Source organism: Pelophylax lessonae, assembly GCF_965119305.1.
Source record: "Pelophylax lessonae genome assembly, chromosome: 2".
Lineage (NCBI taxonomy): Eukaryota > Metazoa > Chordata > Amphibia > Anura > Ranidae > Pelophylax > Pelophylax lessonae.
Window position 1 is genome coordinate 932,636 of NC_138769.1, and position 70,608 is coordinate 1,003,243.

General features: G+C 54.8%; 1 protein-coding gene, 1 long non-coding RNA gene and 1 pseudogene across 3 annotated transcripts; 2 read left to right on the plus strand and 1 right to left on the minus strand.

Moving 5' to 3' along the window:
* The first annotated feature begins 5,617 nt into the window (after positions 1–5,617).
* Positions 5,618–52,297, plus strand: PDXK (pyridoxal kinase). Its single transcript, XM_082245827.1, has 11 exons — positions 5,618–5,740; positions 27,039–27,093; positions 27,185–27,289; positions 28,577–28,660; positions 29,551–29,597; positions 34,377–34,462; positions 45,004–45,049; positions 45,370–45,481; positions 46,278–46,414; positions 50,544–50,610; positions 51,359–52,297. The coding sequence occupies exons 1-11, from the start codon at positions 5,654–5,656 to the stop codon at positions 51,469–51,471; spliced, it is 939 nt and encodes a 312-aa protein (XP_082101953.1). The 5' UTR covers positions 5,618–5,653; the 3' UTR covers positions 51,472–52,297.
* Positions 52,298–52,454: 157 nt separating this feature from the next.
* On the minus strand, positions 52,455–54,534 carry LOC309546253. The gene is made up of 3 exons (XR_014224930.1): positions 54,438–54,534; positions 52,761–52,818; positions 52,455–52,711 (listed from the first exon to the last, which is right to left on the minus strand). It is a non-coding gene; the product is annotated as an uncharacterized lncRNA (long non-coding RNA).
* Positions 52,930–54,214, plus strand: LOC309545391 (annotated as a pseudogene). Its single transcript has 3 exons — positions 52,930–52,951; positions 53,005–53,250; positions 53,295–54,214. The product of its transcript is annotated as an uncharacterized misc_RNA (transcript).
* Positions 54,535–70,608: the final 16,074 nt, after the last annotated feature.

A 70,608-nucleotide genomic window follows, 5' to 3' on the forward strand; every position in this document is an offset into this window, starting at 1 on the left:
GCTTGTCCTCGGGTGTGGGCAGATGATACATAACCCCCTCCCCCCCCCCCCCAGATAGTGGTGTTTGGAGAGGGGTATCATATGTTTTTTCAGGGGATGGGGCTCCAGGTCCATAAGACAGGAAGGCATGCCCACATTTTCACCAAACCCATGCTTGTCCATATCCTACCCTTCCAATAGTCAGTGAAGGAGTTCATGACATGGTACAGGGATACGGTAAAGCACATGCTACAAAATACGGCATGGTACAGGATACGGTACAGCACACGGCACAGCACGTGGTACAGGGATGCTGTAGAGAGTACGGTACAGCACATGGTACAGGGATGCTGTAGAGAGTATGGTACAGGGATGCTGTAGAGAGTACGGTACAGCACGTGGTACAGGGATGCTGTAGAGAGTACGGTACAGCACGTAGTACAGGTGTGCTGTAGAGAGTACGGTACAGCACGTGGTACAGGGATGCTGTAGAGAGTACGGTACAGCACGTGGTACAGCACGTGGTACAGGTGTTCTGTAGAGAGTACGGCACAGCACATGGTACAGGGATGCTGTAGAGAGTACGGTACAGCACGTGGTACAGGTGTGCTGTAGAGAGTACGGTACAGCACGTGGTACAGGGATGCTGTAGAGAGTACGGTACAGCACGTGGTACAGGGATGCTGTCGAGAGTACGGTACAGCACGTGGTACAGGTGTGCTGTAGAGAGTACGGCACAGCACGTGGTACAGGGATGCTGTAGAGAGTACGGTACAGCACGTGGTACAGGGATGCTGTAGAGAGTACGGTACAGCACGTGGTACAGGGATGCTGTAGAGAGTACGGTACAGCACGTGGTACAGGGATGCTGTAGAGAGTACGGTACAGCACGAAGTACAGGTGTGCTGTAGAGAGTACGGTACAGCACGTGGTACAGGGATGCTGTAGAGAGTACGGTACAGCACGTGGTACAGGTGTGCTGTAGAGGGTACGGTACAGCACATGGTACAGGTGTGCTGTAGAGAGTACGGTACAGCACGTGGTACAGGGATGCTGTAGAGAGTACGGTACAGCACGTGGTACAGGTGTGCTGTAGAGGGTACAGCATAGCATATGGTACAGCATACGGCACAGCACATGGTACAGGGGTGCTGTAGAGTACGGTACAGCACGTGGTACAGCATATGGCACAGCACATTGTACAGGGGTGCTCTAGAGGGTACGGTACAGCATATGGTATAGGACACGGCACAGCATTTGGTACAGGATACATTACAGCATATGGCACAGCAAATGGTACAGGGGTGCTGTAGAGGGTACGGTACAGGGAATACAGTACAGGACATGGTACAGCACACGGCACATGCCGGGATGACCTCGGACTGCCTGGAACCAGCACTGACACTTCTGCCAGGGATTTCTTTTCCAGGAATTTGGTGGTTTTGGGGGGGGGGGGGTGGAGGTGTTCCTCTTCTTATCTGGAACTTTTAATGAAAATTTTAGTTTGGCGACAGAATTGTTCTATGACTTCCATTTACCTCGAGAAGAGGTAGAGGTTGTTGGTTGGTGTGAATGGTTGAGAAAGGAGCGGAGGGTTGGTGTGGTTGGGTTGGGGGTCAGTGGAATCAGTTTGTGGTATGGTGGGGTTGGAAATGTGAAGGGGGTTAGGGGAGCAGGGGTTGGAAGTTGGTCAGTATGGTTTGTAGAGTCTGAGATGTGGTAGTGGGATGGTTGGTGTAGTGGGGAGTTGTCTTGAGATGTGGGGGGGGGGGGGTTGGTTGGTGTAGTGCGGAGTAGTTCTGAGATGTGGGGGGCTGTCTGGAGATGTAAGGGGGGGGTTGATGTAGTGGGGAGTAGTTTGCAGTGGTGGGACTGGTTGGTTGGTAGGCTTACCTTAGAGAGGTTGGGAAATCCCTCTCTCAGCCCACTAGGCCCCTCTTATGTGTAAGTCACCCTGTGTCTATTAGGGACACGGGGTGACCAAGAAGCCCAGTCTGGTCTGCCCAAACCAGACATCCACAGACTGATCGGCTATGAGAGCTCCATGCGCCCTGCCGGGACAAACTTACAAACTATGTGGAACTTTGTCAAGGAGGCTGCCATGATGGATTGACTCTTTGGGACTTGTTACCCGACTAACTCAGACACAGACCGATTGGAAGTCTGGTACCTGGTTAGTCTACCTTTGGGGGGGGGGGGTAGATATGTGACGGTACTTACCATCACTGTGGAAAGAACAGACGCTATATGTGGGACCCTTGGAGTAATGTTACTTTGGATAATTAGTTCAGGTTAATTATATTTCTGTACACAATTTCATCTGCATATGATAATGTAATCAGGCACCTGACCTGATGGGGTAATCTGATCAGGAGGAGGATGTCCACCCTGTATATATTCGGTGTGAGTTGTTCAATAAAGGTTCCAGTTCTCTACAAGCTAAGTTCCGTCTAGTTTTGTATGGAGGGCGGCTGTAATATCTGATATCTATGTTCAAGACTGGAGGAAGCCGTATACTGATGGAAGTCCACAAACACAGTTTGGGTCATGGTTCCGTTACAAGCTCATTTGTTTTGCAGAAGGTTTAGGGTTGTGCCTAGGGTTAGGACTATGGCTAGGGTTTTGGTTATAGCTAGGGTTTGACCAGGGTTAGGGTTGTGGCTAGGGTCGTTAGGATTATGCCTAGGGTTAGGGTTATGGCTAGGTATAGGCTAGGTTTAGGGCTAGAGTTATGGCTTCTGTTAGGGTTGGGCTAGCTTTGTTTGGGTTATGGCTAGGGTTAAGGTTATGGCTACAGTTGGGTTAGGGCTATGGCTAGGGTTAGGCAAGGTTTATATTTAGGGTAATGGCTTGAGTTAGGGTCATAGCTAGGGTTAGAGCTCATTTCTCTTGCAGAAGGGTTAGGACTAGGGCTAGGCTTGTGTTAGGGTTATGGCTAGGTTTATGGGTAGGGTTATGGCGAGGGTTAGGCTAGGTTTAGGGCTAGGGTTAGACTTGTGTTAGGGTTTTGTCTAGGGTTAGGCTAAGTTCATGGTTAGGGTTATGGCTAGGATTAGGCTAGGTTTATGGTTAGGGTTTTGGCTAGGAATAGGCTTGTGTTAGGGTAATGGCTAGGTATATGGTTAGGGTTATGGCTAGGATTAGGCTAGGTTTATGGTTAGGGGTATGGCTAGGATTAGGCTAGGTTTATGGTTAGGGGTATGGCTAGGATTAGGCTAGGTTTATGGTAAGGGTTATGGCTAGGGTTAGTGTTATAGCTAGGGCTAGGCTTGTGTTAGGGTTATGGCTATGGTTAAGTTAGGTTTATGGTTAGGGTTATGGCTAGGGTTAGCGTTATAGCTAGGGCTAGGCTTGTGTTAAGGGTTATAGCTAGCATTAGGCTAGGTTTATGGTTAGGGTTATGGCTAGGATTAGGCTAGGTTTATTAATAGGGCTAGCATTATAGCAAGGGCTAGGCTTGTGTTAGGGTTATGGCTAGGATTAGGCTAGGCTTGTATAAGGATTATGGCTAGGGCTTGACTTGTGTTAGGGTTATGGCTAGGGTTAGTGTTAGGGCTAGGTTAATGGTTAGGGTTATGGCTAGGCTTGTGTTAGGGTAATGGCTAGGGTTAGGCTAGAATTATCGTTAGGGTTATAGTTAGGATTAGGCTAGGTTTATGGTTAGGTTTATGGCTAGGGCTGGGCTTGTGTTCGGCTTATGGCTAGGTTTATGGTTAGGGTTAAGGTTATGGCTAGGGTTAGTGTTATAGCTAGGGTTATGACTGGGATTAGGCTAGGTTTATGATTAGGGTTATGGCTGGGGTTAGTGTTATGGCTAGGGCTAGGCTTGTGTTAGGATTATGGCTAGGGTGAGGCTAGGATTTTTGCTAGGATTAGGCTGGGTTTATGGTTAGGGTTATGGCTAGGACTAGGCTTGTGTTAGGGTAATGGCTAGGGTTAGTCTAGGTTTATGGTTAAAGTTATGGCTAGAATTAGTCCAGGTTTATGGTTAGGGTTATGGCTAAGGCTAGGCATGTGTTAAGGTTATGGCTAGGATTTGGCTAGGTTTATGGTTTAGGGTTATGGCTAGGGTTAGGCTAGGTTTATGGCTAGGGTTGGTGTTATGGCTAGGGCTAGGCTTGTGTTAGGGTTATGGCTAGGCTAAATTTATGGTTAGAGTTATGGCTAGGTTTATGGTTAGGGTTATGGTTGGGATTAGGCAAGGTTTATGGTTAGGGGTGTGGCTAGCATTAGGCTAGGTTTATGGTTAGGGTTATGGTTAGGGCTGGGCTTGTTTTCGGGTTATGGCTAGGTTTATGGCTAGGGTTAATGTTATAGCTAGGGTTATGGCTGGGATTAGACTAGGTTTATGGTTAGGGTTAGGCTAGGTTTATGATTAGGGTTAGGCTAGGTTTATGGTTAGGGTTAGGCTAGGTTTATGATTAGGGTTATGGCTGGGGTTAGTGTTATGGCTAGGGCTAGGGTTATGGTTAGGGTTATTGCTAGGATTAGGCTGGGTTTATGGTTAGGGTTATGGCTAGAGTTAGGCTGGGTTTATGGTTAGGGTTAGTGTTATGGCTAGGACTAGGCTTGTGTTAGGGTAATGGCTAAGCTAAGTTTATGGTTAGAGTTATGGCTAGGTGTAGGCTAGGGTTACAAGTTGGGGTTATGGCTAGGTTTATGGTTAGATTTAGGGTTATGGCTAGGGTTAGGCTAGGTTTATGATTAGGGTTTGGCTAGGGCTAGGCTTGTTTTAGGGTTACAGTATGGCTAGAGTTATGGTAAGGGTTACGGTAGGGTTAGGTTGGGGGTTAGGGTTATAGTAAGGGTTACAGTAGGGTTAGGTTGGGGTTATGGTAGGGTTGGGGTTATTTCTCATTTCTCTTGCAGAAGGGACACCCTCTATAAGCGCCCATTAATGCCCCCTATCAGCACCCATTAGTGCCGCCTATCAGTGCCCATTAGTGCTACCTCATCAGTGTACCCTCATCAGAGCCTAATAGTGCCCCCTATTGGCGCCAGTTAGTGCCCTCTATCATTGCCCATTAGTGCAGCCTCATGAGCACCCATTAGTACCGTTTATCAGCGCACATAAGTGCCCCCTATCAGGGCCCATTGGTGCCCCTTATCAGCCCCCATTAGTGCTCCAATCAGCATCTGTTAGCGCCCCCTGTTAGCGCCCGTAAGTGCCCCCTATCACTGCCTATTAGTGTCCCCTATCAGTGCCCATTAATACCCACGATCAGTGCCCATTAGTTCCCCCTATCACTACCAATAGTTCCCCCCATCACTGCCCATTAGTGGCCCCTATTACTGCCCATTAGTTCTCCCAATCTCTGCCCATTCGTTCCCCCTATCACTTCTCCCTATCGCTGCCCATTAGTGCCCCCTATCACTGCCCATTAGTTCCCCCATCACTGCCCATTAATGTCCCCCATTACTGCCCATTAGATCCCCCTATCACTGCCCATTAGTTCTCCTCCCCCTCACCCACAACTTCCGGGGTCTCCTGTGAGGAGAATGGTGGGGGGAGGGGTCTCCTCCTCCCACTTTCCGGGCTTCTAATAGACAGGTAAGGGGGCGTGCCTCATAGCCGGGTCCCCTCCCCTGTGTGGGCGGGCAGTCAGGTGACAGGAGCGGGTCACGTGCGGTGCGGTAGCCCCGCCCCCTGAGTGAGTCACCGGTGAGCGGAGTGATGGCGGCTCCGTGCCGAGTTCTCTCCATCCAGAGTCACGTGGTGCGGGGATATGTGGGCAACAAGGCGGCCGCCTTCCCCCTACAGGTACCCGGATACAGAGGGGGGGGGGACACTGAGAGAGGAGAGGGGGGGGCACTGAGAGAGAGGGGGGACAGAGAGAGAGAGGGGGCACTGAGGGAGAGAGAGAGGGGGGCACTGAGAGAGAGAGAGAGGGGGGCACTGAGGGAGAGAGAGAGGGGGGCACTGAGAGAGAGAGGGGGGCACTGAGAGAGAGGGGGGCACTGAGAGAGAGAGGGGGCACTGAGAGAGAGAGGGGGCACTGAGAGAGAGAGGGGGCACTGAGAGAGAGGGGACACTGAGAGAGAGAGGGGGCACTGAGAGAGAGAGAGAGAGAGGGGGCACTGAGAGAGAGGGGGGCACTGAGAGAGAGGGGGGCACTGAGAGAGAGGGGGGGACAGAGAGAGAGAGGGGGCACTGAGGGAGAGAGAGAGGGGGGCACTGAGAGAGAGAGAGAGGGGGGCACTGAGGGAGAGAGAGAGGGGGGCACTGAGAGAGAGAGGGGGGCACTGAGAGAGAGAGGGGGGCACTGAGAGAGAGGGGGGCACTGAGAGAGAGAGAGGGGGGACACTGAGAGAGAGAGGGAGGCACAGAGAGAGAGAGAGAGGGGGCACTGAGAGAGAGAGAGAGAGGGGGGCACTGAGAGAGAGGGGGGACACTGAGAGAGAGGGGGGACACTGAGAGAGAGGGGGGACACTGAGAGAGAGGGGGGACACTGAGAGAGAGAGGGGGGACACTGAGAGAGAGAGGGAGGCACAGAGAGAGAGAGAGAGGGGGCACTGAGAGAGAGAGAGAGAGGGGGGCACTGAGAGAGACAGAGAGAGAGAGAGGGGGGGGGCACTGAGAGAGAGGGGGGCACTGAGAGAGAGAGGGGGGCACTGAGAGAGAGAGGGGGGACACTGAGAGAGAGAGGGGGGACACTGAGAGAGGAGAGGGGGGGGCACTGAGAGAGAGGGGGGACAGAGAGAGAGAGGGGGCACTGAGGGAGAGAGAGAGGGGGGCACTGAGAGAGAGAGAGAGGGGGGCACTGAGGGAGAGAGAGAGGGGGGCACTGAGAGAGAGAGGGGGGCACTGAGAGAGAGGGGGGCACTGAGAGAGAGAGGGGGCACTGAGAGAGAGAGGGGGCACTGAGAGAGAGAGAGAGAGGGGGCACTGAGAGAGAGGGGACACTGAGAGAGAGAGGGGGCACTGAGAGAGAGAGAGAGAGGGGGCACTGAGAGAGAGGGGGGCACTGAGAGAGAGGGGGGCACTGAGAGAGAGGGGGGGACAGAGAGAGAGAGGGGGCACTGAGGGAGAGAGAGAGGGGGGCACTGAGAGAGAGAGAGAGGGGGGCACTGAGGGAGAGAGAGAGGGGGGCACTGAGAGAGAGAGGGGGGCACTGAGAGAGAGAGGGGGGCACTGAGAGAGAGGGGGGCACTGAGAGAGAGAGAGGGGGGACACTGAGAGAGAGAGGGAGGCACAGAGAGAGAGAGAGAGGGGGCACTGAGAGAGAGAGAGAGAGGGGGGCACTGAGAGAGAGGGGGGACACTGAGAGAGAGGGGGGACACTGAGAGAGAGGGGGGACACTGAGAGAGAGAGGGGGGACACTGAGAGAGAGAGGGAGGCACAGAGAGAGAGAGAGAGGGGGCACTGAGAGAGAGAGAGAGAGGGGGGCACTGAGAGAGACAGAGAGAGAGAGAGGGGGGGGGCACTGAGAGAGAGGGGGGCACTGAGAGAGAGAGGGGGGACACTGAGAGAGAGAGGGGGGACACTGAGAGAGAGAGGGGGGACACAGAGAGAGAGGGGGGCACTGAGAGACAGAGAGGGGGGCACTGAGAGAGGGAAGGGGGCACTGAGAGAGGGAGGGGGGCACTGAGAGACAGAGAGGGGGGGCACTGAGAGAGGGAAGGGGGCACTGAGAGAGGGAGGGGGGCACTGAGAGAGAGAGAGAGAGAGAGAGGGGGACACTGAGAGAGAGGGGGGGCACTGAGAGAGAGAGAGGGGGGACACAGAGAGAGAGAGAGGGGGGAGAGAGAGGGGGCACTGAGAGAGAGAGAGGGGGGGACAAAGAGAGAGAGGGGGCACTGAGAGAGAGAGGGGGCACTGAGAGGGGGAGGGGGGCACTGAGAGAGAGAGAGAGAGGGGGGCACTGAGAGAGAGGGGGGCACTGAGAGAGAGGGAGGCACTGAGAGAGAGGGGGGCACTGAGAGAGAGAGGGGGCACTGAGAGAGAGAGAGAGGGGGGCACTGAGAGAGAGGGGGGCACTGAGAGAGAGGGGGGCACTGAGAGAGAGGGGGGCACTGAGAGAGAGAGGGGGCACTGAGGGAGAGAGAGGGGGCACTGAGAGAGAGAGGGGGCACTGAGAGAGAGAGGGGGCACTGAGAGAGAGAGGGGGCACTGAGAGAGGGAGGGGGGCACTGAGAGAGAGGGGGGCACTGAGAGAGAGAGAGGGAGAGGGGGGCACTGAGAGAGAGGGGGGACACTGAGAGAGAGGGGGGACACTGAGAGAGAGGGGGGACACTGAGAGAGAGAGGGGGCACTGAGAGAGAGGGGGGCACTGAGAGAGAGAGGGGGGCACTGAGAGAGAGAGGGGGGACACTGAGAGAGAGAGGGGGGACACTGAGAGAGAGAGGGGGGACACTGAGAGAGAGAGGGGGGACACTGAGAGAGAGAGGGAGGACACTGAGAGAGAGAGGGGGCACTGAGAGAGAGAGGGTGCACTGAGAGAGAGAGGGGGACACTGAGAGAGAGAGGGGGGACACTGAGAGAGAGAGAGGGGGGCACTGAGAGAGAGAGAGAGGGGGGCACTGAGAGAGAGAGAGAGGGGGCACTGAGAGAGAGAGAGAGGGGGCACTGAGAGAGAGAGAGAGAGAGGGGGGCACTGAGAGAGAGGGGGGCACTGAGAGAGAGGGGGGACACTGAGAGAGAGGGGGGGACAGAGAGAGAGAGAGGGGGCACTGAGAGAGAGGGGGGCACTGAGAGAGAGGGGGGCACAGAGAGAGAGAGAGGGGGGCACTGAGAGAGAGGGGGGACACTGAGAGAGAGGGGGGACACTGAGAGAGAGAGGGGGGACACTGAGAGAGAGAGGGGGGACACTGAGAGAGAGGGGGGCACTGAGAGACAGAGAGGGGGGGCACTGAGAGAGAGGGGGGCACTGAGAGAGAGGGGGGCACTGAGAGAGAGGGGGGCACTGAGAGAGAGGGGGGGCACTGAGAGAGGGGGGGCACTGAGAGAGGGGGGACACTGAGAGAGAGAGGGGGGACACTGAGAGAGAGGGGGGCACTGAGAGAGAGAGAGAGAGGGGGGGACACTGAGAGAGAGAGAGGGGGGGACACTGAGAGAGAGAGAGGGGGGACACTGAGAGAGAGAGAGGGGGGACACTGAGAGAGAGAGAGGGGGGACACTGAGAGAGAGAGAGGGGGGGCACTGAGAGAGAGAGGGGGGACACTGAGAGAGGAGAGAGAGAGGGGGCACTGAGAGAGAGAGAGGGGGGACTGAGAGAGAGGGGGCACTGAGAGAGAGGGGGCACTGAGAGAGAGAGGGGGGCACTGAGAGAGAGAGGGGGGCACTGAGAGAGAGAGGGGGGCACTGAGAGAGAGAGGGGGGCACTGAGAGAGAGAGGGGGGACACTGAGAGAGAGAGGGGGGACACTGAGAGAGAGAGAGGGGGGCACTGAGAGAGAGAGAGAGGGGGGCACTGAGAGAGAGAGAGAGGGGGGCACTGAGAGAGAGAGAGAGGGGGGCACTGAGAGAGAGAGAGAGAGGGGGGCACTGAGAGAGAGAGAGGGGGCACTGAGAGAGAGGGGGCACAGAGAGAGAGAGAGAGGGGGGCACTGAGAGAGAGGGGGGCACTGAGAGAGAGGGGGGCACTGAGAGAGAGGGGGGACAGAGAGAGAGAGGGGGCACTGAGAGAGAGAGAGGGGGGCACTGAGAGAGAGGGGGGCACTGAGAGAGAGGGGGGCACTGAGAGAGAGGGGGGCACTGAGAGAGAGAGAGGGGGGACACTGAGAGAGAGAGGGAGGCACAGAGAGAGAGAGAGAGGGGGCACTGAGAGAGAGAGAGAGAGGGGCACTGAGAGAGAGAGAGAGAGGGGGGCACTGAGAGAGAGGGGGGACACTGAGAGAGAGGGGGGACACTGAGAGAGAGGGGGGACACTGAGAGAGAGGGGGGACACTGAGAGAGAGAGGGGGGACACTGAGAGAGAGAGGGAGGCACAGAGAGAGAGAGAGAGGGGGCACTGAGAGAGAGAGAGAGAGGGGGGCACTGAGAGAGATAGAGAGAGAGAGAGGGGGGGGCACTGAGAGAGAGGGGGGCACTGAGAGAGAGAGGGGGGCACTGAGAGAGAGAGGGGGGACACTGAGAGAGAGAGGGGGGACACAGAGAGAGAGGGGGGCACTGAGAGACAGAGAGGGGGGCACTGAGAGAGGGAAGGGGGCACTGAGAGAGGGAGGGGGGCACTGAGAGACAGAGAGGGGGGGCACTGAGAGAGGGAAGGGGGCACTGAGAGAGGGAGGGGGGCACTGAGAGAGAGAGAGAGAGAGAGAGGGGGACACTGAGAGAGAGGGGGGGCACTGAGAGAGAGAGAGGGGGGACACAGAGAGAGAGAGAGGGGGGAGAGAGAGGGGGCACTGAGAGAGAGAGAGGGGGGGACAAAGAGAGAGAGGGGGCACTGAGAGAGAGAGGGGGCACTGAGAGAGGGAGGGGGGCACAGAGAGAGAGAGAGAGAGAGGGGGGCACTGAGAGAGAGGGGGGCACTGAGAGAGGGAGGCACTGAGAGAGAGGGGGGCACTGAGAGAGAGGGGGGACACTGAGAGAGAGAGAGGGGGCACTGAGAGAGAGAGAGAGGGGGGCACTGAGAGAGAGGGGGGCACTGAGAGAGAGGGGGGCACTGAGAGAGAGGGGGGCACTGAGAGAGAGGGGGGCACTGAGAGAGAGGGGGGGACAGAGAGAGAGAGGGGGCACTGAGGGAGAGAGAGAGGGGGCACTGAGGGAGAGAGAGAGGGGGCACTGAGAGAGAGAGGGGGGCACTGAGAGAGAGGGGGGCACTGAGAGAGAGAGAGGGAGAGGGGGGCACTGAGAGAGAGGGGGGACACTGAGAGAGAGGGGGGACACTGAGAGAGAGGGGGGACACTGAGAGAGAGGGGGGACACTGAGAGAGAGAGGGGGCACTGAGAGAGAGGGGGGCACTGAGAGAGAGAGGGGGGCACTGAGAGAGAGAGGGGGGACACTGAGAGAGAGAGGGGGGACACTGAGAGAGAGAGGGGGGACACTGAGAGAGAGAGGGGGGACACTGAGAGAGAGAGGGAGGACACAGAGAGAGAGAGGGGGCACTGAGAGAGAGAGGGGGCACTGAGAGAGAGAGGGTGCACTGAGAGAGAGAGGGGGGCACTGAGAGAGAGAGGGGGGACACTGAGAGAGAGAGGGGGGACACTGAGAGAGAGAGAGGGGGGCACTGAGAGAGAGAGAGAGGGGGGCACTGAGAGAGAGAGAGAGGGGGGCACTGAGAGAGAGAGAGAGGGGGCACTGAGAGAGAGAGAGAGAGAGGGGGGCACTGAGAGAGAGGGGGGCACTGAGAGAGAGGGGGGACACTGAGAGAGAGGGGGGGACAGAGAGAGAGAGAGGGGGCACTGAGAGAGAGGGGGGCACTGAGAGAGAGGGGGGCACAGAGAGAGAGAGAGGGGGGCACTGAGAGAGAGGGGGGACACTGAGAGAGAGAGGGGGGACACTGAGAGAGAGAGGGGGGACACTGAGAGAGAGAGGGGGGACACTGAGAGAGAGAGGGGGGCACTGAGAGACAGAGAGGGGGGGCACTGAGAGAGAGGGGGGCACTGAGAGAGAGGGGGGCACTGAGAGAGAGGGGGGCACTGAGAGAGAGGGGGGCACTGAGAGAGAGGGGGGGCACTGAGAGAGGGGGGGCACTGAGAGAGGGGGGACACTGAGAGAGAGAGGGGGGACACTGAGAGAGAGGGGGGCACTGAGAGAGAGAGAGAGAGGGGGGGACACTGAGAGAGAGGGGGGGACACTGAGAGAGAGAGAGGGGGGACACTGAGAGAGAGAGAGGGGGGACACAGAGAGAGAGAGGGGGGACACTGAGAGAGAGAGAGGGGGGGCACTGAGAGAGAGAGGGGGGACACTGAGAGAGGAGAGAGAGAGGGGGCACTGAGAGAGAGAGAGGGGGGACTGAGAGAGAGGGGGCACTGAGAGAGAGGGGGCACTGAGAGAGAGGGGGCACTGAGAGAGAGGGGGCACTGAGAGAGAGAGGGGGCACTGAGAGAGAGAGGGGGCACTGAGAGAGAGAGGGGGGCACTGAGAGAGAGAGGGGGGCACTGAGAGAGAGAGGGGGGCACTGAGAGAGAGAGGGGGGCACTGAGAGAGAGAGGGGGGACACTGAGAGAGAGAGGGGGGACACTGAGAGAGAGAGAGGGGGGCACTGAGAGAGAGAGAGAGGGGGGCACTGAGAGAGAGAGAGAGGGGGGCACTGAGAGAGAGAGAGAGGGGGGCACTGAGAGAGAGAGAGAGAGGGGGGCACTGAGAGAGAGAGAGGGGGCACTGAGAGAGAGGGGGCACAGAGAGAGAGAGAGAGGGGGGCACTGAGAGAGAGGGGGGCACTGAGAGAGAGGGGGGACAGAGAGAGAGAGGGGGCACTGAGAGAGAGAGAGGGGGGCACTGAGAGAGAGGGGGGCACTGAGAGAGAGGGGGGACACTGAGAGAGAGGGGGGGCACTGAGAGAGAGGGGGGACAGAGAGAGAGAGGGGGGACAGAGAGAGAGAGGGGGCACAGAGAGAGAGGGGGCACTGAGAGAGAGAGGGGGGCACTGAGAGAGAGAGGGGGGCACTGAGAGAGAGAGGGGGGACACTGAGAGAGAGAGGGGGGACACTGAGAGAGAGAGGGGGGACACTGAGAGAGAGAGGGGGGACACTGAGAGAGAGAGGGGGGCACTGAGAGAGAGAGGGGGGGACACAGAGAGAGGGGGGGACACAGAGAGAGGGGGGGCACTGAGAGAGAGGGGGGGCACTGAGAGAGAGGGGGGGCACTGAGAGAGAGGGGGGGACACTGAGAGAGGGGGGGACACTGAGAGAGAGAGAGGGGGGGGGGACACTGAGAGAGAGAGAGGGGGGGACACTGAGAGAGAGAGAGGGGGGGCACTGAGAGAGAGAGGGGGGGCACTGAGAGAGAGAGGGGGGACACTGAGAGAGGAGAGAGAGAGGGGGCACTGAGAGAGAGGGGGCACTGAGAGAGAGGGGGCACTGGGAGAGAGAGGGGGCACTGAGAGAGAGAGGGGGCACTGAGAGAGAGAGGGGGCACTGAGAGAGAGAGGGGGGGGAGCACTGAGAGAGAGAGGGGGCACTGAGAGAGAGGGGGGACAGAGAGAGAGGGGGCACTGAGAGAGAGAGAGGGGGGCACTGAGAGAGAGAGAGGGGGGCACTGAGAGAGAGAGGGGGGCACTGAGAGAGAGGGGGGGCACTGAGAGAGAGGGGGGGCACTGAGAGAGGGGGGGCACTGAGAGAGAGGGGGGGCACTGAGAGAGAGGGGGGACAGAGAGAGAGAGGGGGCACTGAGAGAGAGAGGGGGCACTGAGAGAGAGGGGCACAGAGAGAGGGGGGACACTGAGAGAGAGAGGGGGAACACTGAGAGAGAGGGGGGACACTGAGAGAGAGGGGGGACACTGAGAGAGAGGGGGGACACTGAGAGAGAGAGGGGGGGCACAGAGAGAGAGGGGGGGCACTGAGAGAGAGAGGGGGGGCACTGAGAGAGAGAGGGGGGACACTGAGAGAGAGAGGGTGGGCACTGAGAGAGAGAGGGTGGGCACTGAGAGAGAGGGGGGGGACACAGAGAGAGAGGGGGGGGACACAGAGAGAGAGGGGGGGGACACAGAGAGAGAGGGGGGGACACAGAGAGAGAGGGGGGGGGACACAGAGAGAGAGGGGGGGACACTGAGAGAGAGAGAGGGGGGGACACTGAGAGAGAGAGGGGGGGGACACTGAGAGAGAGGGGGGGCACTGAGAGAGAGGGGGGGCACTGAGAGAGAGGGGGGCACTGAGAGAGAGGGGGGCACTGAGAGAGAGGGGGGGCACTGAGAGAGAGGGGGGCACTGAGAGAGAGAGGGGGGGACACTGAGAGAGAGAGGGGGGGACACTGAGAGAGAGAGGGGGGGACACAGAGAGAGAGAGGGGGGACACTGAGAGAGAGGGGGCACTGAGAGAGAGAGGGGGCACTGAGAGAGAGGGGGGACACTGAGAGAGAGGGGGGACACTGAGAGAGAGGGGGGACACTGAGAGAGAGGGGGGACACTGAGAGAGAGAGGGGGGACACTGAGAGAGAGAGGGGGGACACTGAGAGAGAGAGAAGGTGGGCACTGAGAGAGAGAGGGTGGGCACTGAGAGAGAGAGGGTGGGCACTGAGAGAGAGAGGGTGGGCACTGAGAGAGAGGGTGGGCACTGAGAGAGAGGGTGGGGACACAGAGAGAGAGGGGGGGGGACACAGAGAGAGAGGGGGGGACACAGAGAGAGAGGGGGGGACACTGAGAGAGAGAGAGGGGGGGACACTGAGAGAGAGAGGGGGGGGACACTGAGAGAGAGAGGGGGGGGACACTGAGAGAGAGGGGGCACTGAGAGAGAGGGGGGCACTGAGAGAGAGGGGGGCACTGAGAGAGAGGGGGGCACTGAGAGAGGGGGGGGCACTGAGAGAGAGAGGGGGGGGCACTGAGAGAGAGAGGGGGGGGCACTGAGAGAGAGAGGGGGGGACACTGAGAGAGAGAGGGGGGGACACTGAGAGAGAGAGGGGGGGACACTGAGAGAGAGGGGGGAGAGAGAGGGGGGGACAGAGAGAGAGAGAGGGGGGGACACAGAGAGAGAGAGAGGGGGCACTGAGAGAGAGAGGGGGGACACTGAGAGAGAGGGGGGACACTGAGAGAGAGAGGGGGGACACTGAGAGAGAGAGGGGGGACACTGAGAGAGAGAGGGGGGACACTGAGAGAGAGAGGGGGGGCACTGAGAGAGAGAGGGGGGGCACTGAGAGAGAGAGGGGGGGCACTGAGAGAGAGAGGGGGGGCACTGAGAGAGAGAGAGGGGGGGCACTGAGAGAGAGAGGGGACACTGAGAGAGAGAGAGGGGACACTGAGAGAGAGAGAGGGGACACTGAGAGAGAGAGAGGGGACACTGAGAGAGAGAGGGGGGACACTGAGAGAGAGAGAGGGGGACACTGAGAGAGAGAGGGGGGCACTGAGAGAGAGAGGGGGGAGAGAGAGGGGGGGACACTGAGAGAGAAAGAGAGGGGGGAGAGAGGGGGGGACACAGAGAGAGAGGGGGGGACACTGAGAGAGAGAGGGGGGAGAGAGAGGGGGGACACTGAGAGAGAGAGAGGGGGGAGAGAGGGGGGACACAGAGAGAGAGAGAGAGAGGGGGGGACACTGAGAGAGAGAGAGGGGGGACACAGAGAGAGGGGGGACACAGAGAGAGGGGGGACACAGAGAGAGGGGGGGCACTGAGAGAGAGGGGGGCACTGAGAGAGAGGGGGGCACTGAGAGAGAGGGGGCACTGAGAGAGAGGGGGGCACTGTGAGAGAGAGGGGACTGTGAGAGAGGGGGGGCACTGTGAGAGAGGGGGGGCACTGTGAGAGAGGGGGGGCACTGTGAGAGAGAGAGGGGGGGACACAGAGAGAGAGAGAGGGGGGGACACAGAGAGAGAGAGAGGGGGGGACACAGAGAGAGAGAGAGGGGGGGGACACAGAGAGAGAGAGGGGGGGGACACAGAGAGAGAGGGGGGACACTGAGAGAGAGAGAGGGGGGACACTGAGAGAGGGGGGGCACTGAGAGAGAGGGGGGGCACTGAGAGAGAGGGGGGGCACTGAGAGAGAGGGGGGGCACTGAGAGAGAGGGGGGACACTGAGAGAGAGGGGGGCACTGAGAGAGAGGGGGGCACTGAGAGGGAGGCACAGAGAGAGAGGGGGGACACTGAGAGAGAGGGGGGGCACTGAGAGAGAGAGGGGGGACACTGAGAGAGGGGGGCACTGAGAGAGAGAGGGGGGGCACTAAGAGAGGGGGGCACTGAGAGAGAGAGGGGGGACACTGAGAGAGAGAGAGGGGGGGCACTGAGAGAGAGAGAGGGGGGGCACTGAGAGAGGGGGGGGGGCACTGAGAGGGGGGCACTAAGAGAGAGAGAGGGGGGACACTGAGAGAGGGGGGGGCACTGAGAGAGAGAGGGGGGGCACTGAGAGAGAGAGGGGGGGCACTGAGAGAGAGGGGGGGACACTGAGAGAGAAGGGGGGACACTGAGAGAGAGAGGGGGGACACTGAGAGAGAGAGGGGGGGACACTGAGAGAGAGAGAGGGGGAGAGAGAGGGGGGACACTGAGAGAGAGGGGGGAGAGAGGGGGGACACTGAGAGAGAGGGGGGACACTGAGAGAGAGGGGGGACACTGAGAGAGAGGGGGGGCACTGAGAGAGAGGGGGGGCACTGAGAGAGAGGGGGGGCACTGAGAGAGAGAGGGGACTGTGAGAGAGGGGGGCACAGAGAGAGAGAGGGGGCACTGTGAGAGAGAGGGGGCACTGTGAGAGAGGGGGGGCACTGAGAGAGGGGGGGGCACAGAGAGAGAGGGGGGGCACAGAGAGAGAGGGGGGGCACTGAGAGAGAGAGGGGGGACACTGAGAGAGAGAGAGGGGGGACACTGAGAGAGAGAGGGGGGGCACTGAGAGAGAGAGGGGGGCACAGAGAGAGAGGGGGGGACACAGAGAGAGAGAGGGGGGGACACAGAGAGAGAGAGGGGGGGACACTGAGAGAGAGAGGGGGGACATTGAGAGAGAGGGGGGGACTGAGAGAGAGAGGGGGGACTGAGAGAGAGAGGGGGGCACTGAGAGAGAGGGGGGCACTGAGAGGGAGGGGGGCACTGAGAGAGAGGGGGGGCACTGAGAGAGAGGGGGGGCACTGAGAGAGAGAGGGGGGACTGAGAGAGAGAGGGGGGACTGAGAGAGAGAGGGGGGACTGAGAGAGAGGGGGGGCACTGAGAGAGAGGGGGGGCACTGAGAGAGAGAGGGGGGACTGAGAGAGAGAGGGGGGCACTGAGAGAGAGAGGGGGGCACTGAGAGAGAGAGGGGGGCACTGAGAGAGAGGGGGGCACTGAGAGAGAGGGGGGGCACTGAGAGAGAGGGGGGGCACTGAGAGAGAGGGGGGGCACTGAGAGAGAGGGGGGGCACTGAGAGAGAGAGGGGGCACTGAGAGAGAGGGGGCACTGAGAGAGAGAGAGGGGGCACTGAGAGAGAGGGGGGGACACAGAGAGAGGGGGGGACACTGAGAGAGAGGGGGGGCACTGAGAGAGAGGGGGGGCACTGAGAGAGAGGGGGGGCACTGAGAGAGAGGGGGGGCACTGAGAGAGAGGGGGGGCACTGAGAGAGAGAGGGGGGACTGAGAGAGAGAGGGGGGACAGAGAGAGGGGGGACTGAGAGAGAGGGGGGCACTGAGAGAGGGGGGGCACTGAGAGAGAGAGGGGGGGGGCACTGAGAGAGAGAGGGGGGGGGCACTGAGAGAGAGAGGGGGGGGACACTGAGAGAGAGAGGGGGGGGACACTGAGAGAGAGAGGGGGGGGACACTGAGAGAGAGAGGGGGGGGACACTGAGAGAGAGAGGGGACTGTGAGAGAGGGGGGCACTGAGAGGGGGGCACTGAGAGAGAGAGGGGGGACTGTGAGAGAGGGGGGGCACTGAGAGAGAGGGGGGCACTGAGAGAGAGGGGGGCACTGAGAGAGAGGGGGGGCACTGAGAGAGAGGGGGGGCACTGAGAGAGAGAGGGGGGCACTGAGAGAGAGAGGGGGGGCACTGAGAGAGAGAGGGGGGGCACTGAGAGAGAGAGGGGGGGCACTGAGAGAGAGAGGGGGGGGCACTGAGAGAGAGGGGGGGGCACTGAGAGAGAGAGGGGGGGCACTGAGAGAGAGGGGGGGGCACTGAGAGAGAGAGGGGGGGGCACTGAGAGAGAGGGGGGGCACTGAGAGAGAGGGGGACACTGAGAGGGGGGACACTGAGAGAAAGAGGGGGGGACACTGAGAGAGAGAGGGGGGGACACTGAGAGAGAGAGGGGGGGACACTGAGAGAGAGAGGGGGGGACACTGAGAGAGAGAGGGGGGGCACTGAGAGAGGGGGGGGCACTGAGAGAGGGGGGGGCACTGAGAGAGAGGGGGGACACTGAGAGAGAGAGGGGGGGCACTGAGAGAGAGAGGGGGGACACTGAGAGAGAGGGGGGCACTGAGAGAGAGAGGGGGGGCACTGAGAGGGGGGACACTGAGAGAGAGAGGGGGGCACTGAGAGAGAGAGGGGGGGGACACTGAGAGAGGGGGGGGCACTGAGAGAGAGAGGGGGCACATAGAGAGGGGGGGGCACTGAGAGAGAGGGGGGCACTGAGAGAGAGAGGGGGGGACACTGAGAGAGGGGGACACTGAGAGAGAGAGGGGGGGACACTGAGGGAGAGAGGGGGGCACTGAGAGAGGGGGGGCACTGAGAGAGGGGGGGGCACTGAGAGAGGGGGGGACACTGAGAGAGAGAGGGGGGCACTGAGAGAGAGAGGGGGGCACTGAGAGAGGGGGGCACTGAGAGAGAGAGGGGGGGCACTGAGAGAGAGAGGGGGGGCACTGAGAGAGAGGGGGGGCACTGAGAGAGAGAGGGGGGGGCACTGAGAGAGAGGGGGGGCACTGAGAGAGAGGGGGACACTGAGAGGGGGGACACAGAGAGAAAGAGGGGGGGACACAGAGAGAGAGGGGGGGACACTGAGAGAGAGAGGGGGGGACACAGAGAGAGAGGGGGGGCACTGAGAGAGAGGGGGGGGCACTGAGAGAGAGGGGGGGCACTGAGAGAGAGAGGGGGGGCACTGAGAGAGAGAGGGGGGGACACTGAGAGAGAGAGGGGGGGACACTGAGAGAGAGAGGGGGGGCACTGAGAGAGAGAGGGGGGGACACTGAGAGAGAGAGGGGGGGACACTGAGAGAGAGGGGGGCACTGAGAGAGAGAGGGGGGGCACTGAGAGGGGGGACACTGAGAGAGAGAGGGGGGCACTGAGAGAGAGAGGGGGGGGGGCACTGAGAGAGGGGGGGGGCACTGAGAGAGAGAGGGGGCACATAGAGAGGGGGGGGGCACTGAGAGAGAGGGGGGGGGCACTGAGAGAGAGAGGGGGGGGACACTGAGAGAGGGGGACACTGAGAGAGAGAGGGGGGGACACTGAGGGAGAGAGGGGGGCACTGAGAGAGGGGGGGCACTGAGAGAGGGGGGGCACTGAGAGAGGGGGGGCACTGAGAGAGAGGGGGGGACACTGAGAGAGAGGGGGGACACTGAGAGAGAGAGGGGGACACTGAGAGAGAGAGGGGGGGACACTGAGAGAGAGGGGGGGACACTGAGAGAGAGAGGGGGGCACTGAGAGAGAGAGGGGGGACACTGAGAGAGAGAGGGGGGCACTGAGAGAGAGAGGGGGGCACTGAGAGAGAGAGGGGGGCACTGAGAGAGAGAGGGGGGACACTGAGAGAGGGGGGGCACTGAGAGAGGGGGGGCACTGAGAGAGGGGGGGCACTGAGAGAGGGGGGGGCACTGAGAGAGAGAGGGGGGGCACTAAGAGAGAGAGGGGGGACACAGAGAGAGAGGGGGGGCACTGAGAGAGAGAGAGGGGGGACACTGAGAGAGAGAGAGAGGGGGGACACTGAGAGAGAGAGAGAGAGGGGGGACACTGAGAGAGAGGGGGGCACTGAGAGAGAGAGGGGGGGACACTGAGAGAGAGAGAGGGGGGGAGAGAGAGGGGGGACACTGAGAGAGAGAGAGGGGGGAGAGAGGGGGGGACACTGAGAGAGAGGGGGGGACACTGAGAGAGAGAGGGGGGCACTGAGAGAGAGAGGGGGGCACTGAGAGAGGGGGGGCACTGAGAGAGGGGGGGCACTGAGAGAGAGAGGGGGGGGCACTGAGAGAGAGGGGGGGCACTGAGAGAGAGGGGGGGGGCACTGAGAGAGAGGGGGGGGCACTGAGAGAGAGGGGGACACTGAGAGGGGGGACACAGAGAGAAAGAGGGGGGGACACAGAGAGAGAGGGGGGGACACTGAGAGAGAGAGGGGGGGACACTGAGAGAGAGAGGGGGGGCACTGAGAGAGAGGGGGGGGCACTGAGAGAGAGGGGGGGGCACTGAGAGAGAGAGGGGGGGGCACTGAGAGAGAGAGGGGGGGACACTGAGAGAGAGAGGGGGGGACACTGAGAGAGAGGGGGGCACTGAGAGAGAGAGGGGGGGCACTGAGAGGGGGGACACTGAGAGAGAGAGGGGGGCACTGAGAGAGAGAGGGGGGGACACTGAGAGAGGGGGGGGGGCACTGAGAGAGAGGGGGCACATAGAGAGGGGGGGCACTGAGAGAGGGGGGGGACACTGAGAGAGGGGGACACTGAGAGAGAGAGGGGGGACACTGAGAGAGAGAGGGGGGGACACTGAGAGAGAGGGGGGGCACTGTGAGAGAGGGGGGGGGCACTGAGAGAGGGGGGGCACTGAGAGAGAGGGGGGACACTGAGAGAGAGAGGGGGGGCACTGAGAGAGAGGGGGGCACTGAGAGAGAGAGGGGGGCACTGAGAGAGAGAGGGGGGGACACAGAGAGAGAGAGGGGGGGACACAGAGAGAGAGAGGGGGGGACACAGAGAGAGAGAGGGGGGACACTGAGAGAGAGGGGGCACTGAGAGAGAGGGGGGCACTGAGAGAGATAGGGGGGCACTGAGAGAGATAGGGGGGGCACTGAGAGAGAGGGGGGGCACTGAGAGAGAGGGGGGGCACTGAGAGAGAGAGGGGGGACAGAGAGAGAGAGGGGGCACTGAGAGAGAGGGGGGGACACTGAGAGAGAGAGGGGGGACTGAGAGAGAGAGGGGGGCACTGAGAGAGAGGGGGGCACTGAGAGGGAGGGGGCACTGAGAGAGAGGGGGGGCACTGAGAGAGAGGGGGGGCACTGAGAGAGAGAGGGGGGACTGAGAGAGAGAGGGGGGACTGAGAGAGAGAGGGGGGACTGAGAGAGAGAGGGGGGACAGAGAGAGAGGGGGGGGACACTGAGAGAGAGAGGGGGGGGACACTGAGAGAGAGAGGGGGGGGACACTGAGAGAGAGAGGGGGGGACACTGAGAGAGAGAGGGGGGGACACTGAGAGAGAGAGGGGGGGGACACTGAGAGAGAGAGGGGGGGGACACTGAGAGAGAGAGGGGGGGGACACTGAGAGAGAGAGGGGGGGGACACTGAGAGAGAGAGGGGGGGGACACTGAGAGAGAGAGAGGGGGCACTGAGAGAGAGGGGGGGACACAGAGAGAGGGGGGCACTGAGAGAGAGAGGGGGGACTGTGAGAGAGGGGGGACACTGAGAGGGGGGCACTGAGAGAGAGGGGGGGGCACTGAGAGAGGGGGGGGGCACAGAGAGAGGGGGGACACTGAGAGAGAGAGGGGGGGGCACTGAGAGAGAGAGGGGGGGCACTGAGAGAGAGGGGGACACTGAGAGGGGGGACACTGAGAGAGAGAGGGGGGGACACAGAGAGAGAGGGGGGGCAATGAGAGAGGGGGGGGCAATGAGAGAGAGGGGGGGCACTGAGAGAGAGGGGGGGCACTGAGAGAGAGGGGGGCACTGAGAGAGAGAGGGGGGGCACTGAGAGAGAGAGGGGGGGCACTGAGAGAGAGAGGGGGGGGCACTGAGAGAGAGAGGGGGGACACAGAGAGGGGGGACACTGAGAGAGAGAGGGGGGGCACTGAGAGAGAGAGGGGGGCACTGAGAGAGAGGGGGGGCACTGAGAGAGAGAGGGGGGGCACTGAGAGAGAGAGGGGGGGACACTGAGAGAGAGGGGGGCACTGAGAGAGAGAGGGGGGGCACTGAGAGGGGGGACACTGAGAGAGAGAGGGGGGGCACTGAGAGAGAGAGGGGGGAACACTGAGAGAGGGGGGGGGGGCACTGAGAGAGAGAGGGGGCACATAGAGAGGGGGGGGGCACTGAGAGAGAGGGGGGGCACTGAGAGAGAGAGGGGGGGACACTGAGAGAGGGGGACACTGAGAGAGAGAGGGGGGACACTGAGGGAGAGAGGGGGGCACTGAGAGAGGGGGGCACTGAGAGGGGGGGGGTACTGAGAGAGAGGGGGGGCCACTGAGAGAGAGGGGGGGCCACTGAGAGAGAGAGGGGGGCCACTGAGAGAGAGAGAGGGGGGGGCACTGAGAGAGAGGGGGGGCACTGAGAGAGAGGGGGGACACTGAGAGAGAGGGGGGACACTGAGAGAGAGGGGGGGCACTGAGAGAGAGAGGGGGGGGACACAGAGAGAGAGGGGGGGGACACAGAGAGAGAGGGGGGGGACACAGAGAGAGAGAGAGAGAGGGGGGGACAGAGAGAGAGAGAGGGGGCACTGACAGATGGGACACTGAGAGAGTGGGGGGACAGAGAGAGAGGGGGGCATAGAGAGAGAATGGGGACACAGAGGGGGGGACACTGAGAAAGAGGAGGGGGTCACAGAGAGAGAGCGAGAGAGAGAGGGGTCACTGACAGAGTGGGGTTTCACTGGCAAACGGGGGGACACAGAGGGGTGGGGACACTGACCGAGAGGAGGGGTTAAACACTGACAGAGAGAGAGAGAGAGAGGGGGGTGCACTGATAGAGGTCGGTCACTGACAGAGTGGGGGTTCACTGGCAAATGGGGGACACTGACGGGGGGCATTGATAGGGGGACACTGACGGGGGGGGGCAATGACGGAGGGGGGATACAGAGAGGAAAGGGGACACTGACTAAAAGGGGGGCACTGACAGAAGAGAGGGGAGGGGGACACTGACAGGTGAGAGAGGGGGGAGGGAGAACACTGACAGGTGAAAGGGGGGACACTGACAGGTGAGGGGGGGAACACTGAGAGATGAGGGAGGGGGGAACACTGACAGGTGATAGGGGGGAGAACACTGAAAGGTGAGAGAGGGGGAGAGAACACTGACAGGTGAGAGAGGGGGAGAGAACACTGACAGGTGAGAGAGGGGGAGAGAACACTGACAGGTGAGAGAGGGGGAGAGAACACTGACAGGTGAGAGAGGGGGAGAACACTGACAGGTGAGAGAGGGGGAGAACACTGACAGGTGAGAGAGGGGGAGAACACTGACAGGTGAGAGAGGGGGAGAACACTGACAGGTGAGAGAGGGGGGGGGAGAACACTGACAGGTGAGAGAGGGGGGGGAAGAACACTGACAGGTGAGAGAGGGGGGAGAACACTGACAGGTGGGAGAGGGGGGAGAACACTGACAGGTGAGAGAGGGGGGAGAACACTGACAGGTGAGAGAGGGGGGAGAACACTGACAGGTGAGAGAGGGGGGAGAACACTGACAGGTGAGAGAGGGGGGGGAGAACACTGACAGGTGAGAGAGGGGGGGAGAACACTGACAGGTGAGAGAGGGGGGGAGAACACTGACAGGTGAGAGAGGGGGGGGAGAACACTGACAGGTGAGAGAGGGGGGAGAACACTGACAGGTGAGAGAGGGGGAGAACACTGACAGGTGAGAGAGGGGGGGGAGAACACTGACAGGTGAGAGGGGGGGTGAACACTGACAGGTGAGGGAGGGGGGGAGAACACTGACAGGTGAGAGAGGGGGGGGAGAACACTGACAGGTGAGAGAGGGGGGAGAACACTGACAGGTGAGGGAGGGGGAAACACTGACAGGTGAGGGAGGGGGAGAGAACACTGACAGGTGAGGGAGGGGGAGAGAACACTGACAGGTGAGGGAGGAGGAGAGAACACTGACAGGTGAGGGAGGAGGAGAGAACACTGACAGGTGAGGGAGGGGGGGAGAATACTGACAGGTGGGAGAGGGGGGGAGAACACTGACAGGTGGGAGGGGGGGAGAACACCTGACAGGTGAGAGGGGGGAGAACACTGACAGGTGAGAGGGGGGAGAACACTGACAGGTGAGAGGGGGGAGAACACTGACAGGTGAGAGGGGGGAGAACACTGACAGGTGAGGGGGGGACACTGACAGGTGAGGGAGGGGGGGGAGAACACTGACAGGTGAGGGAGGGGGAGAGAACACTGACAGGTGAGGGAGGGGGAGAGAACACTGACAGGTGAGGGAGGGGGGGAGAACACTGACAGGTGAGAGAGGGGGGAGAACACTGACAGGTGAGAGAGGGGGGAGAACACTAACAGGTGAGGGGGGGGGAGAACACTGACAGGTGAGAGAGGGGGGAGAACACTGACAGGTGAGAGAGGGGGGAACACTGACAGGTGAGAGGGGGGAGAACACTGACAGGTGAGAGAGGGGGAGAGAACACTGACAGGTGAGAGAGGGGGAGAGAACACTGACAGGTGAGAGAGGGGGAGAGAACACTGACAGGTGAGGGAGAGGGGGAGAACACTGACAGGTGAGGGAGGGGGGGAGAACACTGACAGGTGAGAGAGGGGGGAGAACACTGACAGGTGAGAGAGGGGGGAGAACACTGACAGGTGAGGGGGGGACACTGACAGGTGATAGAGGGGGGAGAACACTGACAGGTGAGAGAGGGGGGAGAACACTGACAGGTGAGAGAGGGGGGAGAACACTGACAGGTGAGAGAGGGGGGAGAACACTGACAGGTGAGAGAGGGGGGGAGAACACCTGAGAGGTGAGGGGGGGAGAACACTGACAGGTGGGGGGGGGACACTGAGAGGTGAGGGGGGGGGAGAACACTGACAGGTGAGAGGGGGGGAGCACACAGACAGGTGAGAGGGGGGAGAACACTGACAGGTGAGGGGAGAACACTGACAGGTGAGAGAGGGGGGAGAACACTGACAGGTGGGAGGGGGGGGAACACTAACAGGTGAGGGGGGGGAGAACACTGACAGGTGAGGGGGGGGAGAACACTGACAGGTGAGAGAGGGGGGAGAACACTGACAGGTGAGAGAGGGGGGAGAACACTGGCAGGTGAGAGAGGGGGGAGAACACTGGCAGGTGAGAGAGGGGGGAGAACACTGGCAGGTGAGAGAGGGGGGAGAACACTGGCAGGTGAGAGAGGGGGGAGAACACTGACAGGTGAGAGAGGGGGGAGAACACTGACAGGTGAGAGAGGGGGGAGAACACTGACAGGTGAGAGAGGGGGGAGAACACTGACAGGTGAGAGAGGGGGGAGAACACTGACAGGTGAGAGGGGGGAGAACACTGACCGGTGAGAGAGGGGGAGAACACTGACAGGTGAGAGAGGGGGGGGGAGAACACTGACAGGTGAGAGAGGGGGAGAACACTGACAGGTGAGAGAGGGGGGGGGGAGAACACTGACAGGTGAGAGAGGGGGGGGGAGAACACTGACAGGTGAGGGGGGGGGGGAGAACACTGACAGGTGAGAGGGGGGGGACAACACTGACAGGTGAGAGGAGGGAACACTGACAGGTGAGAGGGGGGAACACGGACAGGTGAGAGATCAAGATGGCTAAAATCAACTTTGAGAGACAAATAGCGGAGGATAGAAAAAAGAACCCAAAGAAATTCTTTAAATATATCGACAGCAAAAAACTAAGGCAGAGCATATTGCACACATAATTAACGATGATGGGAGGATGGTTACAGAGGACACTGATAAGGCAACCGTGCTGAACGTTTTTTTCTAGTCAGTCTTTACACAGGAAGAGGAGGGGAACACTGACCATGACTGTATGGGGTACACTGACCATGACTGTATGGGTACACTGACCATGACTGTATGGGGTACACTGACCATGACTGTATGGGGTACACTGACCATGACTGTATGGGGTACACTGACCATGACTGTATGGGGTACACTGACCATGACTGTATGGGGTACACTGACCATGACTGTATGGAGTACACTGACCATGACTGTATGGAGTACACTGACCATGACTGTATGGGGTACACTGACCATGACTGTATGGAGTACACTGACCATGACTGTATGGTGTACACTGACCATGACTGTATGGTGTACACTGACCATGACTGTATGGTGTACACTGACCATGACTGTATGGGGTACACTGACCATGATTGTATGGGGTACACTGACCATGACTGTATGGGGTACACTGACCATGACTGTATGGGGTACACTGACCATGACTGTATGGGGTACACTGACCATGACTGTATGGGGTACACTGACCATGACTGTATGGGGTACACTGACCATGACTGTATGGTTAGTAGTAATACACAGGACTTGCCACTATGGCTAACAGAGGGTGAAATTAGGGAAAGGCTGGATAAAATTAACACCAACAAATCACCAGGCCCGGATGGCGTACATCCGAGAGTACTCAAGGAACTCAGTAAGGTTATATCTAGACCACTGTTCCTGATCTTTGCTGACAGTATTGGGACAGGAGATGTACCAGGGGATTGGAAGAAAGCAAACGTGATTCCGATATTCAAAAAAGGGCAGAGGCATATCCCGGGAAATTATAGGTCTGTCAGTCTGACATCAGTAGTATGTAAACTTCTGGAGGGGATGATAAGGGACTATATCGTAGAGTTTGTTAAAGAGAACAACATCATCAGTAGTAATCAGCACGGGTTTACAAATGGGCGTTCTTGTCAAACCAATCTCTTAACATTCTACGAGGAGGTGAGCTGTGAGCTAGATAGGGGAGACCAGTGGATGTGGGGTACCTGGATAGGGGCAGACCAGTGGATGTGGGGTACCTGGACTATAATCCTTCCACTTTATAAAACTCTGGTCCGACCTCATCTGGAGTATTCTGTCCAGTTCTGGTCGCCAGTCCTCAGGAGGGATGTGTTGGAGCTGGAGAGAGTCCAGAGAAGGGCAACTAAACTGATTAGGGGATTGGAGGACCTTGAGGAGCGTCTGCAATCGCTTGATTTATTCTCCCTGGAGAAGAGACGTCTGAGAGGGGACATGATAGCAATTTATAAATATCTCAATGGGGATCTCAGCATAGAAAAAAAGCTGTTCAGTCGAAGGGATTGCATGAGGACTCGAGGGCATACAATGCGATTAGAGGAGAAGTGTTTTAACCTCAGGCAACGCAAGGGGTTCTTTACTGTTAGGGCTACAAGATTGTGGAATTCTCTACCACAAGAGGTGGTTTCTGCGGGAAGTATGGTGGCTTTCAAAAGACTCTTAGACTTACATCTCAAGGATCAGAACATTCAGGGGTATGAGAGATGATTACAGCCACACACACCTACACAGGGGGAACTCCACCCACACACACCTACACAGGGGGAACTGGATGGACTATTGTCTTTATTCAGTCTCACCTACTATGTAACTATGTAACATTGGTGGTCGGCGGGAGGTTAGTAGGGGGTTGCAGTGTCGTAGTGGGAGGAGCACACAATATGCGGATGGCAGTTTTGTGTAGGGTGGGATTCGGGCTGACAGGTGCTCTTCTTTCTCTGACAGGTTCTGGGAATTGAGGTGGACACGATGAATTCTGTCCAGTTCTCTAACCACACAGGTGAGTCCCACCATTATCTTGGCATATCTTCCCTCTGCTGTGGTATCTGTGTTCCCTGTAACCCCCCCCCCCCCCCTGCTCCCCTTTGCAGGGTACACACATTGGAAGGGTCAGGTGCTGAATGCTGAAGAGCTGCAGGAACTTTATGAGGGACTTAAACTGAATGGAGTCACCAAGTATGACTACGTCCTGACAGGTGAGCCGCCATTCACGGCCATGTTTCCAGGCATCTCGGGTACGGAGAGTAATCCCCCCCCCCCCCCCACTTCATAGAGTGTCTGGCACTTGGGGGTGATTCCAACACCCCTCCCCCTCAAGCAGAGTGTCTGGCACTGAGGGTGAACCCCTCCCCCCCCCACAGAGTGTCTGGCACTGAGGGTGACCCCCCTTCCCCCCCACAGAGTGTCTGGCACTGAGGGTGACCCCCCCCCCCCACAGAGTGTCTGGCACTGAGGGTGACCCCCTCCCCCCCCCCCCACAGAGTGTCTGGCACTGAGGGTGACCCCCCCCCCCCACAGAGTGTCTGGCACTGAGGGTGACCCCCTCCCCCCCCCCACAGAGTGTCTGGCACTGAGGGTGACCCCCTCCCCCCCCCACAGAGTGTCTGGCACTGAGGGTGACCCCCTCCCCCCCCCACAGAGTGTCTGGCACTGAGGGTGACCCCCTCCCCCCCCCACAGAGTGTCTGGCACTGAGGGTGACCCCCTCCCCCCCCCCACAGAGTGTCTGGCACTGAGGGTGACCCCCTTCCCCCCCCCCCACAGAGTGTCTGGCACTGAGGGTGACCCCCTTCCCCCCCCCCCCCACAGAGTGTCTGGCACTGAGGGTGACCCCCTTCCCCCCCCCCCCCCACAGAGTGTCTGGCACTGAGGGTGACCCCCTTCCCCCCCCCCCACAGAGTGTCTGGCACTGAGGGTGACCCCCTTCCCCCCCCCCCCCCCACAGAGTGTCTGGCACTGAGGGTGACCCCCTTCCCCCCCCCCCACAGAGTGTCTGGCACTGAGGGTGACCCCCTTCCCCCCCCCCACAGAGTGTCTGGCACTGAGGGTGACCCCCTCCCCCCCCCCCCCACAGGGTGTCTGGCACTGAGGGTGACCCCCTCCCCCCCCCCACAGGGTGTCTGGCACTGAGGGTGACCCCCTCCCCCCCCCCCCCCACAGAGTGTCTGGCACTGAGGGTGACCCCCTTCCCCCCCCCCCCCACAGAGTGTCTGGCACTGAGGGTGACCCCCTTCCCCCCCCCACAGAGTGTCTGGCACTGAGGGTGATTTCTCCCCCCATAGAATCTCAGGCACTGGGGGACAATTCCCCGCCTCCCCCCCCCCCCCCCCCATGGAGTCTCAGGCAATGAGGGGCAATCCCCCTCCCCCATAGAGTCTCGGGCACTGAGGGGCGATCTCATAGGGTGTGTTCAGCCCTGTGGGTGATCTTCCTGGGGTGTCTCGGGCTCTGGAGTTGGCTGACGCAGAGTTTTCTCTCCTCCAGGGTACATGAGGGACTCTTCCTTCTTGGTCAGGACTGTGGAGATTGTCCAGGAACTGAAGAAACAAAACCCGAATCTGATATACGGTGAGATCCGGGATGGGATGCTGCGTCATGGCCGCTGTAATATTGTTCTGCTGGAGGTGACAGTGACATTGAGGGAAGGGCGGGGTGTGGCGTGGGGTGGGGTGTAAAGGGAAGGGTGGGGCTTGGTTTGGGGTGTGCGAGTAAGGGTGGGGTATCACATTGGGTGAATAGGGTAGGGTGTATGGGGAAGGTTGGGGTGTATGGGGAAAGACTGGGTGTGACAAGGGATGTATAGGGAAGGGCGGAGTATGACATCGGGTGTATTGGGAAGGGTCGGTAGTCACGGGGGGGTGTATGGGGAAGAGTGTGGTGTTTATGGGGAAGGACGTGGCGTTGGGTTTATGGGGAGTGGCATGGGGTGTATGTGGAAGGGTGGAGTGTATCTGGAAGGGCAGGGAGTGTCATGGGGAGAAAGGGCAGGAAGTGGCGTTGGGGATGTGGGGAAGGGCGGGAAGTGGCGTTGGGGATGTGGGGAAGGGCGGGGAGTGGGGTTTGGTGTATGGGGAAGGGCGGTGAGTGGCGTTGGGGATGTGGGGAAGGGCGGGAAGTGGCGTTGGGGATGTGGGGAAGGGCGGGGAGTGGGGTTGGGTGTATGGGGAAGGGCGGGGAGTGGCGTTGGGGATGTGGGGAAGGGCGGGGAGTGGCGTTGGGAGTATGGGGAGGGTGGGAAGTGGCGTGGGGAGTATGGGGAAGGACGGGGAGTGGTATACAGTGTATGCGAAGGTGGGTGGGGTATGGGGTGTATGGGGAAGGGCAGGTATGGCGGGGGGGGGGGGCGAGTTGAGGTTAACGGCAGACAGTTTGAGCACAAGTAAGGACTGGAAGAGGGGGAGGGTCAGATTTTAGACCGGCTGTGGAATAAATCTTCTGCTGTCTCTTCCCCCCCGCAGTGTGCGATCCGGTCCTGGGAGATAAGTGGAATGGAGAGGGATCTATGGTAGGGACCCAACTTCACACAGCCTGCCACACTGTGACCCCCCCCCCCATGTTACACTCCCTTCCCCAGCAGTGTGTGACCCCCATACACCGCCCCTTTCTCCAGCAGTGTGTGACCCCCATACCCCACCCCCTTCCCCAGCAGTGTGTGAACCCCCCCCCATACACTACCCCCTTCCCCTGTAGTGTGTGACCCCCCTGTAACGGAACAGGACACCCCTGACCGGGTACCTGCGTTGACGGATGCTCCTAGTGCTTCCCGAGGTCTCCAAGCACTCCACCAGACACCGTAACCACTTCAGACCCCACGAACCGCCGCAGCTTGGTTAGGGTCTCGCCGTCTCCTACCCACCCTGGACCTATGACAAGGCTCCAGGTTCCTGTGGGTGAACCTCTCTTTCCCCAGAGAGTGCAGCAGAACAAGCTCTTACACAAGCTCTTACAAGAGCTAAGTGATTCTCTAAGGGAGTATGGAGGACATAGCAATCCCTGCAGCAGATTCCCCCAATAAGAGACAGAACTCTAGATTGAGGGTGAAGTAACTCTCGAAAAAACTTTATTGAACAGACTTGTATACAGTTTTCACCCACAGGGTTACCGCCTAGGTGGACCTTGTTGAAGACTGGACATGATATGCACAATCCAATAGGAACAGAGTTTTACACTCTCATACAGTGTACACAAAAATATACAATGTGGGACAATCCCCCCTCCCCCTTCGCATCCAATCCACATACCTATATACATCCCATAATAAGTTTCTCTTAAGTCAGACAGACAGAACAATGGGAGGTCATTAACACTTCACAATGAGACAGGGCAATCCACATTCCCTCCCAACACACAAACAATAGGGAAGTCTGCGAATGACAGTCTTTGTGTCTCTCTCACAGCCAAACATGGAATACACTGTGTAAGGTGGTATTAAATCTTCATATTTCTATAGGAAGATTTTGCTGACAAATATTGAAGCAATCCAAACCATTAATTATCTGTCTTTTACTCCCAGTGACGGTGAGTACCGTCACATATCTTCCCCCCCAAAGGTAGACTAACCAGGTACCAGACCTCCAATCGGTCTGTGCCTGAGTTAGTCGGGTAACAAGTCCCAAAGAGTCAATCCATCATGGCAGCTTCCTTGACAAAGTTCCACATAGTTTGTAAGTTTGTCTTGGCAAGGCGCATGGAGCTCTCATAGCCGATCAGTCTGTGGAAGTCTGGTTTGGGCAGGTCAGACTGGGCTTCTTGGGCACCCTGTGTCCCTAAGAGACACAGGGTGACTTAGACATAAGAGGAGCCTAGTAGGCTGAGAGAGGAACTTTCCAACCTCTCTAAGGTAAGCTGTGTTCCACGGGCCCTCCCAATGTCTGCACCCACCCAGTACCCCAAACAAAGTGTCGGGAAAACAGTGTTACTGTTTGGCTCACCCAGCCAACCTCTGCCTCTCTCGCAGAACATACCCGCTGCTGGGGATAAGTGTGGACTGGCCCTTCTCCTGGAAGTCCTTTCAGCCGCTGGAGAGAAGACAGGGTGGTGGGGCTCACTTAGTCAGGCTGTTGGGGATCTGGGCCGACTGTCCAGCATCCCTGGGGTGTACAAGTGAAGACTGTAGCTTTTGCGGGTGCTGGGCAGAGGTTGGCAGCACTCTGCCCTGTTGCCAGCTCTTCTGCTGGGTTCGGGTTCGCGAACACTACCCCCAGGACCTAGTTGGGGGTCTGCTGTAGAGAGGAGGGATAGCTTACCTCCTCCTCCTGGTATTCCTGTGGGGCAGGTTGGGGATCTGGACCGGCCATCCAGCATCCCTGTAGGTCTGGTGCAGAGACTGCGGTCCCATCTGTACCATTGGGGTCAGGGCTGTTGTCTCCCTGTGGTTGGGGAGAAGGATTAGTTGTCTCCCCTCCCTGGAAGGTACACTGCTGCTGGGAAGGAAGGACGACACCTTCGGCTCCCTGTAACTCCTGCTGTAGCTGGGGACCTGGGCCGGCTGCCCAGCCTCCCTGTAGGGCTGGTAGAGAGACCTTGGTCCCATCTCCACCTGCCATCGGTGGGTCTTCACAGTACCACCAGTCTGTACTGTCTCTCTGACTAAAGGGTTGTGGGTCTGGATCTGCCACCTAGGATTCCGGCTCTGCTTGCAGGGTAGATTGGGGTGGAATGGAGCAGAGCAGGTGTTGGTAGTCCTGCTCCAGTTCCCACTCCATTCCGACCAGATGAATCAGGTCTGACCCCAGGTCATCCACTCTAGGGAGATCCAGTAGGGCTTCCCTGGTGTCCTGGATTTCCCAGGGCCGAAACTCTGCTGGACATCCAAAGTCCCTCTCTTTAAAGGCCTTCCACAGCAAGCCCGGGCCACTATAGTCTTCACCTTCCGGCATATTGTCGTCAGCCATCCAGTGGTCGTAGCTGGTGGCGTACCACTTTAGTGCCCGGTATGCTTCATCCAGCCACAACTCCTTCCAAATCAGGTTCCACAGCTCCGTCACCCACTCATCCCGGGGTTGTTCTCCTAGGAAAGGTAACCGCAGAGCAACGTATACCTGGAACCGCTGTTCTTCGCTGGGAAGGTTCTCTCTCCGCCTCCACTGCACATCCTCTAAGGCCTCATACCACATCTCCTTTCGAGTGACATCTCTCTAGTCCAGTATGGCTTCCTCTGATACTGGCCCATCCTGTTGGACCAAGTGTTGCTGCAACCTCCAGAGAAACTCCTCCTCATATGGGGACGCTGCACGGGTGTTAGCTCGCTCCATAACGTTACCGGTGTCTCCGAGCTGCTTCTCCTCACACTAGGACGCCATCCCACCACTTGCCACCAATGTAACGGAACAGGGCACCCCTGACCTGGGTACCAAGCACTCCACCAGACACACCGTAACCACTTCAGACCCCACAAACCACCGCAGCTTGGTTAGGGTCTCACTGTCTCCTATCCACCCTGGACCTACGACAAGGCTCCAGGTTCCCGTGGGTGAACCTCTCTTTCCCCAGAGAGTGCAGCAGAACAAGCTCTTACACAAGCTCTTATAAAAGATTAGTGATTATCCAAGGGAGTATGAAGACCATAGCAATCCCTTGCAGCATATTCCCCCAATAAGAGACAGGACTCTAGATTGAGAGTTGACTAACTTTAGAACAACTTTATTGAACAAGAAACAGACTTGTATATAGTTTTCACCCACAAGGTTACCGCCTAGGTGGACCTTGTTGAAGACTGGATGTGATATTCACAATCCAATAGGAACAGAGTTTTACACTCTCTCATACAGTGTACACAAAAATATACAATGTGGGACAATCCCCCCTCCCCCTGAGCATCCAATCCACATACCTATATACATCCCATAATAAGTTTCTCTTAAGTCAGACAGAACAATGTGAGGTCATTAACACTTAACAATGAGACAGGGCAATCCACATTGCCTCCCAATACACAAACAATAGGGAAGTCTGCGAATGACAGTCTTTGTGTCTCTCTCACAGCCAAGCATGGAATACACTGTGTGAGGTGGTATTAAATCTTCATATTTCTATAGGAAGATTTTGCTGACAAATATTGAAGCAATCCAAACCATTACTTATCTGTCTTTCACTCATAGTGACGCTTAGTACTGTCACACCCCCCATACACCGCCCCCTTCCCCAGCAGTATGACTCCCCCCCCCCCCCCCCCCCACACACAACCCCCTTGTCCTGCAGTGTGTGACACCCCCCCCCCCCCAATACTCCACCCCCTTCCCCAGCAGTGTGTGATCCCCCCCATACACTACCACCTTCCCCAGCAGTGTGTGACCCCCATACACCGCCCCCTTCCCCAGCAGTGTGACTCCCCCCCCCCCCCCCCCCACACACACAACCCCCTTGCCCTGCAGTGTGTGACCCCCCCCCCCCCAATACTCCACCCCCTTCCCCAGCAGTGTGTGATCCCCCCCATACACCACCCCCTTCCCCAGCAGTGTGTGACCCCCATACACCACCCCCTTCCCCAGCAGTGTGTGACCCCCATACACCACCCCCTTCCCCAGCAGTGTGTGACCCCCATACACCACCCCCTTCCCCAGCAGTGTGAGACCCCCATACACCACCCTCTTCCCCAGCAGTGTGTGACCCCCATACACCTCCCCTTTCTCCAGCAGTGTGTGACCCCCCCATACACCACCCCCTTCCCCAGCAGTGTGTGACCCCCCATACATCTCCCCCTTCCCCAGCAATGTGTGACCCCCATACATCTCCTCCTTCCCCAGCAGTGTGTGACCCCCCCCATACACCACCCCCCCCATGCACTGCCCCACCTCCCCAGCAGTGTGACCCCCCCCCATACACCCCCCCCCTTCCCCAGCAGTGTGTGACCCCTCTTCCCCAGCAGTGTGTGACCCCCCCCCCCCCATACATCTCCCCCTTCCCTAGCAGTGTGTGACCCCCATACACCACCCCGTTCCACAGCAGTGTGTGACCCCCCCCCCCATACACTGCCCTCCTTCCCCAGCAGTGTGGCCCGCCCTTATACACCGCCCCCTTCCACAGCAGTGTGTGACCCCCATACACCACCCCCTTCCCTTGCAGTGTGTGACCCCCCCCCCCATACACCGCCCCCTTCCCCAGCAGTGTGTGGCCCCCATACACCACCCCCTTCCCCAGCAGTGTGTGGCCCCCATATACCGGCTCCCACTCCCCACACAATCTGTCTTTCCACTGTGTCTCATCCTCTAAGTATTTTCTATTGGATGAACTACATGAACTTGTGTATATTTCTCTGTAACCATGTGACTTCCTGTCTCCTCAGTATGTCCCGGAGGAACTGCTCCCCATCTACAAAGATTTGGTTGTCCCGGTTGCAGATATCATCACCCCGAACCAGTTTGAGGCAGAGTAAGTGAGATAAACTGATTGGCCCTCTGGGGTCACATGACACATTGGTGGTGACCTGCGATCACAAGAGTTCTGTGTGGGTGGAGACATCAGATCACGTGACACAGTTGTGTGTGGGTGGAGACGTCAGATCACGTGACACAGTTGTGTGTGGCTGGAGACGTCAGATCACGTGACACATTTGTGTGGGTGGAGACGTCAGATCACGTGACACATTTGTGTGGGTGGAGACGTCAGATCACGTGACACATTTGTGTGGGTGTTGACGTCAGATCACGTGACACAGTTCTGTGTGGGTGGAGATCTTCCCCTGAGGGGAAGTACTGGGACTATCCTAGAGATTACCAGATGGAAATGAACATTTTGCAGCCAACTCCAATGTGAGGTCGGCGAGGAATGCTGTGGTGGGTCGGGGAGGAATGCTGTGGTGGGTCGGGGAGGAATGCTGTGGTGGGGTCAGGATTGAGGTGGTGAAGGACTGATAAGGCGGAGTCAGGAGGAAAGATGTGATGACGGACTGATGTGGTGTGTCGGGGAAAATGCTCTGGTGAAGGAAGAATGATGTGGTGTGGTCAGGAAGAATACTGTGGTGAAGAATACTGTGGTGAAGAATACTGTGGTGAAGAATACTGTGGTGAAGAATACTGTGGTGAAGAATACTGTGGTGAAGAATGATGTGGTGAAGAATGATGTGGTGAAGAATGATGTGGTGAAGAATGATGTGGTGAAGAATGATGTGGTGAAGAATGATGTGGTGAAGAATGATGTGGTGAAGAATGATGTGGTGAAGAATACTGTGGTGAAGAATACTGTGGTGAAGAATACTGTGGTGAAGAATACTGTGGTGAAGAATACTGTGGTGAAGAATACTGTGGTGAAGAATACTGTGGTGAAGAATACTGTGGTGAAGAATACTGTGGTGAAGAATACTGTGGTGAAGAATACTGTGGTGAAGAATACTGTGGTGAAGAATGATGTGGTGGAGGAAAGGTGTGAAGGAATGATGTGGTGTGGTCATTAGGATTGATGTGGTGGAGTTGGGATGAATGATGTGGTGAAGGAATGATGTGGCAGGGTCAGGAGGAATATTGTTGTGAAGGAATGCTGTGGTGGTGTTGGGGGAGGGGGGATGCTGTGGTGATGTCAGGGTTGATGTGGTGTAGGAATGATGGGGTGGGGCCAGGGTTGATGTGGCGAAGGTTTGATGTGGTGGAATCAGGAGGAATAATGTGGTGAAGGACTAATGTGATGGGGGGGGGGGGGGTGCTGTGGCTGGGTCAGGACGAATGATGTGGTGAAGGAATGCCGTGGCTGGGTCAGGAGGAATGATATGGTGAAGGAATGCCGTGGCTGGGTCAGGAGGAATGATATGGTGAAGGAATGCCGTGGCTGGGTCAGGAGGAATGATATGGTGAAGGAATGCCGTGGGGGGGGGGATAACTGTGGTGGGGTCAGGAGGAATGATGTGGTGAAGGAATGCTGTGGGGTTGGATACTGTGGTGGGGTCAGGAGGATTAATATGGTGAAGGACTGATGGGGTGGTGTTGGTGGGGAATGCTATGGCTGGGCCAGGAGGAATGATGTGGTGAAGGAATGCTGTGGTGGGGCCAGGATTAATATAGTATAGAACTGATGAGGTGGTGTTGGTGGGGAATGCTGTGGCTGGGTCAGGAGGAATGATGTGGTGAAGGAATGCTGTGGTGGTGTCGGGGGGGGGGGGGGGTGGCAATACTGTGGTGGGGCCAGGATTGATGTGGTGGGGTCAGGAGGATTAATATGGTGAAGGACTGATGGGGTGGTGTTGGTGGGGAATGCTGTGGCTGGGTCAGGAGGAATGATGTGGTGAAGGAATGCTGTGGGGGCGGATAGTGTGGTAGGGGCAGGAGGATTGATATGGTGAAGGAACGCTGTGGGGGCGGATAGTGTGGTGGGGTCAGGAGGAATGATGTGGTGAAGGAACGCTGTGGGGGTGGATACTGTGGTGGGGTCAGGAGGAATGATGTGGTGAAGGAACGCTGTGGGGGTGGATACTGTGGTGGGGTCAGGAGGAATGATGTGGTGAAGGAACGCTGTGGGGGTGGATACTGTGGTGGGGTCAGGAGGATTGATATGGTGAAGGAATGCCGTGGGGGGGGGGGATAACTGTGGTGGGGTCAGGAGGAATGATGTGGTGAAGGAATGCTGTGGGGGTGGGGTTGGATACTGTGGTGGGGTCAGGAGGATTAATATGGTGAAGGACTGATGGGGTGGTGTTGGTGGGGAATGCTATGGCTGGGCCAGGAGGAATGATGTGGTGGAGGAATGCTGTGGTGGTGTCGTCGGGTGGTGGTTGGTTGGGAGACGGGGAGAGAGAGATACTGTGGTGGGACCAGGATTGATGTGGTGGGGTCAGGAGGATTAATATGGGGAAGGACTGATGGGGTGGTGTTGGTGGGGAATGCTGTGGCTGGGTCAGGAGGAATGATGTGGTGAAGGAACGCTGTGGGGGTGGATAGTGTGGTGGGGTCAGGAGGATTGATATGGTGAAGGAACACTGTGGGGGTGGATACTGTGGTGGGGTCAGGAGGAATGATGTGGTGAAGGAACGCTGTGGGGGTGGATACTGTGGTAGGGTCAGGAGGAATGATGTGGTGAAGGAACGCTGTGGGGGTGGATACTGTGGTGGGGTCAGGAGGAATGATGTGGTGAAGGAACGCTGTGGGGGTGGATACTGTGGTGGGGTCAGGAGGAATGATGTGGTGAAGGAACGCTGTGGGGGTGGATACTGTGGTGGGGTCAGGAGGAATGATGTGGTGAAGGAACGCTGTGGGGGTGGATACTGTGGTGGGGTCAGGAGGATTAATATGGTGAAGGACTGATGTGGTGGTGTTGGTGGGGAATGCTGTGGCTGGGTCAGGAGGAATGATGTGGTGAAGGAATGCTGTGGGGGTGGATACTGTGGTGGGGTCAGGAGGATTAATATGGTGAAGGACTGATGTGGTGGTGTTGGTGGGAAATGCTGTGGCTGGGTCAGGAGGAATGATGTGGTGAAGGACTGATGTGGCGTTGGTTGGGAATGCTGTGACGGGGTCAGGAGGAATGATGTGGTACAATCATGGAGGTCCTGGAAGAAGGGTACTCTGATAAAGTGGGGGAAGGGTTAGGAATGGGGAGGCGTAGACTCTTTAGGGTGATAGGGGTACAATGAAGAGAAACCCACTCATAAGATGGGGGAGGGGGATTAGAAATATGGTGCCTTAATTCATGGCTTGGGGGGAGGGGGGCCTGAAAGAGCAGCACACTGATAAAAGGGGGGGGGGTAGAAAGAAGAGGGCCACCTTCATAAGAAAGAGGGGTGAGGGGGGTTAGGAATGATGGTGAGAAGACTCTTGGTTGGGGATCCTAGAAGAGGGGCACCTCCTTATGATGGGGGTAATAGGAAGGGATGGTGTACTTATTATGGGGGGCTATGGTAGAGCGGAACTTTGTTAGAGATGGGGAGGGGTGCCTGGCGGGGGAAGGAGGGGTGTCTGACGGGGGGGGGGGGGTGTTGCCATGGGTCGGGTGTTTGAAGATGGCGGGTGCCCTGTGCTGGATGTTTGAAGATGGAGGGTGTCCTGTGTTGGATGTGAAGATGGCGGTGCCCTGTGCTGGATGTTTGAAGATGGAGGGTGCCCTGTGCTGGATGTTTGAAGATGGAGGGTGTCCTGTGCTGGATGTTTGAAGATGGAGGGTGTCCTGTGCTGGATGTTTGAGGATGGAGGGTGTCCTGTGTTGGATGTGAAGATGGCGGTGCCCTGTGCTGGATGTTTGAAGATGGAGGGTGTCCTGTGTTGGATGTGAAGATGGCGGTGCCCTGTGCTGGATGTTTGAAGATGGAGGGTGCCCTGTGCTGGATGTTTGAAGATGGCGGTGCCCTGTGCTGGATGTTTGAAGATGGTGGGTGTCCTGTGCTGGATATTTGAAGATGGAGGGTGCCCTGTGCTGGATGTTTGAAGATGGTGGGTGTCCTGTGCTGGATGTTTGAAGATGGAGGGTGCCCTGTGCTGGATGTTTGAAGATGGAGGGTGTCCTGTGATGGATGTTTGAAGATGGAGGGTGCCCTGTGCTGGATGTTTGAAGATGGAGGGTGTCCTGTGTTGGATGTGAAGATGGCGGTGCCCTGTGCTGGATGTTTGAGGATGGAGGGTGTCCTGTGATGGATGTTTGAAGATGGCGGTGCCCTGTGCGGGATGTTTGAAGATGGAGGGTGTCCTGTGCTGGATGTGAAGATGGCGGTGCCCTGTGCTGGATGTTTGAAGATGGAGGGTGTCCTGTGATGGATGTTTGAAGATGGAGGGTGCCCTGTGCTGGATGTTTGAGGATGGAGGGTGTCCTGTGATGGATGTGAAGATGGTGGGTGCCCTGTGCTGGATGTTTGAAGATGGTGGGTGTCCTGTGCTGGATGTTTGAAGATGGCGGTGCCCTGTGCTGGATGTTTGAAGATGGCGGGTGCCCTGTGCTGGATGTTTGAAGATGGAGGGTGTCCTGTGATGGATGTTTGAAGATGGCGGTGCCCTGTGCTGGATGTTTGAAGATGGTGGGTGCCGTGGGCCGGGTGTTTGAAGATGGTGGGTGCCCTGTGCTGGGTGTTTGAAGATGGTGGGTGCCCTGTGCTGGGTGTTTGAAGATGGTGGGTGCCCTGTGTTGGATGTTTGAAGATGGTGGGTGCCCTGTGCTGGATGTTTGAAGATGGTGGGTGTCCTGTGCTGGATGTTTGAAGATGGTGGGTGTCCTGTGCTGGATGTTTGAAGATGGCGGTGCCCTGTGCTGGATGTTTGAGGATGGTGGGTGCCCTGTGCTGGATGTTTGAAGATGGGGGGTGCCCTGTGCTGGATGTTTGAAGATGGTGGGTGCCCTGTGCTGGAAGTTTGAAGATGGTGGGTGCCATGGGCTGGGTGTTTGAAGATGGCGGGTGCCCTGTGCTGGATGTTTGAAGATGGCGGGTGCCCTGTGCTGGATGTGAAGATGGTGGGTGCCCTGTGCTGGATGTTTGAAGATGGTGGGTGCCCTGTGCTGGATGTTTGAAGATGGTGGGTGCCCTGTGTTGGATGTTTGAAGATGGCGGGTGCCCTGTGCTGGATGTTTGAAGATGGTGGGTGTCCTGTGCTGGATGTTTGAAGATGGTGGGTGCCCTGTGCTGGAAGTTTGAAGATGGTGGGTGCCATGGGCTTGGTGTTTGAAGATGGTGGGTGCCCTGTGCTGGAAGTTTGAAGATGGCGGGTGCCCTGTGCTGGAAGTTTGAAGATGGTGGGTGCCCTGTGCTGGGTGTTTGAAGATGGTGGGTGCCCTGTGCTGGATGTTTGAAGATGGCGGGTGCCCTGTGCTGGATGTGAAGATGGTGGGTGCCCTGTGCTGGATGTTTGAAGATGGTAGGTGCCCTGTGCTGGATGTTTGAAGATGGCGGGTGCCGTGGGCCGGTTGTTTGAAGATGGCGGGTGCCGTGGGCTGGATGTTTGAAGATGGTGGGTGCCGTGGGCCGGGTGTTTAAAGATGGTGGGTGTCCTGTGCTGGATGTTTGAAGATGGTGGGTGCCCTGTGCTGGATGTTTGAAGATAGTGGGTGCCCTGTGCTGGATGTTTGAAGATGGTGGGTGTCCTGTGTTGGATGTCTGAAGATGGTGGGTGTCCTGTGTTGGATGTCTGAAGATGGTGGGTGCCCTGTGCTGGAAGTTTGAAGATGGTGGGTGCCATGGGCTGGGTGTTTGAAGATGGTGGGTGCCCTGTGCTGGATGTTTGAAGATGGTGGGTGCCCTGTGTTGGATGTTTGAAGATGGCGGGTGCCCTGTGCTGGATGTTTGAAGATGGCGGTGCCCTGTGCTGGATGTTTGAAGATGGTGGGTGCCCTGTGCTGGAAGTTTGAAGATGGTGGGTGCCCTGTGCTGGATGTTTGAAGATGGCGGTGCCCTGTGCTGGATGTTTGAAGATGGCGGGTGCCGTGGGCCGGGTGTTTGAAGATGGCGGGTGCCGTGGGCTGGATGTTTGAAGATGGTGGGTGCCGTGGGCTGGATGTTTGAAGATGGTGGGTGCCCTGTGCTGGATGTTTGAAGATGGTGGGTGCCCTGTGCTGGATGTTTGAAGATGGTGGGTGCCCTGTGCTGGATGTTTGAAGATGGTGGGTGCCCTGTGCTGGAAGTTGGAAGATGGCGGGTGCCGTGGGCCGGGTGTTTGAAGATGGCGGGTGCCGTGGGCCGGGTGTTTGAAGATGGCGGGTGCTGTGGGCCAGATGTTTGAAGATGGTAGGTGCCCTGTGCTGGATGTTTGAAGATGGCGGGTGCCGTGGGCCGGGTGTTTGAAGATGGCGGGTGCCGTGGGCTGGATGTTTGAAGATGGTGGGTGCCCTGTGATGGATGTTTGAAGATGGAGGGTGCCCTGTGCTGGATGTTTGAAGATGGTGGGTGCCCTGTGATGGATGTTTGAAGATGGAGGGTGCCCTGTGCTGGATGTTTGAAGATGGTGGGTGCTGTGGGCCAGATGTTTGAAGATGGTGGGTGCCCTGTGCTGGAAGTTTGAAGATGGTGGGTGCCATGGGCTTGGTGTTTGAAGATGGTGGGTGCCCTGTGCTGGATGTTTGAAGATGGTGGGTGCCCTGTGTTGGATGTTTGAAGATGGCGGGTGCCCTGTGCTGGATGTTTGAAGATGGCGGTGCCCTGTGCTGGATGTTTGAAGATGGTGGGTGCCCTGTGCTGGAAGTTTGAAGATGGTGGGTGCCATGGGCTGGGTGTTTGAAGATGGCGGGTGCCCTGTGCTGGATGTTTGAAGATGGCGGGTGCCCTGTGCTGGATGTTTGAAGATGGTGGGTGCCCTGTGATGGATGTTTGAAGATGGCGGGTTTCCTGTGATGGATGTTTGAAGATGGGGGGGTGCCCTGTGCTGGATGTTTGAAGATGGGGGGTGCCCTGTGCTGGATGTCTGAAGATGGGGGGTGCCCTGTGCTGGATGTTTGAAGATGGCGGTGCCCTGTGCTGGATGTTTGAAGATGGTGGGTGCCCTGTGCTGGGTGTTTGAGGATGGTGGGTGTCCTGGGCCAGATGTTTGAAGTAGGGATGCACCGAATATTCGGCGGCCGAACATTATTCGGCCGAAAATAGAAAAAATGGCACTTTCGGTATTCGGCCGAATAAGTCAAAAGGCCGAATAATTTTGTGCCGAACAATAGGGCTGAACGATAGTCGATATGATATCGACTATTGTTCTGTAGCCGTAGGCGATATTCATATCGCCGAGGTCACGATATTTACAGGGGGAAGGGACTCGGAGGAGGACTCACAGACTTCCGTGAAGCCGGGACACTTCAGCGGTGAGCATACATACATTGCTCACTCGTGCACTGCAGCCCGCCCCACACATTCAGTGAGTCTTACTCTCCTCCCTAGTTTTTTCAATGGCACATTCAGGAAGCCAATCACGCCGTGATTAGCTGCACAGCGAACCAATCACGCGTGCCTGCACACCTGATTGGTTCCGCTGTGCCGCTACTCACGGCGTGATTGGCTTCCTGAATGTGCCATTGAAAAAACTACGGAGGAGAGTAAGACTCACTGAATGTGTGGGGTGGGCTGCAGTGCACGAGTGAGTAATGTATGTATGCGGCTGTGCTCCTTTCCAGGCTCCTACTAGTCCACCTCCAGGCTCCTACTACCACCACTATGAGAGACTGTCTGTCACTGTATAATCTGATCGAGTCCACACTGACACTGACTGACTGTCACTGAGTAATTGATGTTACCACATTAACCCTGACCTGCCCAGTGCCCTGTATCTGCAATTAAAATTTACAAGGCTGCCTGCATGCTTCCTGATTTCCATTCCCAGCATCCTTCCCAATCCCTACAGTGTCACTAACATTAACCCTATGGTACAAGGCTGCAGTGTGCACTGAATCCCATTCCCTACAGTAATATTTAGGGAGAGAGAGAGACATGAGAGGACAAGAGAGAGAGAGAGAGACATGAGAGGACAAGAGAGAGAGAGTGAGAGGACAAGAGAGAGAGACACACGAGAGGACAAAAAATTGGCAAAATAAATGGAAAAAATGCGAAACACCACTTTCGGTATTCGGCCTTCGGCCAAACATTTCATTATTATTCGGCTTCGGCCAAGAATTTCATTTCGGTGCATCCCAAGTTTGAAGATGGTGGGTGCCCTGTGCTGGATGTTTGAAGATGGTGGGTGCCCTGTGCTGGATGTTTGAAGATGGTGGGTGCCCTGTGTTGGATGTTTGAAGATGGTGGGTGCCCTGTGCTGGATGTTTGAAGATGGTGGGTGCCCTGTGTTGGATGTTTGAAGATGGTGGGTGCCCTGTGCTGGATATTTGAAGATGGTGGGTGTCCTGTGCTGGATGTTTGAAGATGGTGGGTGCCCTGTGTCGGATGTTTGAAGATGGTGGGTGCCCTGTGCTGGAAGTTGGAAGATGGCGGGTGCCGTGGGCCGGGTGTTTGAAGATGGTGGGTGCCGTGGGCCGGGTGTTTGAAGATGGTGGGTGCCCTTTGCTGGATGTTTGAAGATGGCGGTGCCCTGTGTTGGATGTTTAAAGATGGCGGGTGCCTTGTGTCGGGTGTTTGAAGATGGCAGGTGCCCTGTGCTGGATGTTTGAAGATGGTGAGTGTCATGGGCCAGATGTTTGAAGATGGGGGGTGCCCTGTGCTGGATGTTTGAAGATGGTGGGTGTCATGGGCCAGATTTTTGAAGATGGTGGGTGCCCTGTGTTGGATGTTTGAGGATGGTGGGTGTCATGGGCCTGATGTTTGAAGATGGTGGGTGCAATGGGCTGGGTGTTTGAAGATGGTGGGTGCCCTGTGTTGGATGTTTGAAGATGGCGGGTGCCCTGTGCTGGATGTTTGAAGATAGTGGGTGCCCTGTGTTGGATGTTTGAAGATGGTGGGTGCCCTGTGTTGGATGTTTGAAGATGGCGGGTGCCCTGTGCTGGATGTCTGAAGATGGTGGGTGCCCTGTGCTGGATGTTTGAAGATGGTGGGTGCCCTGTGTTGGATGTTTGAAGATGGCGGGTGCCCTGTGCTGGATGTTTGAAGATGGCGGTGCCCTGTGCTGGATGTTTGAAGATGGTGGGTGCCCTGTGCTGGATGTTTGAAGATGGTGGGTGCCCTGTGCTGGATGTTTGAAGATGGTGGGTGCCCTGTGCTGGATGTTTGAAGATGGTGGGTGCCCTGTGCTGGATGTCTGAAGATGGTGGGTGCCCTGTGCTGGATGTTTGAAGATGGCGGTGCCCTGTGCTGGATGTTTGAAGATGGTGGGTGCCCTGTGCTGGGTGTTTGAGGATGGTGGGTGTCCTGTGCTGGGTGTTTGAGGATGGTGGGTGTCCTGTGCTGGGTGTTTGAGGATGGTGGGTGCCCTGTGCTGGATGTTTGAAGATGGTGGGTGCCCTGTGCTGGATGTTTGAAGATGGTGGGTGCCCTGTGCTGGAAGTTGGAAGATGGCGGGTGCAATTGGCTGGGTGTTTGAAGATGGTGGGTGTCATGGGCCAGGAAGATGGTGGGTGTCATGGGCCAGGAAGATAGTGGGTGTCATGGGCCAGGAAGATGGTGGGTGTCATGGGCCAGGAAGATGGTGGGTGTCATGGGCCAGGAAGATGGTGGGTGTCATGGGCCAGGAAGATGGTGGGTGTCCTGGGCCAGATGTTTGAAGATGGTGGGTGCCCTGGGCCAGATGTTTGAAGATGGTGGGTGCCCTGTGCTGGATGTTTGAAGATGGTGGGTGCCCTGTGCTGGATGTTTGAAGATGGTGGGTGCCCTGTGCTGGATATTTGAAGATGGTGGGTGCCCTGTGTTGGATGTTTGAAGATGGTGGGTGCCCTGTGCTGGATGTTTGAAGATGGCGGGTGCCCTGTGCTGGATGTTTGAAGATGGTGGGTGCCCTGTGCTGGATGTTTGAAGATGGTGGGTGCCCTGTGTCGGATGTTTGAAGATGGTGGGTGCCCTGTGCTGGAAGTTGGAAGATGGCGGGTGCCGTGGGCCGGGTGTTTGAAGATGGCGGGTGCCGTGGGCTGGATGTTTGAAGATGGTGGGTGCCGTGGGCCGGGTGTTTGAAGATGGTGGGTGCCCTTTGCTGGATGTTTGAAGATGGCGGTGCCCTGTGTTGGATGTTTAAAGATGGCGGGTGCCTTGTGTCGGGTGTTTGAAGATGGCAGGTGCCCTGTGCTGGATGTTTGAAGATGGTGGGTGTCATGGGCCAGATGTTTGAAGATGGTGGGTGCCCTGTGTTGGATGTTTGAGGATGGTGGGTGTCATGGGCCTGATGTTTGAAGATGGTGGGTGCAATGGGCTGGGTGTTTGAAGATGGTGGGTGTCATGGGCCAGGAAGATGGTGGGTGTCATGGGCCAGGAAGATGGTGGGTGTCATGGGCCAGATGTTTGAAGATGGTGGGTGCCCTGTGTTGGATGTTTGAAGATGGCGGGCGTCCTGTGCTGGATGTTTGAAGATGGTGGGTGTCATGGGCCAGGTGTTTGAAGATGGTGGGTGCCATTGGCCGGGTGTTTGAAGATGGTGGGTGTCTCTCCTCTGCAGGTTGCTGACTAGACAGAAGATTGGTACTCAGCAGGACGCCGTACGGGTGAGAAGTCTGTGTGATTTGTGCCCCGACTCCCTCACTTACCGCCTCTGTGTCTATTCCTTTGTTGTGCTTTGTGCCCCATTACCCATACCCCCCCCCCCCCAATGTCCCTGGCTTCACTACCCCCCTCCCCCCCATATCCCCTCCCCCTCAATTCCCCTCCCCCTCAATTCCCCCTACCACCCATCCCTGGTCCTTTGCCCCCACGTCCCTTGCCATCCCCTTCCCCCATATCTTTGGCTTTCCTTCCCCACCTATGGTTTTTCCTGTGTTGGTCTCAGACATCTTATACAGCCCTCATAGACTCCATGTTTCTTCAGGTTATGGACATGTTGCACTCCTTGGGTCCCAGCACTGTGGTCATAACGAGCTCGGAGCTTCCAGCATCCCGTGGACCGGATTATCTCATCACACTGGGAAGCCAGAAACGGGGTAAGGTGCCCAGTCATGCTGAATGTAGAGGATTCTGGCATAGTACCCAGGAGGCCTCATTTCCACACAGGGCAAACCAGCATAGAGGTGGATGTAGAGACATGGAAACCCGCTCAAAATTGGGGGGCCCTCCCATGAGCGAGGGGGGTGTGGGGGCCCTCCCGTGAGTAAGGGCATGGCATGTCCCTTGCCCTTCACAAGTGAGAACTTGGCACCAACGTGAATGACAGCATGGCACCCCCTCCCGGTGAGATCCACACCCACTAAAGTCTTCTATCCTGCCGAGGGCCAGTGCCGGGTGGAATGGGTTGGAAGTGGCTTCTTAGTCTGAGATACATTGTTACATTGTATTTATAGAACAGTTTATTGTCCCCTTATAGACCAGTATGGCGCCCCCCCCCCCCGTCAGAGTGTATACAGAGCAGCTGCCGTATACTGATACCCCTGACAGGTGGAGGAACACAGAGGGGGCCCTGTAACATGGGGTCCATGTCCTGAGAATGCGATGGTCAGTGGTGGTGCCAATACTAGTCTGCGGTGTAGCCAGGTCTCTGAACTGCAAGCATCTCCAGTCCCCAAACCCCCCCCCCCCCTTATCTCGCTGAGATATCTCCGGGCTCCTGAAGAAGATCTGTACATCTGATGACGATGGAGTGGTTTGGAGATGTTAGCAGCTCAGTTGCCTGTCTGTGGTCTTATTACAATGTTCCCGGCCATGGCGGTTGGGTCCTCTCGGGATGTGGGCGTTTCATATCTCCTTCTCTAGGGGACCCTCACTCTCTTCTTTTTCTTGCAGTTGGTGAGGATGGACAGACGCATTCGCTGAGGATCTGCCTGGAGATACCTCGGGTGGACGCCGTCTTTGTGGGCACCGGGGATCTTTTCGCCGCCATGCTTCTGGCCTGGACACATCATCACCCCAACAACTTCAAGGTAACGTCCATTGTCCTGTTCTGTGTGGGGTCTCAGCCGTCACCTGCGCTGGGCTCCTGTGTGGGGTCTCAGCCGTCACCTGCGCTGGGCTCCTGTGTGGGGTCTCAGCCGTCACCTGCGCTGGGCTCCTGTGTGGGGTCTCAGCCGTCACCTGCGCTGGGCTCCTGTGTGGGGTCTCTGCCATCACCTGCGCTGGGCTCCTGTGCGGGGTGTCAGCCGTCACCTGCGCTGGGCTCCTGTGTGGGGTGTCTCAGCCATCACCTGCGCTGGGCTCCTGTGTGGGGTCTCAGCCGTCACCTGCGCTGGGCTCCTGTGTGGGGTCTCAGCCGTCACCTGCGCTGGGCTCCTGTGTGGGGTCTCAGCCGTCACCTGCGCTGGGCTCCTGTGTGGGGTCTCAGCCGTCACCTGCGCTGGGCTCCTGTGTGGGGTCTCAGCCGTCACCTGCGCTGGGCTCCTGTGTGGGGTCTCAGCCGTCACCTGCGCTGGGCTCCTGTGTGGGGTCTCAGCCGTCACCTGCGCTGGGCTCCTGTGTGGGGTCTCAGCCGTCACCTGCGCTGGGCTCCTTTGTGGGGTCTCAGCCGTCACCTGCGCTGGGTTCCTTTGTGGGGTCTCAGCCGTCACCTGCGCTGGGCTCCTGTGTGGGGTCTCAGCCGTCACCTGCGCTGGGCTCCTGTGTGGGGTCTCAGCCGTCACCTGCGCTGGGCTCCTGTGTGGGGTGTCAGCCGTCACCTGCGCTGGGCTCCTGTGTGGGGTCTCAGCCGTCACCTGCGCTGGGCTCCTGTGCGGGGTGTCAGCCGTCACCTGCATTGGAATCCTGTGTGGGGTCTCCGCCATCACCTGCGTTGTCTCAGGATTCTGTGTAGGTGAGTTGCTTAGCAGTGAAGAGACGTGCGGGTGGATGGCTGAGTAATGCGGGGGAGGGGGTGAATCGCACACAATGCGGCTCTCTGTGGGGGGATCCCGGCTTCTCAGGGGGACAGCTGAGTAATGCGGGGGAGGGGGTGAATCGCACACAATGCAGCTCTCTGTGGGGGGATCCCGGCTTCTCAGGGGGACAGCTGAGTAATGCGGGGAGGGGGTGAATCGCACACAATGCAGCTCTCTGTGGGGGTATCCCGGCTTTTCGAGTGGATGGCTGAGTAATTCGGGGGAGGGGGTGAATCGCACACAATTCGGCTCTCTGTGGGGGGATCCCGGCTTCTCGGGTGGACGGCTGAGTAATGCGGGGAAGGGGGTGAATCACACACAATGCGGCTCTCTGGGGGGATCCCGGCTTCTCAGGTGGACAGCTGAGTAATGCGGGGAGGGGGTGAATCGCACACAATGCAGCTCTCTGTGGGGGTATCCCGGCTTTTCGGGTGGATGGCTGAGTAATTCGGGGGAGGGGGTGAATCGCACACAATTCGGCTCTCTGTGGGGGGATCCCGGCTTCTCGGGTGGACGGCTGAGTAATGCGGGGAAGTGGGTGAATCGCACACAATGCGGCTCTCTGGGGGGGGGGATCCCGGCTTCTCGGGTGGACGGCTGAGTAATGCGGGGAAGGGGGTGAATCGCACACAATGCGGCTCTCTGGGGGGGATCCAGGCTTCTCAGGTGGACGGCTGAGTAATGCAGGGGAGGGGGGGTGAATCGCACACAATGCAGCTCTCTGTTGGGGGATTCCGGCTTTGTCTTGCGGGGATTCAGAAACAAAGAATAATTTTCTCACTTTAGAAACGTCCTCGTGTGTGAGCGGAGTGCCGCCACCCATATCCCAGTATGGACTCTCCTCATTGGACTGACCCCACATTGTGCTGTAATAGAGATCCCACCCAATCCCGGTGTGACCCGCTCTGAGGTTCTGTATAAAGTAGCACCTTCCAGAACTCCTTCATCCATTTCCATCTGTGTGGAGCTTTGTCCCACCAATGATAGACCAGAAGACCAGCCCAGCACATTATAGTCTTGTAACGGAACCGCGACCCACACTGTGTTTGTGGGTTTCTGTCAGTATACGGCTTCCTTCAGTCTGGACATATAAAGATTCCAGCTGCCGTACATATAAAACTAGCCTGAACTTAGCTTGTATGGATCTGAAAACATCAACCCCTTTATTTTTATTTTTTTTTTCCAAAAAGTTTATTGAAGAAACATGGTACAACAATAGCAAAACATTACAGTGTGAGCATTGTAATAAGTACAGTAGGTATTGTTCATGTAAATACATGTAGTAACACTTGAAACATATCAAAAGGTAATAATAAAATTGCAGATTACAGCTTCCAAACTAAGATAGAGTAAAGATGGGGGGGTAGAGGGGAACAAAGTTACTCCCTTGTGACCAGCACAAGGGGGGGGGGGAGGGGGGGGAAGGGGAGGATCAAAATCTGACATTCCTAAAGCTGGATATTTCAAATGATGAGACACTGATAAGGGTAAGCAGTCAGTGTATGTTATTACAGTATCCAATTAATAGAAGAATAATCAATGCAGAGATACCTCAATCAATTTTTGAAAATCAGGAGAATTACGAAAAGAGATCCAATCTTTCCAGATATTCGAATAGCGGGTAGGATTATCCTGGGCGGTGGCAATCAATTCCTCCATTTCGGAAATTCGCTCGATTTGGAGCAACCAATTTTGCAAAGAGGGGATTTTAGAGGTACCCCAAAGTCTTGGGATACACATCTTTGCTGCATTAATCATTATCATGGGTAATGATCTAAAGTATTTAGGTGGCGGAGTAGCAAAATGATGCAGGAGGAAATGAGCTGGTAGCAGATCTATTGATTGCTTCGTAATTTTTTCAATGTGTTGACTGACCACGTTCCAGAATGATCAACCCCTTTATTGAACAAGAAACAGACTTTTATACACTTGAGAAGTATGTCAGTCACTACATGAACAATGAGCCGAATATTTACCCAAAACATCACACAATGGTGAGATAACGAGGTACAGCTGACTCATGGCTAATCCCATCTAGACAAGGTTATCATTCACATGCTAATTAACTCAGCGCACTTACACCAGCCTGGAAGACCAGACTGCCAGCAACAAGGCTAAAACACAATACAAAATTACACATTTATTAGCAGTGTAAACACAGAGTAAATCAGCATAATTACGAGGTGTGGAAGACCGGTGATTGGGCTGATGGTAACATCTGCTAGGAGTCTGACTGTGTGAAGCCTTATTGGCAATAAGCAGCTAGGCCCAGAGTCCCGGAGTCTTCATATATTCTCTGAGATATATTGTTGATAATTATTACTCTCCCATGTGAGTAATCCAAACCATATTCTGTGTCCATAAAGTCCATCATTTCCTTGGTCACCCTGAGCCCCTAATAGACACAGGGAACTTACACATAAGAGGAGCCTAGGGGGCTGAGACAGAGATTTCCCAACCTCCTCTAAGGTAAGTTGGGTTCCACAGGCCCCCCAACCAAAGTGACTCCCGCCACAAGTCTCTACACCTGTCCTCCTATCACAGAATATGGGGGTGGTAGACCTGTGTAGTAGATCTGTGTTCTCTATGTCCATCCTCCTATCCCATAATCCTGGGGGTGGTAGACCTTTATAGACCAGAATACCAGCCCAGCACATTATAGTCTCTACACCTGTTCTATCACAGAATATGGGGGTGGTAGACCTGTACAGACTGTTACCTTTGGCTGTGATATATAGACCAGAATACAAGCCCAGCACATTACACTCTCTACACCTGTCTTCTCCCATTCCAGAATCCTGGGGTGGTAGACCTGAACTCTTCCCTACTGCTAAAATGTGTAAAGCAGAATACAAGCCCAGCACATAATAGTCTCTATAGCCATCCTCATATCCCAGAATCCCGTGGTGTTCTCTATGGTTGGGTGAATGGTGGACCTGCACATGGTGCTCTCTATGGTTGGGTGAATGGTGGACCTGCACATGGTGCTCTCTATGGTTGGGTGAATGGTGGACCTGCACATGGTGCTCTCTATGGTTGGGTGAATGGTGGACCTGCACATGGTGCTCTCTATGGTTGGGTGAATGGTGGACCTGCACATGGTGCTCTCTATGGTTGGGTGAATGGTGTAGAACCAATTGTATGTCTGATATATTGCAATCACACGGCCTGAGTATTATGTAATTAATGTATTTGGTTGCAGTTGGCGTGTGAGAAGACGGTTTCAGCCATGCACCACGTCCTGCAGAGGACCATCAACAGCGCTCGTGGTGAGTCTGTTCGGTGGGAGAGGCTGTAGCTGAGATGGGTGGGGCATAGTCTTACAAACAATTTTTTTCCAGGTGAATGCTTTTATTTCTAGGGAATTATTACTTTGGGCCTCCCACTCTTCTCTATCTCCTGCAGATCCCCTGTTAGGTCTTCCTGTCATACTGCAAGGGGTTTTTCTGATAACTCTGTGAGCCTCCATTGGGGGGCAGGGTAGAGTGTGCCTCCATTGGGGGCCAGGGTATGGTAGGCCTCCATTGGGGGCCAGGGTAGAGTGGGTCTCCATCGGGGGGGGGCCAGGGTAGAGTGGGTCTCCATCGGGGGGGGGCCAGGGTAGAGTGGGTCTCCATCGGGGGGGGGCCAGGGTAGAGTGGGTCTCCATCGGGGGGGGGCCAGGGTAGAGTGGGTCTCCATCGGGGGGCAGCAGGACAGAGCGGGCCTCCATCGGGGGGCAGCAGGACAGAGCGGGCCTCCATCGGGGGGCAGCAGGACAGAGCGGGCCTCCATCGGGGGGCAGCAGGGCAGAGTGGGCCTCGATCTGGGGGGCAGCAGGGCAGAGCGGGCCCCGATCTGGGGTAGACAGTCATGCAGTGTATAGAAGGTAGTGATGGAGGCATCAGATCTGTCCATGTATAAGAGTTGTCGTCTTTCATCCTCCGGGAAATACACGTGACCTTTTGGATCGTTTTTATTTATGCCTGAGTGGGAGGAGCTTTCTTCTTGTAATCTGATTGGTTTTTCTCTTCGCAGCTCTCGCCGGCCCTGGTGTCCGACCTTCCTATGCCCAGCTGGAACTCCGGATGGTGCAGAGCAAAAAGGACATTGAGAACCCGGAGCTTGTGGTCACCGCCACTGTACTATAAAAATCTTAGGATGGAAAAACTTTGGGACCAACAGAGAGACTTCACACCCAACCCACTGAGTGACCCCCGGGGCTCCGCTACTGAAAATATCACCCTTCGGGAACAGAGAGGGACCTCCTCCCCCACAGCTGGATCTGACGTTTTTGAGCTCAGGGGGGCCTTCTCCAGGTTTATAAGGGGCTTCCAGTCCTGTGTGCCATACACTCACCAGCAACCAGAGCGGGCGGGGGGGGGGGGGGGGGGGGGATCACTATATCACTAGAATGGGGTGATCCCTGGGCTGGCTGGCGGGCACTCGGGGACAAACCTGTGTGGTGCGGGAGTTCACCATCCCCCGGAACAAGCTCTGTTGGTTTTAGCTGCACATAATAAAGAGTTTATCATAGAGATCACTATTTTGGACATTGACCAAGAATTGATGAGGGTGTCATGAGGCCGGACTCTTCTGTGACTCGTCCGTCCGTCCGTCTGTTTGGGGTTGCCTGCCGTCTCGTTCTTCGTCTTGTGTTACAGCATTTGTGACTTCAGCCATTTAAAGTCCTGGACTAGTCTGGGCGGTCAACTCTCTGCAGATCCTCCATCTTCATTTGTAGCTTTATTCAGGGAAAATAATTCTTCTCCGCAGCGGTACAGCCACAGTCTCCCCTCCTGCACTTTATTCCACCGCCCTCAAATCCTCAATATTTTCTTACAGTAAAGCACAAAGTCATCTGTAAATCTTGTCAGTGCCAAAGACTCGCCTGTACCGCGCAGTGTGCCCGCCACCTTATCTGGTGTGTCCTCATACCTCTTCCCTGACTATACTGTAATGCATGTGAACCCCCCCCTCCTGTACTATCACCCTCTTCATCATTCTGCTATGTAGAAGTTCTCTGTATTTTACTCCACACTTATCCGGCTCAAGGCAGAGGGGATGAATCCCATAGTTGAGCCCCGTAAAGAGCAGGTAGTTGGCACATAAACTCTCTTCATGCCATCACCCTACCCTGGGCAAAAAGGAGTACCAGAGAACTCCTTGCCTGTCAGCATTGGGCATCGGTGCTTTGGCAGGAGTACCTCCTTTTTGGGGAATCCATCCCTAATGCGGAAGGGCATGTGGGCTGGTATCATCATGCCAGGGGGCCTGTAGACTTGCTGACCCCTTGCCCTCTACATACAATCTACATCACCTACAACCTAAACAGTACATTGGCCTCCTCAGCCACCCCGCACCTCTTCATAGATGTACGTCACCTTCAACCTACAGAAGATATTGGCCTCCACCACCCCTCACCTCTCCGTAGATATACCTACAGAAGACATTGGCCTCCTCCACCACCCCACACCTCTCCTTACATTATATGTCATCTTCAACTAAAAAAATACATGATCCTCCTCCACCATTTCATGCCTGTCCATACAATATATGTCACCTTCCACCTACAGAGAACATTGATGTTCTACACCTCTCCGTACAATATGTCACTTAGAGAAGACATTGGCCTCCTCCACCTCACACCTCTTTGTACAATTTATGTCACCTTCCACCGACAGATGACATTGACCTCCTCCACCACCCCGCACAATATGTGTCGCCTACAGAAGACGTTGGCTCCTCCACCACCCCACACCTCTCCATACAATATACATCACCTTCCATCTACAGCAGACATTGGCCCCCTCCACCACCCCTCACCTCTTCATACAATCTACGTCACCTTCCATCTACAGAAGAGATTGGCCTCCTCCACTACCCCACACCTCTCCATACAATATATGTCACCTACCATCTACAGCAGACATTGAACGTCTCCACCACCCCACCCAATATATGTCACCTACAGAAGACGTTGGCTCCACCACCACCCCTCACCTCTTCATACAATATACGTCACCTTCCATCTACAGAAGACCTTGGCCTCCTCCACCACCCTACACCTCTTCATACAATATACGTCACCTTCCATCTCCGGAAGACATTGTCCTCCTCCACCACCCTACACCTCTTCATACAATATACGTCACCTTCCATCTCCGGAAGACATTGTCGTCCTCCACCACCCTACACCTCTTCATACAATATACGTCACCTTCCATCTCCGGAAGACATTGTCCTCCTCCACCACCCCTCACCTCTTCATACAATATACGTCACCTTCCATCTTCAGAAGACATTGTCCTCCTCCACCACCCCTCACCTCTTTATACAATATACGTCACCTTCCATCTCCGGAAGACATTGTCCTCCTCCACCACCCCTCACCTCTTCATACAATATACGTCACCTTCCATCTACAGAAGACCTTGGCCTCCTCCACCACCCTACACCACTTCATACAATATACGTCACCTTCCATCCCTGGAAGACATTGTCCTCCTCCACCACCCCTCACCTCTTCATACAATATATGTCACCTTCCATCTTCAGAAGACCTTGTCCTCCTCCACCACCCTACACCTCTTCATACAATATACGTCACCTTCCATCTCCGGAAGACATTGTCCTCCTCCACCACCCCTCACCTCTTTATACAATATATGTCACCTACCACCTACAGAAGACATTGTCCTCCTCCACCACCCCTCACCTCTTCATACAATATACGTCACCTACCATCTACAGAAGAGAATGGCCTCCACTACCCCGCACCCCTTCATACAATATACGTCACCTACCATCTACAGAAGAGATTGGCCTCCACTACCCCGCACCCCTTCATACAATATATGTCACCTTCCATCTTCAGAAGACATTGGCCTCTATCATCCCACACCTCTCTATACAATATACATCACTTTCCATCTACATAAGACATTAGCCTCCTCCACCACCACACCCCTTCGTACAATATATGTCACCTTTCATCTACAGAAGACTTTGGCCTCCTCCACCACCACACCCCTTCGTACAATATATGTCACCTTTCATCTACAGAAGACTTTGGCCTCCTCCACCACCACACACCTCTCTATACAATATATCTCACCTTCTATCTACAGAAGACATTGGCCTCCTCCTCTACCCCACACCCTTTGTACAATATATGTCACTTTCCATCTACAGGGGACCTTGGTTTCTTCCACTACCCCACACCAGATGACATTGACCTCCTACAGCCCCCATAAAAATATGACATATCGAAGGCATTCGCCTCCTCCACCACCTCCCACTTCTCCTAATGTGTCTGCAATGTGCCTTTAACTTGATCCTCGTCCCAAGCTGCCTCTTCCTCCCTTCAGTCTGGTGATATCTATTGAGATTTGTCTACGTCTAGTAGAGTGAACTGTGCTTACGAGTGTTTTGTCCTTCCTTCAATGTCCGAGCACTTCTGTTTACTTGATAATTGTCCGGCGTACAACCTGTCACTGACTTGGATCAATAAATGGGCCCCATGGGCATAAATGAGCCAGCAGCTGACTCCTCTTCCTTTCTTCTGATCATGTATGACCCGATGGGAGACAGTCAGACCACACATACAGAGTCTGGAGGAGATTCCCTGGTACAGTCTGCAGGTGGACTTCCTATAAGATCCTCATTGTGTAATATTCATTATCTGGTGTTATGTCTGGAAAGAAAGCCCTTATAGGGAACCTAAAATAGTAAAAATGTCCAGTTCAGCGGGAGAAAAAGTCCTTCAACCTTCACTGTGGTCCAAGTTGTAACAACCAGGGCTTTTTTTCTCAGAGAATAGGTGCAGGAACTCCCCCCTTGCCTCCGCCCCTACCCACCTCCGAGCACCGGTTCTTGGTTCCACCCATTACCCACCTCCCAAGACCACCCCTTTTAGATAATACAGTAACATTTGTGGTACTAACTCATTTGTATTGAGCTTGTTAATTATAACCAGAAAAGCAGTAGAATAGATCCCCTGCAGCCAGCAACAATGGACCACTCACAACAAAACACCCCCCTCCCTAGCAGCAACAACAGATCTCCTCGCAGCCAGCATCAGCAGACCCTCTGGAAGAATAGATCCCCCCAGCAACAATGGACCACCTACAAGAAAATACCACCCCCTTCCTCAGCAACAATAGACCTCTTCCTCAACAGTAGATCCCTCCCAGAGACGACTGACCCCCCCAGCAACATAAGACCCACCCTTAGCAACAATAGATCCCCTGCAAGCAACAACAGACCCCCCTGCAATAATAGATTCCCTCCAGTGACATTAGATCCCCAGCATCAGCAGACCCTGCAGCACACCTCCAGCACCCCTTGCCATTACATACATTCAGTCCTGGAGGTGCCAGAACTGCGTTCCCCCACGTTCCCGCTGAAAAAAAGCCCTGGTAACAACAATTTACCTCAATACCTCAATCAAAAGGAAACCTAATAACTACCATCGACCTTTCAGAGGCACTATGATCCCCGTCCTCAAAGTGACAGATGATGGGGGAACCCCTCGGGGAGTTTCAGGTTTCCTTTTGTTTAAGGTAAGTTGTTAATAAGGACCTCAGTGAAGATTTGAGGACTTTTACCCCTGGGGTGCCGGCTCTTTAGGATTTTCATGGTCTATCTGTGGGATTGCATCCACAGGTGATGTCCTAGGCCATACACTCGTCTGTCTATAGCAAAAGTATTGAATTAAAATCCAGGAGGTCCAGTCAGTAAAACTTTATTCCTGCACAGGTCCGAATAGCATGTTTGATTACTAATCGCTCCTCCGCGCAGCGGCAAACGCAGGGTGTTTTCCTGGGTGCCAAACTGTATGTTGCTGCAGCACCATGCGGCTCAGCGAGGCACAACTTCAAATAGGGAAATTGTACAAGGCAGGTTACAAGGATGAATACGTGTCCCCAGATCCTTCATCCACAGCACAATCCTATTAATACATCACTATTGCAAGCCCCCCTCCCCCCATTTATATGCTCTTTCTCCCCTCCCCCCCCCCCTCACATCCCTGTTCTCAGTCCCCTTTATATCATCCTTCTCCTTCACATTCCTGTCCAGTCCCCGCCAAGCAACCAAGAACTGCACCTCCCGATGCCGGTAGCAACCTGTGAGGATGTCTGTGGTGGGGGACGGCTGAGGGGGAGAGCCGGCTCCTGATTGGCGGGCTGGGTGTCCCGCTGGCTCGGTCCGGACTTTGCCTGCGGTCCGCCATTTCGTGATGTCCGGTCTATAGGATCACATCTACAGATGATGTTCTACGCCAGTGGTTCTCAATTCCGGTCCTCGGGACCCACTAACAGGCCAGATTTTAAGTATTACCTTGGGGGATGCAGACTAGAATACTGCAATCACTGAGCAGCAAATGAGATCACCTGTGATGTAATTTAGTTATCTTGCAAACCTGGCCTGTTGGTGGGTCCCGAGGACCGGAATTGAGAACCACTGTTCTACGCCATGGGTGTTCAACCTTTTGGCTTCTCTGGGCCACATTGGGTGTAGAGAATTTTTCTCAGGCCGCATATAAAATATATACTATAGTTAAGGTATATAAGTAATAAAACGCCGCTGCGCCCTTCCTGTGCTGCCGTGCCCCCCCCCCCCCAGCACCAATTTAACACAACTAGTGGAGGATCCCTTCCGAGGCAGCCTCTGCCTACAGTTAGTTGGAAGCCACTGTGGCGGTGCCCCCGATCCGACTTCCTTCATCCCCAGCAAAAAAAAAATTGTCAGGGGTCAGTGGGCCGCATTGCGTGCGGTTCCGGGCCGCAGGTTGGACATGCCTGCTCTACACCACCGTTCTCCAAACTGTAGATCTGATTCTATATCGAGACAAGTGTACGGCCGAGAACAGGGGTCCCCAAACAAAGGGCCACTTTACTGTCTCTTAGACTTTAGCAGGGCCAGACTGTGGCCAGTGGGAGTAGAAAATGCTTCAGCATCAATGGGAGTAAGCAGTGCCCCATCATTGGTGTCAGTGGGAGGAATAGTGCCCCATCATTGGTGTCAGTGGGAGGAATAGTGCCCCATCATTGGTGTCAGTGGGAGGAATAGTGCCCCATCATTGGTGTCAGTGGGAGGAATAGTGCCCCATCATTGGTGTCAGTGGGAGGAATAGTGCCCCATCATTGGTGTCAGTGGGAGGAAGAGTGCCCCATCATTGGTGTCAGTGGGAGGAATAGTGTCCCATCATTGGTGTCAGTGGGAGGAATAGTGTCCCATCATTGGTGTCAGTGGGAGGAATAGTGCCCCATCATTGGTGTCAGTGGGAGGAATAGTGCCCCATCATTGGTGTCAGTGGGAGGAATAGTGCCCCATCATTGGTGTCAGTGGGAGGAATAGTGTCCCATCATTGGTGTCAGTGGGAGGAATAGTGTCCCATCATTGGTGTCAGTGGGAGTAATAGTGCCCCATCATTGGTGTCAGTGGGTGGAATAGTGCCCCATCATTGGTGTCAGTGGGTGGAATAGTGTCCCATCATTGGTGTCAGTGGGAGGAATAGTGCCCCATCATTGGTGTCAGTGGGAGGAATAGTGTCCCATCATTGGTGTCAGTGGGAGGAATAGTGCCCCATCATTGGTGTCAGTGGGAGGAATAGTGTCCCATCATTGGTGTCAGTGGGAGGAATAGTGCCCCATCATTGGTGTCAGTGGGAGGAATAGTGTCCCATCATTGGTGTCAGTGGGAGGAATAGTGTCCCATCATTGGTGTCAGTGGGAGTAATAGTGCCCCATCATTGGTGTCAGTGGGTGGAATAGTGTCCCATCATTGGTGTCAGTGGGAGGAATAGTGCCCCATCATCGGTGTCAGTGGGAGGAATAGTGTCCCATCATTGGTGTCAGTGGGAGGAATAGTGTCCCATCATTGGTATCAGTGGGAGGAATAGTGCCCCATCATTGGTGTCAGTGGGAGGAATAGTGCCCCATCATTGGTGTCAGTGGGGGGAATAGTGCCCCATCATTGGTGTCAGTGGGAGGAATAGTGCCCCATCATTGGTGTCAATGGGAGGAATAGTGTCCCATCATTGGTGTCAGTGGGAGTAATAGTGTCCCATCATTGGTATCAGTGGGAGTAATAGTGTCCCATCATTGGTGTCAGTGGGAGGAATAGTGTCCCATCATTGGTGTCAGTGGGAGGAATAGTGCCCCATCATTGGTGTCAGTGGGAGGAATAGTGCCCCATCATTGGTGTCAGTGGGAGTAATAGTGTCCCATCATTGGTGTCAGTGGGAGTAATAGTGCCCCATCATTGGTGTCAGTGTGTGGAATAGTGCCCCATCATTGGTGTCAGTGGGAGGAATAGTGCCCCATCATTGGTGTCAGTGGGAGGAATAGTGTCCCATCATTGGTGTCAGTGGGAGGAATAGTGCCCCATAATTGGTGTCAGTGGGAGGAATAGTGTCCCATCATTGGTGTCAGTGGGAGGAATAGTGCCCCATCATTGGTGTCAGTGGGAGGAATAGTGTCCCATCATTGGTGTCAGTGGGAGGAATAGTGTCCCATCATTGGTGTCAGTGGGAGGAATAGTGCCCCATCATTGGTATCAGTGGGAGGAATAGTGTCTCATCATTGGTGTCAGTGGGAGGAATAGTGTCCCATCATTGGTATCAGTGGGAGGAATAGTGCCCCATCATTGGTGTCAGTGGGAGGAATAGTGCCCCATCATTGGTGTCAGTGGGGGGAATAGTGCCCCATCATTGGTGTCAGTGGGAGGAATAGTGCCCCATCATTGGTGTCAATGGGAGGAATAGTGTCCCATCATTGGTATCAGTGCGAGTAATAGTGTCCCATCATTGGTGTCAGTGGGAGGAATAGTGCCCCATCATTGGTGTCAGTGGGAGGAATAGTGCCCCATCATTGGTGACAGTGGGAGGAATAGTGCCCCATCATTGGTGTCAATGGGAGGAATAGTGTCCCATCATTGGTGTCAGTGGGAGGAATAGTGTCCCATCATTGGTGTCAGTGGGAGGAATAGTGTCCCATCATTGGTGTCAGTGGGAGGAATAGTGCCCCATCATTGGTGTCAATGGGAGGAATAGTGTCCCATCATTGGTATCAGTGGGAGTAATAGTGTCCCATCATTGGTGTCAGTGGAAGGAATCTCATTGGAGATTGTGAATGCGGTGTAATAGTCGGGAAGTTGGGACGTGTGTCAGGAAGTGTTAAGTCTGGAGACACATTTATATGAGATTTCTGGAGATCACGGCTATTACAGGGCAATAAGAAACACAGATTTGTATGAAGGGTCCTTAAGGGCCACACAAATAGTGTCCCCGGGCACAGACTGGGCACCAAGGTCTTAGAAGATCATTTATAGATGCATTCCCATAGACAGGCAAGTGTGCCACCTAGAGGAGGTCTCTAAACTGGGCGAGGAGCCACTTTACTGTTCTTCAGATTTAACGTTGGCCCCAACTGTAGTCAACGGCAGTAGAAATGGTTCCAATATCAGTGAGAATAAGCAATGCCCCCAGTGGAGGAATTGTGCCCCATTGTTGGTGTCACTGGGAAGAATTGTGCCCCCCCCCCATCTTTAGTGTCATTGGGAGGAATTATACCCCCATCTTTGGTGTCATTGAGAGGATTCTGCCCCCATCTTTGGTGTCATTGGGAGAAATTCTGCCCCCATCTTTGGTGTCATTGAGAAGAACTCTGCCCCCATCTTTGGTGTCATTGCGAAGATTTCTGCCCCCATCTTTGGTGTCATTGCGAAGATTTCTGCCCCCATCTTTGGAGTCATTGGGAGGAATTCTGCCCCTATCTTTGGAGTCATTGGGAGAAATTCTGCCCCCATCTTTGGTGTCAATGGGCAGAATTTTACCCCCATCTTTGGTGTCATTGAGAAGAACTCTGCCCCCATCTTTGGCGTCATTGAGAGGATTTCTGCCCCCATCTTTGGAGTCATTGGGAGAAATTATGCCCCCATCTTTGGTGTCACTGAGAAGAATTCTGCCCCCATCTTTGGTGTCATTGAGAAGAACTCTACCCCCATCTTTGGTGTCACTGAGAAGAATTCTGCCCCCATCTTTGGTGTCACTGAGAAGAACTCTGTCCCTATCTTTTTTGTCATTGAGAGGAATTCTGCCCCCATCTTTGGAGTCATTGGGAGAAATTCTGCCCCTATCTTTGGTGTCATTGAGAGGAATTCTGCCCCTTCATTGGTGTTAGTGGGGGTAATTATGTCCCATTGTTGGTATCAGTGGATGAAAATAGTGCCCCAAGGGCTGGATGAAAGCAATCAAAGGGCTGCACGTGGTCCCCTGGGCCGCAGTTTGGAGACCCCCAGCCTAGAAGAGTCTCTGTAGATCTGATCCGGTACATTGAAGGGCGTGTTTGGTGTTTTCCTGTGTCTGAGGTAGAAGGTTCACCCCCGAGGTCACATATCTCACCGTATCAGCAGATGGAAGATGTCACTTGCAGTCAGTGGATGAGGTTGAAGGTTCAGTCTTGATAACAGTCTGCTGTTCCAGGCTACCCAACAGTAAGCTCACCTGTCCACTCCGCCCCCTCAGGTGAGAAAGCCCCACCCACTCCATGCTCTAGAGGACAATGAGATGAAGGTGAATAGAGTTATGCTCTGTGCAAGTGTCAGCTGCAAATATCAGAGTTTAAAGAGTTTTTATGTGATAGACCGACACAAAGTGGCCATAATTGTGAAGTGGAAGGAAAATGATAAATGGTACAAATAAATCTGTGAAAAGTGTGGCTGCATTTGTATTCACCCCCCGGAGTCAATACTTTGTAGAAGCGCCTTTCCCTGCAATTACAGCTGGGAGTCTTTTTGGGGATGTCTCTACCAGCTTTGCACATCTAGAGAGGACATTTCTGCCCATTCTTCTCTGCAGAATATCTCATCTCTGTCAGATTGGATGGAGAGCGTCTGTGAGCAGCAATTTTCAAGTCTTGCCACAGATTCTCAATGTGATTTAGGTCTGGACTGTGACTGGGCCATTCTAACACATGAAACCATTCCATTGTAGCTCTGGCTGGATGTTTCGGGTCGTTGTCCTGCTGGAAGGTGAACCTCCCCCCAGTCTCAAGTCTTTTCTTCTAAGATTGTCCTGTATTGGCACTTTTCCACTGCAAGTACCGGCTCGGCTCTACTCGGCCCTGCTTGGCCCGGTTTGCTTTTCCACTGCGGTACCGCATGGTATAGTGTCGGAACGGTTCGGTACGGTACGGTATAGGTTTGCTTTTCCACTAAAGTAGTACTAAAGTTAAGTGGGTGGGATAACAACGGGGTGGGTGTGATTCTCTGACCAATCAGTGGCTAGTAGTGACTGCATGCAAAGGATTGTGGGATATGGTACCAGTTTGGTACCTGTTGGAACCACAATCGAGTAGGTACTGTTTTTTCAGAGCTGTACCGTACCGTTCGGTTCCATGCAGTGGAAAAGCAAACCTATACCGTACCGAACCGTTCCGACCCTATACCATGCGGTACCGCAGTGGAAAAGCACAAAAGCGTGCCGAACCGGTACGGTTCCATGCAGTGGAAAAGCGCCATATTTGGCTCCATCCATCTTCCCATCAACTCTGACCAGCTTCCCTGTCCCTGCTGAAGAAAAGCATCCCCACACCATGATGCTGCCACCACCATGTTTCACAGTGGGGATGGCGTGTTCAGGGTGATGTGCAGTGTTAGTTTTCCCCCACACATAGCATTTTGCTTTTAGTCTAAAAAGTTGAATTTTGGTCTCATCTGAACCCCACATGGCTTCTCCCAAACTGCAATCAGGACTTCTTATGTCTTTCTTCCACCAATGGCTTTCTTCTTCTCACTCTTCCATAAAGGGCAGATTTGTGGAGCGCACGACTAATAGTTGTCCTGTGGACAGATTCTCCCACCTGAGCTGTGGATCTCTGCAGCTCCTCCAGAGTTCCCATGGGCCTCTTGGCTGCTTCTCTGATGAATGCTCTCCATGCCTGGCAGGTCAGTTTAGGTGGACAGCCATGCCTTGGTAGGGGCCTGGCCGGTCAGTTTAGGTGGACGGCCATGTCTTGATAGGGGCCCGGCTGGTCAGTTTAGGTGGACGGCCATGTCTTGGTAGGGGCCAGGCCGGTCAGTTTAGGTGGACGGCCATGTCTTGTTTGGGGCCCGGCCAGTCAGTTTAGGTGGATGGCCATGTTTTGGTAGGGGCCTGGCCGGTCAGTTTAGGTGGACGGCCATGTCTTGTTTGGGGCCCGCCCAGTCAGTTTAGGTGGATGGCCATGTCTTGTTCGGGGCCCGGACGGTCAGTTTAGGTTGACGGCCATGTCTTGGTAGGGTTGCCCGGCCGGTCAGTTTAGGTGGACGGCCATGTCTTGGTAGGGACCCAGCCGGTCAGTTTAGGTGGACGGCCATGTCTTGGTAGGGGCCCGGCCGGTCAGTTTAGGTGGACGGCCATGTCTTGGTAGGGTTGCAGTTGGGCCATACTCTTTACATTTTCCCATGATGGATTGAACAGCGCTCCGTGAGATGGTCAAAGCTTGGGAGATTTTTTTTATAACCTAACCCTGCTTTACACTTCTCCACACCTTTATCCCTGACCTGTCTGCTGTGTTCCTTGGCCTTCATGATGCTGTTTGTTCACTAAGGTTCTCTAACAAACCTCTGAGGGCTTCACAGAACAGCTGTATTTATACTGAGAATAAATGACACACAGGTGGACTCTATTTACTAATTAGGTGACTTCTGAAGACAATTGGTTCCTCTAGATTTTAGTTAGGGGTATCAGAGTAAAGGGGGTGAATACAAATGCAGCCACACTTTTCACAGATTTATTTGTATCATTTATCATTTTCCTTCCACTTCACAATTATGGCCACTTTGTGTCGGTCTATCACATAAAATCCCAATAAAATACATTTACATTTCTGGTTGCAACATGAGAAAATGTGGGAAATTTCAAGGGGTGTGAATACTTTTGTAAGGCACTGTATCTTATCCATGTTATTAACCTGTAAAAGCCTCTCTTATTTAGACATCCAAAAGCCCTGAGACTTCTGCTGGGTGCCACCATTTTGGATGTGATGTCTGCAGCCCCAGCAAGCTCAGAGCTGTCACTCAATAAACACTCCACGGTAGAGGCAACCTTAACATTTTAGCTGTGGTAAAACTACAAATCCCATCATGCCTCAGCATCCGTCAGAGTCTTGTAATGCCTCATGGGACTTATAAATCAACAAAAGCTTGAGTTCTCAGGTGGTCTACCCCTGCTGTAGATTATTCACCTTACCTCCTCCCGTGATAGATACACAAAAAGTATCTACCTCCTACATAGACCTTCCCCCATGGACTTCACAAACTGAAGCCTAACCCCTCTCCTACCTGTTAGTGATGTGGAGACTCTGAGGGCCTGTGACAGAACAGGACACCACCGACTGGGTATCTCCGCCAGTAACCTGCTTCCTAAGTTCTGGAACACGGGATCCGTGATTCTGGCTATAGTTACCCCAATAACTCGACAGTACAAGTTTTGGAGTGAAACCAGAATGAACGTTTATTGACCAACTTTCAGACTTTTATATACACTTTGAGAATACAACATAATTTAATTATACAGATCCACCCACCACATCACACAATGGTTTCTATACGATCCCCAATGCACATTACTCTGTGTAATTAAATCCCCTAGACCAGACAGGTGAGCTCATTAGCACACTTAACAATAGGTGAATGGAAAAGCTGTCTCAGACCCTATTTTAGACAAAATCACTTCAATGATTAGCAGACATGGTGTCTCTCCTAGTTCCTGGACGCCCAAATTAGGAGCTGCACTTCCTGTGCCTGACAGTGTATAGGAATAAGATAGATCTTCATATTTCCTGACAGATATTGCTAATGCATTTTATTGTCCCATTTGAAGTAGTCCAACCATATTCTCAGTGTTCACCACCCTCTTGGTCACCCTTCATCCATAACAGACGCAGGGTGACTTAAACATAAGAGAGCCACATAAGGCTGGACATGGTGCCCCCCAACCTCTCTAAAGGAATTTGGAGTCCACAACCCCCATGCCCAAAGTGACTCCTGTCACAGGGCCATTTCTCCCATCTCATTTGGACATGGTAAGGCTCCATTTCAACTTGTGCAATTTGTCATGCAACTTTGGACATCAGAATTGCACGACATGTCGTTACCCGTGTTTTCCAATAACACCCATTCATATTTGCGCAACTTCAAAATTGTTCATGCGCTACTTTTTTCCGACTTTCATGCAACTTGATGGCCATAGAGTTCAATGTTAATCCTCAGAAGTTGCAATAAAGTCATACCTGAATGTTATATAATGCAACTTGTGTCCAACAGTCGTCCATTGAAACTGGTCAAAGCCATATCCAGGTTGCACCCATCCAAAGTTACGTCAAAGTTGCACTCCAAAGTCAGCGCAACCTTGAAGTCGTACAAGTGTGAAAGGGGCCTCACTTGGTTGTCCAAGCTTCTCCTTAACCACTTGCTGACCGCCGTAAGTACATATACTGCAGCGGTCACCCCCGTGCAGGCAAAGTGACGTATGGGTACGTCACTCGCCTGTGAGCCAATAGGGGGCGAGCGCGCGCCGCCGGAGGCGCGCCCTCCGCTCATTCACGGACACCTCTGCGCGAGTGACCGGTGGCTCCGATGTCCGCCGGTCACTCGCGATCGTCAGTTACAGAGGGAGAAAGGCAGGCGGCTGATGTAAACAAAGCCGCCTGTCATTCTCCATTGTGTAACAGCAGAGATCATACGGTTCTGCTATGTAGGATCGTATGTCTCTGCTGTTAAATGAAAAGCCACATCCCTGCACAGTTAGAAGCACGCCCCTAGGGACACATTTAGCCACTGCATCACTAATAAAGTTAACCCCTTCCCTGCCAGTGTCATTAGTACAGTGACAGTGCATATGTATAGCACTGATTACTGTAGTAATGTCACTGGTACCCCCAAAAGTGTTAAAAATGTCAGTCAAGGGTCCGATCTGTCCGCCGCAATGTCGCAGTCCCGCAAAAAAAAAACGCAGATCGCCACCATTACTCGTTAAAAAAAAAAACAACAAAAAAGACAAAAAATTTTCCCTTTGTTAGTAAACGCAATAACTTTTGCGCAAACCAATCAAAATATGCTTATTGCGATTTTTTTACCAAACATTTGTAGCAGAAAACAAATTGGCCAAAAATGTTAAAAAATTTTGATTTTTACATTTTTTTTTGGGGGGGGGGGGAATTTCATAGAAAAAAATGTGAAAAATATTGTTATTTTTTCAAAATTGTCGCTCTTTTTTTGTTTATAGCGCAAAAAATAAAAATTGCACAGGGGATCAAATACCACCAAAAGAAAGCTCTGTTTGTGGGAAAAAAAGGACGTCAATTTCGTTTAGGTACAGCGTCGCACGACCGCGCAATTGTCCGTTAAAGTCACGCAGTGCCGAATCGCAAAATAGGGCCTGGTCAGGAAGGGGGTAAAATCTTCCCGGGCTTAAGTGGTTAATGAGGGAGGTTTGGACAACAAGGAGCAAGAACTGGGGGCCTGGACAACAAGGACTGAGAAATCTATAGAAGAAGGCCAGGATCAGGACAAATAGGAGCAAGGATGGTGAGTCTGTGGCAGTAAGGAGTGGGGCAACAACAAGGAGAAGGTCTGGGAAAACAAGGAATAATGTTCAGGGTCCAGGACAAAGAGGAGAGAGGGCCGGAGGCCTGAGAAACAAGGTGCTCTGGCCAGGACAAGAGGAAGTGAGGACCAGGGGCAGAGACAAGTAGCAAAGGGCCAGGCAATAAAAACCAAGTGTCAGGCAAGGACAACAAAGAGTATGTGCTTGGACAACAAGGACCAAGTGCAAGTTGTGAGGATAACAAGAAATGAGGGCCAGGGCAACAAAAAGCAAAGGCCAGGGGCCAGGACAACAAGGAGCAAGAGCTTCAGGAAAAGACAAAAAAGGAGCAAGAACAACAAGAAGTGAGAGCCGGGACACCAAGGAGCAAGAACCAGGGGCATGGATAACAAGGAGTGGGGGCTGGGACACCAAGGAGCAAGAACCAGGGGCATGGATAACAAGGAGTGGGGGCTGGGACACCAAGGAGCAAGGACCACAACATTTCTTCCAATTCTATTGGAGACATTGAGGGCCATCTCTTCTATTTCCATGTCTGTTAGAGATGTGGAGATGTTGGGTGGAATATCTTGCATGTCTGTTGGAGATGTCGAGACTTTAACCACTTGCCGCCCGCACGCCGTCAAATGACGGCGGGACGGTGCGGCCATTGTTCTGGGAAGACGTCATATGACGTGATCCCAGAAAAGCAGGGCAGGCGCGCGATCGTGTGCACGCCGCCCTGCAATGCCGGTGTCGGGGTGTCCCTGGGACACCCCCCGTCACCGGCAGGGGGGAAACAGCCAATGGGCATGGCTGTTTCCCACGTGATCGGCTGTGTTCCAATGACACAGCCGATCACAATACAGGAGCCCGGAAGATGACCGCGCATGCGCGATCGGGAGCACGCAGCGCGGTCATGTCGGTGGCTCTGTGTTCCCTAAGAACACAGCTGTCACCGGCGGTAGTAAACAGTCACTGACAGTGACTGTTTACTATGTGATCGGCTGGGAATCCATTCACAGCCGATCACAAAATGTAAACACAGAGCAGTAACTCACTGTTACAGTTTCCAGTGTGAGGAGAGCAGAGCTAGAAATAGTGAGTTACTGCTCTGTGTACCTGTCACAAAGTAAAATCACAGCAATAAATGTCCCCACACAGTCCTCAGCCCCCCCCAATGTCACCTGTCACCCAACAGTCACCTCATCAGTGCTCAGAAATTGACACCCATAACGTTCACATGTGAGCGCAGCGATCTCGGGCAGAATCACAGCGATTCTGCCCGCGATCCGGAAATCATTGCAAATTGCGGGACGCCTGTGCGTTGCCCGTGATATGCAATAGCACCCCAAACGCTGTGCGATGCCGCGATTTCCACCTGCCAAATCGCGGTAACATCGCGCAAACAACGCATGACGCCCCAAAAAAGGTACAAGAGCTTCTTTGGGGCGTCATGCGCTGTTTGCGCGATGTTACCGCGATTCGGCAGGCGGAAATCGCAGCAACATCACACAGCGTTTGGGGTGCTATTGCAAATCACGGGCAACGCACAGACGTCCGGCGATTTGCAATGATTTCTGGATCACATGTGAATGTAGCCTAAAGTTCACCGGTCACCAGAGACTGCCATCAGTACCGCCGTGCACCATCACCTGTCACCTATCAGTGACCATCGCCCGTCACCTGTCACCCCATCAATCACCGTCACCTGTCACCCCATCAGTCATCGTCATCTGTCACCCTATCAATCATCGTCACTTGTCACCCCATCAGTGATCGTTACTTGTCACCCCATCAATCATCGTCACTTGTCACCTCATCAATCATCGTCACCTGTCACCTCATCAATCTTCGTCACCTGTCACCCCATCAGTCATCGTCACCTGTCACCCCATCAGTCATTGTCACCTGTCACCCCATCAGTCATCGTCACCTGTCACCCCATCAGTCATCGTCACCTGTCACCCCATCAGTCATCGTCACCTGTTTGCCATATACATGCAATCACTTACTGACCGCCTAACGACTATATGCGTCGGCCATTAAAAGCTAAATACTGGGGTTATGGCAGCAGATAGCCCCCATACCCCCGGTATTTTTTTAAACGGCGGGAGGTCGGCTTTCAGATAAGGGTGGTCCCAGTGGCGGATTCGCCGCGGAATTACCCTTACGGTGCAGGGGAAGAGGTGCCCCCCCCCCTCCTGCCGCGTCCCAGACGTTTTCCCAGCTTACCGGACCCGCCGGCAGCGGGGAAAACTATCCGGTCCCGGATCCTCAGAGACAGGAAGTCGAGTGAGGGCAAGATGGCCCTCACTCAACTCTATGGTCTTGGAGTACCGGAGCTACGTCAAAAGACATTGCCTAGCAACCGGATTAAAGGGCCGCTTTTTTTTTTTTTTTTTCCTTTTTCAACAATTTTTTTTTTTCTTTTTTAGTGTAGTTGTGAGGTGTGAGGTCTTTTTGACCCCAGATCTCACAATAAAGAGGACCTGTCATGCCTATTTCTATTACAAGGGATGTTTACATTCCTTTTAATAGGAATAAAAATGATCAAAACATTTTTTTTTAAACTGTGTAAAAATAAAAAAATAATAAATAAAATAAATAGGAAAAAAAAAAATTAAAGCGCCCTGTCCCCGTTAGCTCGTGCGCAGAAGCAAACGCATACGCAAGTCCCGCCCACATATGTAAACGGTGTTCAAACCATACATGTGAGGTATCTCCGCGATCGTTAGAGCGAGAGCAATACTTTGAGCCCCTCTGTAACTCTAAGCTGGTAACCTGCAGAAATGTTTAAAATGTTGCCTATGAGGATTTTTAAGTACCAATGTTTGGCGCCATTCTGTGAGCATGCGCAATTTTGAAGCATGACATGTTGGGTATCTAATTACTCGGCGTAACATTATCTTTCACATTATGGAAAAAAATTGGGCTAAATTTACTGTTTTCTTATTTTTTAGTTCAAAAAAGTGAATTTTTTTCAAAAAAATTTCATTTGGAAGACTGCTGCGCAAATATGGTGTGATAAAAAATATTGCAACGATCTCCATTTTATTCTCTAGGGTCTCTGCTAAAAACAAATATATAATGTTTGGGGGTTCTAAGTAGTTTTCTAGCAAAAAAAATGATTTTAGCTTGTAAACACCAAGTGTCAAAAATAGGCCCAGTCTTAAAGTGGATAAATGGACAACTTTGTGAAAAGTGCTACTTGGATGTTAGGCCTCTGTATGTGGCCAGGCTGTGATAAAGTGTTACACATGTGGTATCGCCATACTCAGGAGGAATAGCAGAACGTATTTTGGGGTGCAATTTTTGCTATGTACATGCTATGTGTTAGAAAGATTGCATAAATGGACAGCTTTGTGTAAAAAAAATGTGTTTTCATTTTCTTTCCACATTTTCCAAAAACTTGTGGAAAAAAATGACATATTCAAAAGACTCATTATGCCTCAAAAATTATACGTTGGGCGGTTTGCTTTCCAAAATGGGGTCATTTTATGGGGGTTTCCATTGTCCTGGTGCTCCAGGGCCTTCAAAAGTGCGATAGGTTGTCAGGAAATTATATGTGTAATTTGCAGACTTGTATAAAGTACTCGAAATTTCTACTTGAGTAAAAGTACAAGTGCTCGATCAAAAAGTTACTTAAGTAGAAGTGGAAGTGCTCGCAGAAAAAGTTACTTAAGTGGAAGTACTAAAGTATTCAACATTTTTTTTACTTAAGTGTTGCAAGTAGTTTTTTTCAAAAAAATTGCTACTTAAGTACTAAAAGTAAAAAGTACCAGTAGTTTTGAAAAAAAAATTCTACTCAAGTACTGAAAGTAGAAGTAGAAGTACTGTGTTATGTAGTTATTAAAGAAAGAAGTCAAAAGTTTGAACATCATATTGTTTTTTATTGTTTCAAATGATTTATTCAAATGATTAACCTAAAGGACAATCACAATTCCTTAGGCTGTAACTTTTTGTAAACAAAAAACAGATAAAGTCCCTCCCTTCCCCCTCCTTCTCTTCCCTGCCTGTTTTTTTTCTCCACAGCTTATTGGTGCGCAAAATCATATATAAACCAATGTAATATACAACAATATATTCCAATAATGAAATAAAGGAAGAGTGTATGAAATCAAAGTCAATAAAAAGTTCAAAATATTGTGAATCTTCAAATATATATATGTGACAAAGCAAGATGAATATAATTTCATATCTGCTGTTAATGGGAAAGAACCTCCCAACCAGGGCCGGCCTTAGGTGTTCAAGCGCCCTGTGCGAGCTGATCCTGTGGCGCCCCCACCAGCGCCCTGCACATTTTTTCTTGCACTTTTTTTGCACTTAATTTGACTTTTCTTTTTTATGATCACTACAAACTTAGCCCCCCTTACATTAGAGACCCCCCTTACATCAGAGACCCCCCAACGGAGCCCCCCTTACAACAGAAACCCCCCAAAGGAGCCCTCTTATAACAGAAACCCCCCACAGAGGCCCCACTTACATCAGAGACCCCCCACACAGAGCACCCTTACAGCAGAGACCCCCCAGCCCCCACAAAGAGCCCCCTTTACATCAGAGACCCCCCACACAGAGCCCCCCTTACATCAAAGACCCCCCACACAGAGCCCCCTTACATCAGAGACGCCCATACAGAGCCCCCTTTACATCAGAGACCCCCCCCACACAGAGCTCTCCTTACATCAGAGACCCCCCACAGAGCCCCCTTACA

Coding starts and splice junctions, on each gene's coding strand:
- PDXK (XM_082245827.1), top strand. CDS start 5,654: ATGGCGGCTCCGTGCCGAGTTCTCTCCATCCAGAGTCACGTGGTGCGG. Junction 27,094..27,184: donor CCAGTTCTCTAACCACACAG/GTGAGTCCCACC, acceptor TCCCCTTTGCAG/GGTACACACATTGGAAGGGT. Junction 45,050..45,369: donor CTCAGCAGGACGCCGTACGG/GTGAGAAGTCTG, acceptor ATGTTTCTTCAG/GTTATGGACATGTTGCACTC.